Below are 60,948 nucleotides of genomic sequence, written 5' to 3'. Positions count from 1 at the left end.
TCCCAGTACAAAAATGTCTAATACATAACCAAATGGCTAGTACATAGAACAATTCCCAGTACAGAAGAAAATTCCCCATACAAAAGTGTCTAGTACAATGGCTAGTACATAAAACAATTCTCGGTACACATGAAAATTCTCAGTACAAAAGTGTAGCACATAACCAAATGGCTGGTACATAAAACAATTCCCGATACATAAGAAAACTCTCAATACAAAACTGTCTCGTACATAACCAAATGGCTAGTACATAAAATAATTTTCGATAAACAAGAAAATTCCCGGTACACAAGAAAATTCTCAGTACAAAAGTGTCATGTACACAAAAAAATGTACAGTACATAACCTCTTATTTTAAAAAATGTACAATACAAAAAATCTAAACAAATGCCCAAAATATAAGGAGATAGAGTTATAGAGAAAAAAAAATAGTTAAGGAAAGAAAAAATATTTTTAGATAGAGAAAATGTAAAATAAAATGAAAGTATTTGGGAAAATAAAGTATTTGATTCAAAAGGTAAAAACTCCAGAGAGAATAATGATAAAGAGGGAAGGAAAATCTCGAGATAAGTCTAAAATTTGAAAGTAAAATCTATCCAGAAAAAACTTTAAGATTTAAAAAAAAAACTACCGCAAAAGAGATAAATTAGGGAGAGAGATAAATGAGGAGAAAAATCTGGACTGATAAAGTAGTTATAGAAAGAGAAAATTTAGTAGAGAGATAATTTATGAGAGAAAAATAAAATAGTTAGAGAGAGAATCTGTGAGAGAGAAATAAGGAGGAGAGAGAAATAAAATTGAGAAGAGATAAAGGAAAGAAAGGACACATGTCACGTTTGAATTAAAAGGACGTGGGTGAGTACGGGATTGCCTGAATGGCATTTCTTTTAATTTTGTGAAAAATGAGGCCTAAACTAAACTCCTGACCCCCTCCTGACAGGCTGGACCTGCTTCTTATTGCTTGTCTGCAGTGGAGCGGGTCCCTATTTTGTCCTAGGGATTGGGCGTTTTGCCCAACCCCTCTATATATTAGGGGCGCATACCTTTTCTTGGTGCTTCTCTGCCATTTTTATCTCAGCCCCGAACAGGACCCACCCGTTAGTGCCCAACTCCAGCCATAGCCCATTTCACTTGCCCCCTACTATCTTCTCAACCTTCGCCGGAACCAACTGACTTGTTGTGGATACACAAGGGCCTAGCTACTAGTCGGGACTGCAACGGGACCAGTCAGATTTAATCGATTAACTTAATATATATATATATATATATATATAATTACATATAAAATTATATGTAATTATACATACATATAAAGAGACTTCTACATGTGTAATATTGTAATGTAAATACAGAAAATAAAGATAGTATTTGTTTACCTTCACTATAGTTTGAAGTTCCCGCAAAATACTCGACCGGTAGAAATGTTTGTTCCTGAAAAACTCAAACATATAAAAACATAATTCTCGACGAAATTAATTTAAAGCGAAATACTAATATTATAGTCAGAAATCAAATTTCAAATAAACCTAATAAAAGTAGTTCATATTCATAGTCATTCAATCCGCAGTCAGAATTCATCATAATGCCGAATGAAAATGAAAGCAAAAGAAAACGACGCTAAATAACTCAATCTAAAGTTGCAATGTGGGACCCATCCACTTCAATATCAGCATCGGTATCTTCATCAACAAGTTCCATCGGAGGACGTGATGTAGGAGTAGTTGAAGAACTAGAAGCCATTTGACTTCTCGTTCTTCGTCGCTCTATACTCGTAACTCCTTGCGCCTCCCGAACATCTTCCCATCTAAGATCATCACCCCTATTGACGAAATCTTGTAGTTCTTCATCAGTTGGAATAATCCATTCATCATTTTCTTCTACCTCCCTCAAAATAATTGGATCAATTGAATCATCTCTTGTCGGTCCACACACATTGTTTCTAGCTATATTTCGAATCTTTAACTTCATACTGTATTGGATGTAGACAACATCATTCAATTTACTTTGCATCAAGCAATTCCTCTTCTTTGAATGCACCTGAAAAAAATAAAAGACACAAGTATAAAAGAAGTATTTAACTTATTACTTAATGGGTAAAAATAAGATGGATTAAAGTGTAAGTTACATGATCAAATGCACTCCAATTGCGCTCACATGGTGAAGCACTACATGTCTGACTTAAAAATCTTTTAGCAAATGTTTGAAGGTAAGGTAGTCCCTTTCTATATTGTGTCCACCATTTATCTACATTTCGTTGACAAAAGAAAACAACCATAAGATCGCCAAAAAAGTGAATAAATGTAACATTTGAAAAATACTTACGCAGTAAATATTTGCTGATTCCTTTCCTCGCAAACTCATGTCCCAACGATCCAGTTGCACTCTTATAGTGAAACATCTCATTATTCATTTGCTCGAAAGCATGCTCATCAGACACCAATTTACTCATTGCAAGAAAAACTTGATTCGTAACCGCATCAGTCTCAACCACTTCCCAACCCTTTCCATAGTAAATCGAGGGATTCAAATAATAACCAGATGCATGTAAAGGATGATGAAATTGATCCGTCCATCGGTTATCAATAATTTCCCAAACTTTGGCTCGTGTCATGTTGTCACTGCCAAGATTCTTCTTAATTTGGTCCTTTGCTATAACCATTGCTTCATATATGTATCCCATACTTGGTTTTTCTTCAGTGTCCACCAATCTTACCACATCAACTAGTGGTGCCAACACTTGAGACGCGAACTGCACATTATCCCAAAAGCTATTTTTAGCCACTATCATTGCACATCTATTACCATCAGCCTTTTTAGCAAAATCAGATTGTGTCCATTGATCTGACACAAACAACATTTGTAAATGACCCTTGTTCTTATGAATACTCTTGATTGTGTAGAAAGCAGTAACAAATCTAGTCACGCAAGATCGGTGCAACTCTTTCCCACCAGTAAACCTCCTCATCAAGTTTAAAACTCTACCATGGTTATACATGTACGTTGTAACGACTTTAGACTCACTTAAAACACAATTGATCTTCGGCAATTTATCACCAATATCTTGCAACATTAAGTTGACACAATGTGCCGCACAAGGAGTCCAAAACATATTAGGATGTTGTTCCATTAAGATCTTGCCTGCAGCCTTAAAATTTGAACCGTTGTCGGTAATAAACTACATAACAAAAAAAAAGTACTTAGTTTAGTAATTGATGTAAGGAGAATGCAAAAATAAATGAAAATTAACATATATACCTGAACAACATTCTCCTCGCCTACATTTTCAATAACTTCATTGATCATGCCTACAATGAGCATGTTGGACACGTCTCTTGTTAGAGACTAAGGGTGGCCCACATTCCTAATTTCCCTCTATCTTGGCTTTGACCAATTTACTGATTTGAATTCAGTAAATGCTTGCTTACGTGGGTATTAGGAATATTTGGGAGATAAAGTTGGTTACAATAACCAACCCACTACCCCCTTCTTCGATGGAAAAGAAGTGGGAGTAGTTTCATAACTGAAGGTCCCTAACCCCTCCTATATTAATGCTTGTGTCTCTCCATCATAAACACAACAACAAACTTACGGAGAGGATTGGGGTTAGAAGAACTTCAGTATTCTGTGATTATCTTTGGATTCCAGTTTATCACTTAATCAACAATGGCTGAAGGTATGTAACTTCCGCACTATTAGAATTTAATTTTCTATCATTTGGTATCAGAGCCTTCCTTTGGCTTTGTTGGTTAGTTTTTAAGGATGATCAATTATTTGTTAAGATATCTAAACTATGTGATTTAATCTCATCTTCAGGAAGTTTAGGTATAAATATTAGTTGATATTTTATGTGAAACAAATCTCGTTCCATTTGAGATATGTATTATTGTTAAAAGTTAAATTGGGATTGATTAAACTTTTTTCACCGTATACAAACTTGATATGAATTCGGTTGGGATTTTGAATTTTTTCTTTGATCCCTCTATATTGAATAGATTGTTTCATATTTTATCTCTTTACTGTTATTAGATTAGATAGTAATATTCTGACCTAGTAAAGAGAAATATTAGGAATCAAATTTGGTTGAGATCATGTGATGTATAATCGGTTCCTACTTATTAGGTAAATATAGGTATTGATATTCAACCAAAATTTCCGTTTAAATTATATCTGAAAGAAAATTCGTCTGGGATTTAACTGTTCAATTTATTTGACTCGGTTACTGTTTAGTAATTTTTGAATTTTCTATAAATAAAAGATTTGTTTAAACTAAATCTTATTTGATTTCTCATAAAGATATTTTGGGTTCAAAATTAGTTTGAAACTATTCTGTTTATGGTTCGGTTGAGAATTGAAGAGTTAATTATCTCATCTCTGTACGAACTAGTTGAATAACCATTGAAGGATAACTGTAGAGGTTATATATATAAATTTCAAAACAAACTCCAAAGAATGAGAAACATAACTACTGTTTGTTTATTTCATTATTTTTTTCTCTCTCTATACGGTTTGACTAAAGGAGAAAATATGGGAATTAAAGTAACAAATTCATATGTTACTTTTCTCTCTCTAACAAATCTGATCTAGATTGAGAAACTCCAATCATACTCATACTGTTACTCACTGTTCATATACCGTCACAAATCCATACTAGTAATGTAAATGCAATTTGGTACCTCTAGTTTGGTAGGTTACCTTCTTGTTTCCATGTGACATGATAATTTATGGAGATATTTTGTCTCTGGAATCTATTTAAATTGATCAGGGACTTGTGAAGTTTTTTATTAATGAAAATATTATGTATTAGAACTAAATGAATGGGAACCAAGAGAAAATACAGTAAGTATGATTTAAGTACCCCGTGCATATAGTCTATTGTTGTATTTGTATGCAATTATTCATGGTGCCACAATTTATTATGTGTTGTTTCTCTCTCTTGATGTACATAATATGAAGGTGGACCTTAAATGCATGGGTATGATGATTTATTCATGATAATGGAAGAAGTCATTTATTTTGGACATTACATATTTTTTTAGAGTAGCCATAGCATCTAGAAATATGTAGATGTGCGATAATAAAATGTTTTTATTTTATCGCATCAAGTTAAAATGACATTCCAATTGCAATGTAATTTTTGATAAATAATTATTTTGCCCCACAAGGAGATAATTATTTTATAAAATTATATTGGAATAAGATAGTAAAATAAAATATCAAATGTGAATTTTCTATGCCCACAGGTATGAAAATTTTACGGGTTTGATATTTTATTTATACTAGTCTTATTAATAAAGTATAGTAAATTCTTATGCGGTTGTAGCCTCTGCCCACAGGAAGGTTAGAATTTACTACTAAATTGACATTAGTTGATTTAGAATAAAGATAAATATTTCATAGCTTGAATGTTTCTTTTGCAGCTATTTCTACTGCTTTTATGAATGATACTTCTCGTATTCCTATTTTATGTGGTGATAATTTCTCGGATTGGAAAGACAGTGTTCTCTTCACTTTGGGGTGTATGGACTTGGATTTGGCGCTTCGTGTGGATGCACCACCCGTCCCCACGGAATCAAGTACGCCTCAGGAAAGGTTGGACTATGAGCGGTGGGAGCGATCTAATCGCCTAAGTTTGATGCTCATTAAGTCCCGCGTGAATAAGAGTATTCGGGGTTCAATACCTGATTGCCCTCACGCAAAAGACTTTCTCAAAGCGGTTGAGGAACAATTTGTTCGCTCAGATAAGGCACAAGCCAGCACCCTAATGAAGAGACTTTCAGACAAAACTTTTGACTATTCTAAAGGAGTGCGTGAGCACATTATGGGGATGAGGGACATTGCTGCTCAGCTGAAACCCTTAAAGTTGAGATTCCTGAGTCATTTTTAAGTTCATTTGGTACTTAACTCTCTTCCTAAGGAATATGGGCCTTTCAAAATCTCCTACAACACACATAAGGAAAATTGGTCAATGAATGAACTTCTGACCATGTGTGTTCAAGAGGAAGAGAGGATGAAACATGAGAAACTTGAAAGTGCCCATTTTGTTTCTCATGCTAAAGGAAGTACCAAGAAGGGCAAACGTGTCAAGAATGTGCAGAACAAAGAAACTATGTCATTAAAGCATCATGGCAAACGGGTCAAATGTTTCTTCTGCAGAAAGGCTGGACACGAAAAGAAAGATTGCCTCAAGTATAAGAACTGGCTCGAAAAGAAAGGTAATCTCATATCTTGTGTATGTCATGAATCGTTTTTTGTTGATGCCCCAACTAATACTTGGTGGATTGACTCCGGTTCTACGATTCATATTGTTAATACCATGCAGGGCTTTCTGGACCTAAGGAAGCCGAAAGGAAATGAGGTTGGCATCTATTCCAGAAACCGGATGCGGTCTCAAGTCGAAGCTGTGGGGACTTTTAGATTAATTTTGAAAACTGGCTTTGTTTTAGATTTAAACAATGTTTTCTATGTTCCATCTTTTTCTAGAAACTTGATTTCTGTTTCAAAACTTGCGGATGTTGATTATGAATTTTTATTTAAGAAACCATGTTTTCGTATTTTGAAAAATAATTTTTCTGTTGGTGGTGGAACTTTAATTGATGGTTTGTACAAAATTGATCTAGACCCCACTTTCGAGCATAATTATTTAAATATGCATGCGGATATTGGTATTAAACGTAATAGGATCGATGAGAACTCCTTTACTTTATGGCACAGGAGATTAGGTCATATCTCCATTGAGCGTGTAAAGAGATTAGTGAAAGATGGAGTTTTAAAAACTCTTGATTTTACTGATTTTGGTACTTGTGTGGACTGCATAAAGGCAAAGCAGACAAACAAGACCTCTAAGGGTGCCAAAAGGAGCTCTCAGATCCTCGAGATCATACACACTGACATATGTGGACCTTTTCCTACCCCATGTCTCAACGGTCAGAGATATTTTATCTTCTTCATTGACGACCATACAAGATTCATGTACCTTTATCTTCTGTTTGATAAGGCTGAAGCTTTTGATGCTTTCAAAAGTTTTAAAGTAGAAGTAGAGAAACAAAAGGACATGAAAATAAAGATTGTAAGGTCTGATAGAGGCGGGGAGTACTATGGAAGGTACACAGAAAATGGTCAGATGCCTGGTCCATTTGCTAAGTTCCTTGATGAGGAAGGCATTGTTGCTCAATATACAATGCCTGGCACACCACAACAAAATGGTGTAGCCGAAAGGAGGAACCGAACTCTTATGGACATGGTGAGGAGCATGATTAGTAACACTAATCTTCCTTTATCCTTATGGAGTGAAGCCTTGAAAACCGCAATGTACATCTTAAACAGAGTTCCATCTAAGGTCGTTCCTAAGACACCATTTGAATTATGGAACGGATGGAAACCGAGTTTAAGTCATTTACACATATGGGGTTGTCCTGCAGAAGTGAGAATTTACAATCCTCACATAAAGAAGTTAGATCCAAGGACAACCAGTGGGTATTTCATTGGCTATGCAGTTAACTCTAAGGGATTTAGATTTTATTGTCCTTCACATTCCCAAAGAATAGTTGAGGCTAGAAATGCTAAGTTCTTTGAGGATTTTGATTCAAGTGGGAGTGATTTTCCTCGTCAGATAGAATTTGAGGAAACACGAGAGGAACCTGAGTTGCCTGTGGATACTAGAGATTTGGTCATTGTGCGAAGAAGTCAACCTGACATAATTGCACAACAACCAACTTTAGAGCAACCGGTTCATGAAGAACAAGTCCCACAAGAACCTGTTCCACAAATTGAGCATGAAGATGTGGTTCTAAGGAGATCCTCAAGAACAAGAAAACCAGCCATTTCTAGCGATTATCTGGTATATCTCCAAGAGTCTGATTTTGACATTGGGCCTAAACGTGACCCAAATTCATTTTCAGAAGCCATAAATGGAGAAAAATCTGCACTTTGGTATGATGCCATGAAGGAAGAGATGGAATCTATGGCTAAAAATCAAGTCTGGGATCTCGTTGAGTTACCGAAAGGGTCTAAGGCCATTGGCTGTAGATGGGTTTATAAAACCAAAAGAGACTCTTCCGGAAACGTCGAACGATATAAAGCTAGACTTGTAGCTAAAGGTTACACTCAAAAGGAAGGCATAGACTACCATGAAACCTTCTCTCCGGTTTCTAAGAAGGATTCATTGCGAATTATTATGGCTTTAGTAGCTCATTTCGATCTAGAGCTACACCAAATGGACGTTAAGACAGCATTCCTTAATGGTCATTTGGGAGAGGAGGTATACATGGTTCAACCCGAGGGTTTTCGTGACGAAAACGATCACCATTTAGTTTGCAAGCTCAGGAAGTCTATTTATGGACTAAAACAGGCATCCCGCCAATGGTATTTAAAGTTTCACAATGTTATAACCTCTTTTGGTTTTACAGAAAACATTGTCGATCAATGTATATACCTTAAGGTCAGTGGGAGCAAATACATATTTTTAGTCCTATATGTAGATGATATTTTACTTGCAATTAGTGATTTGGGATTGCTACATGAGACTAAGGAATTTCTTTCTCAGAATTTTGAGATGAAGGATTTAGGTGAAGCCTCTTATGTCATAGGCATAGAGATTCACAGAGATAGATCTAAAAGATCCTTAGGATTATCTCAGAAAGCCTACATCGAAAGAATTTTGGAAAGATTCAGGATGCATAACTGTGCATCACTTGTAGCGCCAATCGCTAAAGGGGAAAAATTGACTTTAAGTCAATGTCCACAGAATGCATTGAAACAGGGGGAGATGAAAGACATTCCATATGCATCAGCAGTAGGCAGCCTTTTATATGCACAGGTCTGCACAAGACCTGATCTTGCTTTCGTGGTGGGACTGCTAGGAAGATACCAAAGCAATCCCGGGAAAGAACATTGGAAGGCTGTGAAAAGAGTTATGAGATATCTGCAAGGAACTAAGGACTACAGACTGACCTACGGATATACTGACCATCTGGAGCTGGTTGGATATTCGGATTCAGATTTTGCGGGATGCGTGGATTCAAGAGAATCTACTTCAGGATATATCTTTCTTCTTGCTGGAGGAGCTATATCTTGGAGAAGTACCAAACAGACCATCCTAGCAACATCTACTATGGAGGCAGAGTTCATTGCATGCTATGAAGCAATGACACAAGCAATATGGTTGGGAAACTTTGTTTCAGGTCTCAAAATTGTCGATACTATAGAGAGACCATTAAAGATCCTTTGTGATAATTCTGCTGCGGTTTTCTTCTCTAAAAACAATAAGAGTGGAAGCAGAAGTAAGCATATCGACATAAAGTACCTTCTTGTCAGAGATAAAGTTAAGGAACATGTGGTGGCTATTGAGCATATCAGTACTAAGTTAATGATTGCGGATCCCATGACTAAGGCGTTGCCGGCACAAGTGTTCTTAGATCATGTGGAGCGTATGGGTCTTTGTTAACTTATGTAATGCTTGACATGTACTTTCTTTGACTACTTAAGGTGTTTGGTTATTTTGAATAAATAGTTTTATTCGTGCACATAAAGAATAACCATCTTATATCCATTGTGATATTAATAGAGGACCTGAGTAATTTTGTCAGAAATTACTCATTCGGTAGTTATGCTCATCAAGTGCTTAGTTAGAGAGCATAATGCATTGTAATACATGGAAGGAAGCATTCACTTATCAGAATGTGACCGCTATGATTCGTGTGATATGTTCTTTAATTAAGAATGAGTGATATCCCAATCTAAGTGTTTGTTTGTCCATACAGTCCATCACCCATGTACTTATGAAATATAGCATGTGGGCCAAGTGGGAGAATGTTGGATACGTCTCTTGTTAGAGACTAAGGGTGGCCCACATTCCTAATTTCCCTCTATCTTGGCTTTGACCAATTTACTGATTTGAATTCAGTAAATGCTTGCTTACGTGGGTATTAGGAATATTTGGGAGATAAAGTTGGTTACAATAACCAACCCACTACCCCCTTCTTCGATGGAAAAGAAGTGGGAGTAGTTTCATAACTGAAGGTCCCTAACCCCTCCTATATTAATGCTTGTGTCTCTCCATCATAAACACAACAACAAACTTACGGAGAGGATTGGGGTTAGAAGAACTTCAGTATTCTGTGATTATCTTTGGATTCCAGTTTATCACTTAATCAACAATGGCTGAAGGTATGTAACTTCCGCACTATTAGAATTTAATTTTCTATCATTGCATCCTTAATGTATTCAGATGCATCGATAGACTTTAGAAATACTGTTCCTTGCTCACAACTAACTAAGAAGTTAATCAAACATCTTCCTTTTCCATCAGTCCAAAAATCAGACATTATAGAACATCCATAAGACTTCGAGTGTGGTCGAAAGGATTCAATGAAGTCATCTGTTTCCTTCAAAATCTCCTTAAACAAGGTTGTTCTCACATGGTAGGGAGATGGTGCTGGCAACCCTCTTCCATACTCTCCAACAGAATTTAAAAATCTTTGGAAACTTTCACCTTCACAAGCATTGAAAGGTAATCCTTTCTCGATTGCCCAACGAGCATAATCCTTCCAAGCTCGGTGCTTTAATCCAATTTTAATCGGATTATTCTGCTTCAATGTACTTTGCTTCATTTTTTGTAGTCCGGACTAAAGACAGTATCCAAAAGACCTCTAACATTACTTGATCGCTTCAGACTTCTTCCACTAGAACCACCAACTACCTCAGGTTGCTTAGATTTAGTTCTTTCATCTTCAATCTCTTGACACTCAATGTCTTCTTGTTCAATATCGCCACTTACCAAAAGATCATGATCTTGAATTATACTACTAACTCTAGCCTTCTCCAATCTTTTCTTTGTTACCTCAGTCATGCCTTTTTTAACTGCTTTCTTTATCTCTTCAGTAACCTTGCCACATCCCTTCACATTCCTTTTTCTATGAGCAAGATGCTCTTTCAATCTATAAACGCCTCCGGACATCTTATTGTTACATAGTTTGCACCAAACTAAATTCAAATTATTAGCATCCCGACATTCTCCCCATTCCCATGCCATATCTCCCGATTTCCTTACCAAAGCAGGAGCACTCGAAGCACCAGAACCAATAGAGTCCATCGATGGAAACTAAGAAAAATACCTAAATAACAAAAAGAAACAAAGAGAGCAAAATCAGTCCATAAACCTATTTTATATCAACTATAAACATTATTTATACATTAGAAATACAAAACAATAAAGAATATCAACCAATTATAGAAGTTAAAGAACAAAATTAGTCCATAAACTTATATTATATCAATTATAGACATGATTTATACATTAGAAATACAAACCTACAAAGAAAATCAACTAATTATAGAAGTTAGAGTCTTAGAGAACAAAAAATCATAATTATAGAAGTTAAAGAGCAAAATTAATTAGTTCATAAACCATAAACCTTATATAGAATATCAACTAACTATAGAAGTTAGAGAGCAAAATCAACCCATGAACATATATTATATCAAATATAGAAGCTAGAGAACAAAATTAGTCCATAAACCCTAAACCCTATAAAGAATATCAACTAACTATAAAAGTTAGAGAGCAAAATCAACCCCTAAACCTATATTATATCATTTATAAACATAATTCAACCATTAGATACACAACACAACTAATTATATATGTTAGAGAGCAAAAAAAAAAATAGAGAATTAAAGATGAAAAACAAGTATTAAGTTGTTTAGAGAGAGAAAAAGAAGAAAAACTACTTCTAGAGAGAGAAACTTACTTGGATGGATTGAATGGAGGTTGTGGAGCTTCCAATTTGTAGAAGTTCAAAGATTTAGCAAGAAGTAGTAGAGAGAGAGAGAGGGGGGCGGCTGGATTTGGTAACAAATTAAAACCCTAAGTTTTTAACTTGGGTTAAAAAAAAAAAAACGTACCTGCTCTTTGGCCGAGTTAGTCGCCGCCTAGTCGGCTTCCAGGAGCCGGCTAACTCGGCTGCTGAAATCGACTAGGACTCCGAGTCCTAGTCGATCGGCAGCTTGCCGAGTAGTGATGAGACATGAAAATGTCCCATCTAAATCTCTTAAATCGGGTTAGTTAGTCCATTTCGAGTAATTACTCTCATGAATTACTTGTTTCTCTTGTCAGGTGTCTTCTATGGAATTGAGTGCGAAAAAACGGTTAAAATCGGGAGATTGACACATTAGGGGCATTTCGGTAATTTGGTGTTAATGGTGCACTGGTATTTTGGGAAATAGTGATACTCGGATGAAACTAGAGGTCAAGACGAACTCGTGGGTGAAAACGGGAGTCAAATCGGAGTCCGAACGAGTAAGTTGGGGCAAGTCAAAGTTTGGTCCAAATTAGGTTTACCAAAGGTCAGCTTAGATTTCTCATTGACACGTGGCACGTGCAAGAGGATTGCATCTGACGGCGCAAGTGAAAGTCAGGCTATGCCGGGACGTTTTCGGTATATTTTCTGGACGCTGACCTGGTGTAACCAAGCGCATGATAGTGTGGGTGCATCTCTGTCGCGCCAATTAGATCTGACGGCTGCCGAATGGTGAAACAGATCCTGTGATGCTGGGCATATGATACAACTTCTTAAGATACCCCACACCACACTATATCTTCACTCTATCCAGCACGCATCATGGTATTGGATTGGGTCCCGCGTTAGTGGAAGATGAAATTGACCGGTGCTATATCCTCCCATATCTACTACTATTAAGGGCTATATATATTCTCCCATATCTACTATTATTAAGGAAACAAGAGTATTATGTGATATTTGATTATTCAAATTTCTTTCTTTACAACCAAAGGAACCAGTACAAAGAGAAAGTTTCTTTCTTTGAAACAGAGCCGAGAAGGAATGAAACGACTGGATATGAGACGGCGTTTGATTGGAAGATTTTCTTTCCTGTTAACACAGTAGAGAGAGATTTTAAGCTTGGGATTTGCATATTTTATAGAGAAAGAAAGAAGATTTTAAAAGAGGAATTAGAAGAGGATATTTGAATTCTTATAGACAAAGATTAAAGAGAGAGAGTGAGTTGTAATGGAGATATTTCGAAAATGGAAGGGGAGAGAGCTGTGATTGATTAAAGAAAATATCTTTTGCCTTATGAGTTGGTATTATAAAAGTGGATTGAAGAGACAGGGAATAACATCTCATCTTGGAGGGGGTCATCTCCTCTCTTAGCTCCACTAACAGAAAAATCAGAGAGAGAGAGAGAAGAAGAAGAATAGGGATAGACTCAGGGCTAAGAGAGAAACAAACAGAGAACCATATACTTGAACTTCTCTATCATCTCTTATTTCGATTTGTTATTTTTTCTGTAATTTTACTTTTTTTTGTGAGAGAAAAGAGTAAGTATAGAGAAAGATATTGTAGAGAGAGATTAAACAGAGAAGTTCAAAAGCAATTCAGAGAACATCATCTATCTTGTTTTTTTTTCTTCTTCAATTTTCTGGTTTTCACACTTTTAGTGAGAGAAAGAGAAAAAACAGAGAGAGAGAAAGAATTGTAGACATAGAAGTTATTTTCCTATTTCTTATTATCATGTTTGTTGCCTTTCAATTGGGTTGGTATTCATTAAATTGAAATTGAGTAACAGTAGAGAGAGAGAGAAAAAAAAATTCTGAGGAAGAAGAAGACCCTGTTTGGTTACAAAGTGTTGGTGGAAAATTATTTTCCTCTGTTGCTGGAAAATCATTTTCTCAGAGGGTGCGTTTGGTTGCTAAAGGAAAATCAGTGAGAAAAGTTCTGTTCCTCCTTATTTCTCTTTTATTCTTTCATACTCATCTTTTTCATTATGAATTGCTAGCTCTCCTCCTAGGAGTTTAGGATGAAACACATTTTCGAGCTTTTAGAGACACAAGTGTATTTGGTTAATTCTCTCGATCATGCTTCAAAATCCAAGTTGTTTTAATTAGTTAAATTGATTTTCTTTTCATTGTCTATGCTTTTGGATTTGATGCATCATACTTAGGTTAAATCATTTGATGATGTATACTTATTAATTGATAGATAATAGTTTAGAGATCTCTTTTTCAAAACGAAACAATTATATTATAGTTCATCGGTTTTACACGAAAATATCTCCCGGAATCAAGATAGTTCATTATCTGAAATTCTGAGTTATAAAAATAGAGAGTTAGTCGGTTGATTTCGTGTAGTTGAAAGTGATTTTACGTGGTAGATTCCAAAACCCCTAGACTTCTCCCCCCATTTGAGTTCATCTTTTTATTTGTTTTAATATTTTATATGTTTTATTTTAATACCAAAACCAAAATCAAAACATTTGAAAAATCTTATTACTTCCTAGTTTTGGAATAGGTTTCACTTAGTCTCTGAGGAACGAACCGGTCTTACCGGAATTTATTACAACTTGACACCCGTGCACTTGCGGGTGTAGACCTATTTAGGGTAACCTTTTAGGCCCATCAAGTTTTTGGCGCCGCTGCCGGGGACTATGTTTTAAATTTGTTCTAATCTTGGAAAGTTTTTATTTTTTGTAAGTTTTGATTTTTGGCCACTTTGACTTGCTTCTCTATTTTTGGTGTGTAGGGCATTAAGGAGCGAAAGAGAAGGCGCAAACAAGGAGGAGGAGTCGAAAGAAGAAATTTACAGTTTTATTTATTTTTTATTTTTGGTGAGAGAGAGACTTTAGACTTTCTAGTTTTTATTTTTGGATTAAAGTTTTGACCCTAAATTAGAGGGCTTATAAATTGTAACCGAAAATCAAACGAAGCCTCGGGTTCGGACACTTAAGGGAAGAGTGGCCCGGGTCGTCATCAAAGGTCATCGCCCGTCTTGAACGGGAGGTAATTTCTCTGACCACCCACGAATCCCCTGTAAGTGGGTCCTGGTATGTGTTTTGTGTGCCTCATTGATTTGACGAACTGCTTAGTTTAATCGTCTTTAGTAAGGGCACAAACCCCATTACAAGATAGGAGTCGGATTTCATCACCGATCTCTTGCCCATTTAGGAAACAACGTTGCGAATCCCAAACCTCACTTAAATTAAAATCTGGTTTAGACATTGGCCTTAGGGTATCGTGCTCATAAGATCTTTGAAACAATTCAAGGACTTAATTTTTATTTGGGCATTCCTCAAAGGAAAAAGTCACTCAATTCTTTAAAAGGTCACCTCGAGAAGAGGAAACGTTACCGAAGGTTGGACGGCTATCACAACGTTCATCGTTGGTCGTCTCCAAGAATTGTTTGACCGTATTACTTTGACGGAGTAACCCTCATAACAATTATAGTTCAGGCTTTGTTACAATATAGGAGTTGTCTAGACTTTTAAGTGGAATTGACCAACCTGTCAGTCGTCTAGATTTTGTTTAGGTTGCTTGGTTGAGTCAGCTTGATTGTGGTTGTTTTCCTTCTAGGGTCTTAGTAGTGATTCCTCGGTTTTCGATTAAAAAAAAAAAAAAAAAAAAAAAAAAAAAAAAAAAAAATTGATGAGAAATGGATAGATCGTGGTCCCAACATAATGACAGAAGGGACGAGAGTTCTTCAAATCTACCATGGTGGTATTTAGCAAATGGGCAGAATAGTAGTAGTCATCCTAGAGACAATGTGCATAATGATGGTCGTAGGGATTATTATCAACCTCAAGAGGGTTATGAACCATATTATAGATATCCTGACAGATCATCTTACATGCATTATAGTAGAGAGTCTTATGCTCCAAATGTGTCCCAACCTCAATGGGAAAACATTGAAACTAATGACTCTTACATGCATTATAACGAAGAATTTAATGCTTCACACGTATCTCAACCTCAATGGGATAACGGTGAAATTATTGATCCTTCATCTTCAGCATCACCTTCGTTGGCCGAAACTATGAGTATGTTAAAGAAGGTTCATGAAGAGTCTATGAGTGCACTAAGGAGGATTAGTGGAGAGTCTTATGCTCCACACGTGTCTCAACCTCAATGGGATAACGGTGAAACTATTGACTCTCCATCTTTAGGATCATCTTCATTGACCCAAACTGTTAGTGATCTTCAAAAGAGTACTTTCGAGTTTTGTCAGACTTTAGAAGAAAAGACTGACAATATCTGTAGACCTCTACAAGAAATAACAACCAGTATTATAGAAGAAGATCACCATGAGAATGTAGAGTACGGTCCACAGTGTCCTGTGTACTATGATGACGAGGATACAATTTTAGAGGAGTATAGTTCTCCCGACAACATCGTTATTGAGACTAAAATCTCAGAAACGATGGAGCCCGATATTGAGATATCCTCTCATTGTATCGAACTTGAAATCCATTCAGACCATAATGAAGAGTTCACTAGAGTTGAAGATGATTTGAAGTCGTTTGACTCAACTGAGGATGATGAATCATGGTTGACCAATTTGCTAAATGAGAGGATTGACTCGCCTGATTTAGGCGAAGATTTAGAATTCTTCAAGGACCCTGATTACATCATGATAAAAGAGATTACAGAAGGTTTATCTGAACCAATTTCTAAGGATTATGAGTCTGATAGTAGGGTTTCTCCATTGAAGGAACCCGAAGTACCTCTTTTAGAGAACCTTAGTTTAAGTCCGGGTGTCATTGATAGTCCTCTAGATTACTTTGCATTTTGTCCCTCAAAACCATGTGTAGATTTTGAAGCACTCACTCCCTCTGTCGATCATCCATATGAAGACCCATTCTATCCGGTCTGTACTCTCTCTAGTGCGGTGCCAAACTTAACGACCTTATTGTCGTCTAAGTTTGGGGATTGCCCTTCTTTCTTGATAGTCTCACTTACACTATCACTGAATTATTTAAGTGTGACACTATCGTCCCCTGAAAACTTTGTGTTTTGGGTAGACCCACAGATGTATCGATTATTGGTTTATAGTTAGTTACACTTTTGTAATCCAGTAGGTATAATTCTTTCTATTTTTCAAGTTATCTGTTTCGTCTGGCTGAAGACGTTAAACTTAGCGCTTTCTGGGAGGCAACCCACGCTTAGGACTTCCGAATCAGGTAATATCTTTCCCTTCACCCTGTTATGTTCGGTTTAAGTTTGGGGATAGGGGAATGAATTTTTGCGAAGTCCTTATTTCAAAAACTCAAAAGGGTTAAAAATTTTTCAAATTTTAAAATTATTTGGATTGAAAATGTGAGTCTAGTTGTTTTTGCTTGTTAATGGTTATAGAGTCTAGTTGGTCTTACTATCCATTTGCAAAAGGTTTGTCCATGAATTTCGAGTCTTGAAGTTGTCTGTGCGCTAGCCATGTGAGTGTTAGATAGGTGAAGAGTTGACTTTTCTGAGAGAACTTAAACGATCATTAGTGGAGACTTAACCTATGTGAGATTCTGAGCCTTTCTTGTTGTTTTGAGTGATCTCTTCTGAGCTAATTCCGAGTAGAGTGAAGAGCTACTCAACCTCGCAATATTGAAAGAAGAACTCATTTGATCTCTTGAGTTCAAATTTTACATTCACTGGGGATTTCATCAGGAAGCGAACCTTTCTCTTGTAGTCTGGAAACTTGAAAACAGTGTCAACTAGAGGAAGATAGGAACCTCATCATTTAGAACCCTGAGAATAAGGCATGAAGCAAAATGAAGAGAATTATACCCAAGGAAAGAATAATGTCAAGAAAGTTCTTTGTGTATTTGAGTTTGATTACCAGAAAAGTACTATGAAAAAAAAAAAAAAGAGAAAAAAAAAAAAGGAAATAGAAAAGGAAAAAAAAAAAAGTGTTTGTTTAGTTGTTTTTGTTTATCCCTTGAAGTAGTTCTTGAATATTTGAAGACGTCGAGTTCTCAGGAATCTAGTCACATCCTCATTAGAGCCTATTGACTTCTAGGAAGCACTCTTAGATAGTTGATCAGATGAGAAGAGTTGGTAAGCTTCCCCATCCCGTATTAGTGGTTGTTTCCTTCCTAAGAGATCAGTCGTTCACGAAAAAAAATTTTATTATAGTCCGTCTTTTTCATGTGTTGAGTTTTCCTTTCATATTCATACTCACACATCGAGTGAACCATTTCTGAGTGACTTTAATTTTTGAGTGTATGACTGTGATGCAAAAGTCGAGGCGAAATGTATTGAGAAAGTGATCGAGGTCTTGTCTGTTCGGAACTGAAATGATGCTCATATTGGCTGGTCACCTGCACTTCGGGTCTTGATTACTAGTGAAGGAATTTTTAGCATTTGTATGGTTTGGTCGACTTAGATTTCATTTCTATTAACTTTCGAAAATGTACCGGATAAACATTTTTAGTCCATATCATATTTAGACTCTTCTGGATTTTTGAGATTTTTGAATTTTGTGGGTAGATTCACTGCAAACCCTCACGAGACAAAACTCGTCCTCTTGGGTAACCTAGAGGTTTAACGGCTAGTTGCACGGGCTATGTGCAATCGTGATTCCCTACGAAAGTGGTGAAGTGGGTTTAGTTTTATTCTCTGTTTTGCTCGAGGACTAGCAAAATCTAAGTTTGGGGATGTTTGATGAGACATGAAAATGTCCCATCTGAATCTCTTAAATCGGGTTAGTTAGTCCATTTCGAGTAATTACTCTCATGAATTACTTGTTTCTCTTGTCAGGTGTCTTCTATGGAATTGAGTGCGAAAAAACGGTTAAAATCGGGAGATTGACACATTAGGGGCATTTCGGTAATTTGGTGTTAATGGTGCACTGGTATTTTGGAAAATAGTGATACTCGGATGAAACTAGAGGTCAAGACGAACTCGTGGGTGAAAACGGGAGTCAAATCGGAGTCCGAACGAGTAAGTTGGGGCAAGTCAAAGTTTGGTCCAAATTAGGTTTACCAAAGGTCAGCTTAGATTTCTCATTGACACGTGGCGCGTGCAAGAGGATTGCATCTGACGGCGCAAGTGAAAGTCAGGCTATGCCGGGACGTTTTCGGTATATTTTCTGGACGCTGACCTGGTGTAACCAAGCGCATGATAGTGTGGGTGCATCTCTGTCGCGCCAATTAGATCTGACGGCTGCCGAATGGTGAAACAGATCCTGTGATGCTGGGCATATGATACAACTTCTTAAGATACCCCACACCACACTATATCTTCACTCTATCCAGCACGCATCATGGTATTGGATTGGGTCCCGCGTTAGTGGAAGATGAAATTGACCGGTGCTATATCCTCCCATATCTACTACTATTAAGGGCTATATATATTCTCCCATATCTACTATTATTAAGGAAACAAGAGTATTATGTGATATTTGATTATTCAAATTTCTTTCTTTACAACCAAAGGAACCAGTACAAAGAGAAAGTTTCTTTCTTTGAAACAGAGCCGAGAAGGAATGAAACGACTGGATATGAGACGGCGTTTGATTGGAAGATTTTCTTTCCTGTTAACACAGTAGAGAGAGATTTTAAGCTTGGGATTTGCATATTTTATAGAGAAAGAAAGAAGATTTTAAAAGAGGAATTAGAAGAGGATATTTGAATTCTTATAGACAAAGATTAAAGAGAGAGAGTGAGTTGTAATGGAGATATTTCGAAAATGGAAGGGGAGAGAGCTGTGATTGATTAAAGAAAATATCTTTTGCCTTATGAGTTGGTATTATAAAAGTGGATTGAAGAGACAGGGAATAACATCTCATCTTGGAGGGGGTCATCTCCTCTCTTAGCTCCACTAACAGAAAAATCAGAGAGAGAGAGAGAAGAAGAAGAATAGGGATAGACTCAGGGCTAAGAGAGAAACAAACAGAGAACCATATACTTGAACTTCTCTATCATCTCTTATTTCGATTTGTTATTTTTTCTGTAATTTTACTTTTTTTTGTGAGAGAAAAGAGTAAGTATAGAGAAAGATATTGTAGAGAGAGATTAAACAGAGAAGTTCAAAAGCAATTCAGAGAACATCATCTATCTTGTTTTTTTTTCTTCTTCAATTTTCTGGTTTTCACACTTTTAGTGAGAGAAAGAGAAAAAACAGAGAGAGAGAAAGAATTGTAGACATAGAAGTTATTTTCCTATTTCTTATTATCATGTTTGTTGCCTTTCAATTGGGTTGGTATTCATTAAATTGAAATTGAGTAACAGTAGAGAGAGAGAGAAAAAAAAATTCTGAGGAAGAAGAAGACCCTGTTTGGTTACAAAGTGTTGGTGGAAAATTATTTTCCTCTGTTGCTGGAAAATCATTTTCTCAGAGGGTGCGTTTGGTTGCTAAAGGAAAATCAGTGAGAAAAGTTCTGTTCCTCCTTATTTCTCTTTTATTCTTTCATACTCATCTTTTTCATTATGAATTGCTAGCTCTCCTCCTAGGAGTTTAGGATGAAACACATTTTCGAGCTTTTAGAGACACAAGTGTATTTGGTTAATTCTCTCGATCATGCTTCAAAATCCAAGTTGTTTTAATTAGTTAAATTGATTTTCTTTTCATTGTCTATGCTTTTGGATTTGATGCATCATACTTAGGTTAAATCATTTGATGATGTATACTTATTAATTGATAGATAATAGTTTAGAGATCTCTTTTTCAAAACGAAACAATTATATTATAGTTCATCGGTTTTACACGAAAATATCTCCCGGAATCAAGATAGTTCATTATCTGAAATTCTGAGTTATAAAAATAGAGAGTTAGTCGGTTGATTTCGTGTAGTTGAAAGTGATTTTATGTGGTAGATTCCAAAACCCCTAGACTTCTCCCCCCATTTGAGTTCATCTTTTTATTTGTTTTAATATTTTATATGTTTTATTTTAATACCAAAACCAAAATCAAAACATTTGAAAAATCTTATTACTTCCTAGTTTTGGAATAGGTTTCACTTAGTCTCTGAGGAACGAACCGGTCTTACCGGAATTTATTACAACTTGACACCCGTGCACTTGCGGGTGTAGACCTATTTAGGGTAACCTTTTAGGCCCATCAAGTTTTTGGCGCCGCTGCCGGGGACTATGTTTTAAATTTGTTCTAATCTTGGAAAGTTTTTATTTTTTGTAAGTTTTGATTTTTGGCCACTTTGACTTGCTTCTCTATTTTTGGTGTGTAGGGCATTAAGGAGCGAAAGAGAAGGCGCAAACAAGGAGGAGGAGTCGAAAGAAGAAATTTACAGTTTTATTTATTTTTTATTTTTGGTGAGAGAGAGACTTTAGACTTTCTAGTTTTTATTTTTGGATTAAAGTTTTGACCCTAAATTAGAGGGCTTATAAATTGTAACCGAAAATCAAACGAAGCCTCGGGTTCGGACACTTAAGGGAAGAGTGGCCCGGGTCGTCATCAAAGGTCATCGCCCGTCTTGAACGGGAGGTAATTTCTCTGACCACCCACGAATCCCCTGTAAGTGGGTCCTGGTATGTGTTTTGTGTGCCTCATTGATTTGACGAACTGCTTAGTTTAATCGTCTTTAGTAAGGGCACAAACCCCATTACAAGATAGGAGTCGGATTTCATCACCGATCTCTTGCCCATTTAGGAAACAACGTTGCGAATCCCAAACCTCACTTAAATTAAAATCTGGTTTAGACATTGGCCTTAGGGTATCGTGCTCATAGGATCTTTGAAACAATTCAAGGACTTAATTTTTATTTGGGCATTCCTCAAAGGAAAAAGTCACTCAATTCTTTAAAAGGTCACCTCGAGAAGAGGAAACGTTACCGAAGGTTGGACGGCTATCACAACGTTCATCGTTGGTCGTCTCCAAGAATTGTTTGACCGTATTACTTTGACGGAGTAACCCTCATAACAATTATAGTTCAGGCTTTGTTACAATATAGGAGTTGTCTAGACTTTTAAGTGGAATTGACCAACCTGTCAGTCGTCTAGATTTTGTTTAGGTTGCTTGGTTGAGTCAGCTTGATTGTGGTTGTTTTCCTTCTAGGGTCTTAGTAGTGATTCCTCGGTTTTCGATTAAAAAAAAAAAAAAAAAAAAAAAAAAAAAAAAAAAAAATTGATGAGAAATGGATAGATCGTGGTCCCAACATAATGACAGAAGGGACGAGAGTTCTTCAAATCTACCATGGTGGTATTTAGCAAATGGGCAGAATAGTAGTAGTCATCCTAGAGACAATGTGCATAATGATGGTCGTAGGGATTATTATCAACCTCAAGAGGGTTATGAACCATATTATAGATATCCTGACAGATCATCTTACATGCATTATAGTAGAGAGTCTTATGCTCCAAATGTGTCCCAACCTCAATGGGAAAACATTGAAACTAATGACTCTTACATGCATTATAACGAAGAATTTAATGCTTCACACGTATCTCAACCTCAATGGGATAACGGTGAAATTATTGATCCTTCATCTTCAGCATCACCTTCGTTGGCCGAAACTATGAGTATGTTAAAGAAGGTTCATGAAGAGTCTATGAGTGCACTAAGGAGGATTAGTGGAGAGTCTTATGCTCCACACGTGTCTCAACCTCAATGGGATAACGGTGAAACTATTGACTCTCCATCTTTAGGATCATCTTCATTGACCCAAACTGTTAGTGATCTTCAAAAGAGTACTTTCGAGTTTTGTCAGACTTTAGAAGAAAAGACTGACAATATCTGTAGACCTCTACAAGAAATAACAACCAGTATTATAGAAGAAGATCACCATGAGAATGTAGAGTACGGTCCACAGTGTCCTGTGTACTATGATGACGAGGATACAATTTTAGAGGAGTATAGTTCTCCCGACAACATCGTTATTGAGACTAAAATCTCAGAAACGATGGAGCCCGATATTGAGATATCCTCTCATTGTATCGAACTTGAAATCCATTCAGACCATAATGAAGAGTTCACTAGAGTTGAAGATGATTTGAAGTCGTTTGACTCAACTGAGGATGATGAATCATGGTTGACCAATTTGCTAAATGAGAGGATTGACTCGCCTGATTTAGGCGAAGATTTAGAATTCTTCAAGGACCCTGATTACATCATGATAAAAGAGATTACAGAAGGTTTATCTGAATCAATTTCTAAGGATTATGAGTCTGATAGTAGGGTTTCTCCATTGAAGGAACCCGAAGTACCTCTTTTAGAGAACCTTAGTTTAAGTCCGGGTGTCATTGATAGTCCTCTAGATTACTTTGCATTTTGTCCCTCAAAACCATGTGTAGATTTTGAAGCACTCACTCCCTCTGTCGATCATCCATATGAAGACCCATTCTATCCGGTCTGTACTCTCTCTAGTGCGGTGCCAAACTTAACGACCTTATTGTCGTCTAAGTTTGGGGATTGCCCTTCTTTCTTGATAGTCTCACTTACACTATCACTGAATTATTTAAGTGTGACACTATCGTCCCCTGAAAACTTTGTGTTTTGGGTAGACCCACAGATGTATCGATTATTGGTTTATAGTTAGTTACACTTTTGTAATCCAGTAGGTATAATTCTTTCTATTTTTCAAGTTATCTGTTTCGTCTGGCTGAAGACGTTAAACTTAGCGCTTTCTGGGAGGCAACCCACGCTTAGGACTTCCGAATCAGGTAATATCTTTCCCTTCACCCTGTTATGTTCGGTTTAAGTTTGGGGATAGGGGAATGAATTTTTGCGAAGTCCTTATTTCAAAAACTCAAAAGGGTTAAAAAATTTTCAAATTTTAAAATTATTTGGATTGAAAATGTGAGTCTAGTTGTTTTTGCTTGTTAATGGTTATAGAGTCTAGTTGGTCTTACTATCCATTTGCAAAAGGTTTGTCCATGAATTTCGAGTCTTGAAGTTGTCTGTGCGCTAGCCATGTGAGTGTTAGATAGGTGAAGAGTTGACTTTTCTGAGAGAACTTAAACGATCATTAGTGGAGACTTAACCTATGTGAGATTCTGAGCCTTTCTTGTTGTTTTGAGTGATCTCTTCTGAGCTAATTCCGAGTAGAGTGAAGAGCTACTCAACCTCGCAATATTGAAAGAAGAACTCATTTGATCTCTTGAGTTCAAATTTTACATTCACTGGGGATTTCATCAGGAAGCGAACCTTTCTCTTGTAGTCTGGAAACTTGAAAACAGTGTCAACTAGAGGAAGATAGGAACCTCATCATTTAGAACCCTGAGAATAAGGCATGAAGCAAAATGAAGAGAATTATACCCAAGGAAAGAATAATGTCAAGAAAGTTCTTTGTGTATTTGAGTTTGATTACCAGAAAAGTACTATGAAAAAAAAAAAAAAAAGAGAAAAAAAAAAAAGGAAATAGAAAAGGAAAAAAAAAAAAGTGTTTGTTTAGTTGTTTTTGTTTATCCCTTGAAGTAGTTCTTGAATATTTGAAGACGTCGAGTTCTCAGGAATCTAGTCACATCCTCATTAGAGCCTATTGACTTCTAGGAAGCACTCTTAGATAGTTGATCAGATGAGAAGAGTTGGTAAGCTTCCCCATCCCGTATTAGTGGTTGTTTCCTTCCTAAGAGATCAGTCGTTCACGAAAAAAATTTTTATTATAGTCCGTCTTTTTCATGTGTTGAGTTTTCCTTTCATATTCATACTCACACATCGAGTGAACCATTTCTGAGTGACTTTAATTTTTGAGTGTATGACTGTGATGCAAAAGTCGAGGCGAAATGTATTGAGAAAGTGATCGAGGTCTTGTCTGTTCGGAACTGAAATGATGCTCATATTGGCTGGTCACCTGCACTTCGGGTCTTGATTACTAGTGAAGGAATTTTTAGCATTTGTATGGTTTGGTCGACTTAGATTTCATTTCTATTAACTTTCGAAAATGTACCGGATAAACATTTTTAGTCCATATCATATTTAGACTCTTCTGGATTTTTGAGATTTTTGAATTTTGTGGGTAGATTCACTGCAAACCCTCACGAGACAAAACTCGTCCTCTTGGGTAACCTAGAGGTTTAACGGCTAGTTGCACGGGCTATGTGCAATCGTGATTCCCTACGAAAGTGGTGAAGTGGGTTTAGTTTTATTCTCTGTTTTGCTCGAGGACTAGCAAAATCTAAGTTTGGGGATGTTTGATGAGACATGAAAATGTCCCATCTGAATCTCTTAAATCGGGTTAGTTAGTCCATTTCGAGTAATTACTCTCATGAATTACTTGTTTCTCTTGTCAGGTGTCTTCTATGGAATTGAGTGCGAAAAAACGGTTAAAATCGGGAGATTGACACATTAGGGGCATTTCGGTAATTTGGTGTTAATGGTGCACTGGTATTTTGGAAAATAGTGATACTCGGATGAAACTAGAGGTCAAGACGAACTCGTGGGTGAAAACGGGAGTCAAATCGGAGTCCGAACGAGTAAGTTGGGGCAAGTCAAAGTTTGGTCCAAATTAGGTTTACCAAAGGTCAGCTTAGATTTCTCATTGACACGTGGCGCGTGCAAGAGGATTGCATCTGACGGCGCAAGTGAAAGTCAGGCTATGCCGGGACGTTTTCGGTATATTTTCTGGACGCTGACCTGGTGTAACCAAGCGCATGATAGTGTGGGTGCATCTCTGTCGCGCCAATTAGATCTGACGGCTGCCGAATGGTGAAACAGATCCTGTGATGCTGGGCATATGATACAACTTCTTAAGATACCCCACACCACACTATATCTTCACTCTATCCAGCACGCATCATGGTATTGGATTGGGTCCCGCGTTAGTGGAAGATGAAATTGACCGGTGCTATATCCTCCCATATCTACTACTATTAAGGGCTATATATATTCTCCCATATCTACTATTATTAAGGAAACAAGAGTATTATGTGATATTTGATTATTCAAATTTCTTTCTTTACAACCAAAGGAACCAGTACAAAGAGAAAGTTTCTTTCTTTGAAACAGAGCCGAGAAGGAATGAAACGACTGGATATGAGACGGCGTTTGATTGGAAGATTTTCTTTCCTGTTAACACAGTAGAGAGAGATTTTAAGCTTGGGATTTGCATATTTTATAGAGAAAGAAAGAAGATTTTAAAAGAGGAATTAGAAGAGGATATTTGAATTCTTATAGACAAAGATTAAAGAGAGAGAGTGAGTTGTAATGGAGATATTTCGAAAATGGAAGGGGAGAGAGCTGTGATTGATTAAAGAAAATATCTTTTGCCTTATGAGTTGGTATTATAAAAGTGGATTGAAGAGACAGGGAATAACATCTCATCTTGGAGGGGGTCATCTCCTCTCTTAGCTCCACTAACAGAAAAATCAGAGAGAGAGAGAGAAGAAGAAGAATAGGGATAGACTCAGGGCTAAGAGAGAAACAAACAGAGAACCATATAAGTAGCATGTAAGCGGCGACTAGGCGCCGCTTTTTAAAGCATAGTTTGAAATGTCCCCAACCAATAACACGGAAATGTCCTTATCCACAACCCCCCCCCCCCCCCCCCCCCCCTTTGCTTATCAGACCGAAATATTCTAGCCTTTTCAAATTTTTGAAATTTCACTACTTACAAATCATTCTAAAACACACTTGAAATCAACGTAAAAAAAAATTGATATAAACCGTTTTCAAGAGTCCACCACATCAAAAACCTTTTAAAGGCTATCATAATACATAATGCAAAACCCCTTAAACCAAGGTTTTTCTCTCAAAGAAGTTTTGTTTCTCGTTCATAGTACTTTATGAATAAAGAATAAGACATTATAAAGAAATACAATAATATATATTTCTCATAATTGGTTATAAAGAAAATATAAATTCGAATTATGCATCAGGCCCAAAAGAAATGGTGTAAGGAAGACTTGAAAAGTCGGAGGGGAAGGAATGATCATTGTAAATGATATTTGTGATTGATTCAGATTTAACGACTTTGATTGTCCATTTATATTATTGCATTGACCATCCTTTGAATGATCTTTGATATAAAGTTTTACAAAATTCTGTTTTTCTCATAATCGAAATGATCGTATTGGATGATCCAAATATTGTTCATCAGTTGACAAGGTCAGTAAGTGAAGGAAGTACCAAGAATCCAACAAGTCAACCCGTGTCAAGTCATCAGGGAGGTGAATCGGAAAGAGCTCTGTCACTCAACCCCATAACCGAGGGGTCGGCATGGGTATTCTAAACGTTTAAGCCCTGCTCTAGCTATAAATATAATCAGGTCTTGCTAATTTCAAAAATTGTCTTCCTAAAATCAGTCAAGATGTTAAAACTGCTACTTTGAATCCCGTTATGCTCCTAACAATTGGGGAGGGTGAGACCTGCAAGGAACTCAGATACCTCTCTGACGCTCAAGACAATCAGATTGTCCTTTCAGTTAAAATAATGAGTATTGAGTGAACCTGAGTTTGTGGAGTTAGGACTTACTCATTGTGTTGTGGTTATGTCTGCTTTGAGATGAGCTGATTGCCTTTTATAGGCTTCATTCACCGACTGTCGATAGACGATGTCGATGAGACGGTTGAGATCCACCGTCTTGAACTGAAACTATTATTCATAGTTGTGAGATATTAGGATTCCTCTTTGGGATTATCATGTATATTTGATGAATAAAAGTTACGTTGTTTAAGGATATTTAGTGTTTAGGATAGATCATGTTTCCGATCTTGTAGATTCTTTAGGGGAAGTTACCTCTTGCAAAACTCTTGATGCCCAAGTTTAATAAATACTTAAGATATTCATCGTCTGAGATCTTGATAAGATTTTGGGATTAAGTCGGTAAAGCATTAGGCACGCCTCCCCCCCCCCCCCCCCCCCCCCAATGTTTCAGGATTAAGGTACCCCACTTACGCGGACCCCCTAGTTTTCTCTTAAACCCTAGGGCAGACCTAGTGGTATTTGAGTCAAGTCAGGACTTAGGCACTTAGGATGATCATACTGACCCCTTAGTTCTGGGCTCCAGTGGCATATCACTTTCGAATTCAACCCTTGACCTGTTAGACTTTTGGTCTTTTCTTGACTTATTGATCGTGGTCAACTGATGACCATGTTTTGGATCATCACGAGTCCTGCCACGCCTTATTTGAAAGTAAAAAAAACTAAGGAGTATAAGAACTTACAGTCTTTCCTTTGATTTTTTACATGTTTTTAATGCATACGTGATTAATGATTAACATATAAGTAAACAAATCTTCAAGGTTTAGGGTATACCTACACCAGGGCGCGTCGCGGAACCCGATTTTATTTAATGTAGCGAGATATTCTTACTGTAGTGATTTCCATGGGTGGTTTTCGGAACTGCTTGTGTGTCCTTGTCGTTTGAAAGCTTGGATGTCTTCAGTTTTGGATGACAAATTTTCTTTTCTTGCCTTCGAGTTTTCTAATGCTTGGATCACACGCCTATTCTGTTGCCCTTTTCGTAACTGATCACAAAACCCTTTTGTCACGCGTGGAATACGCATCCTTCTTCCATAGACGTGAAGTCGAGCTCAACCGTTGTAGAGAGGATTTAAAGGCTCGGGAGGCAGCTTATGCGTCGAAGGTTGATCAACTTAAGTATGACTTGCATATTTCTAAATCAAACCTGATCTTCGAGCAGAGAAAGATTCTTTAGAACTTTAGTTAGGCTACCACGAGGCGAGGTTGGCCACGCTTCAAAGAGGAAATTAAACCTCTCTAGGCTGGGGAGAGTCTCTTTATGGAGAGGCATGAGAAGGACAAATCGCGCTTTGCGTCCTTGAAAAACAACTTTGATCAGAACGAGAGGATATCCAGAAACAGAGTTATAGAATCCTTTGAGGTTGAGAAGAGTGTTCTCGAATTTGGGGTACGCACCGTATATCAATGCTTCTATCTGTATATTTTAGATGTACAGATAAAACTCAGATTTTGTCTTCATCGATGAAAGTTTGCCATTCAGTGAAGATGAATGGGCTTTGTTATCTTCATCGATACATCAATGCTTTTATCTATATATTTTAACATCAATGCTTTTATCTATATATTTTAGATGTATATAAGTTAGGCTTAAGAGATACAATTCAGATTTTGTCTCCTTCTATATTGGACTCGTTGGAACTCATGATTGCTAGTCATGTCCCTATTACCCTTATACCCGAAAAGATTTTGGACTATCTACGAGTCACAGGGTGTGTTTTTCGTTTGATCAAACAAAACACGTGGTCTTTTACTGCAAATACGTGTCATTATTACCTAGGCTCATTTATGTTTTGATGACCTTACCTTTCGACCATCTCTATTTTTATTAGAGTATTATCGTATTGAACTTTTTTACGCTTAAAGCCCATAAAGTACCATTTACTGTTTGTCGTCCATGTTTTGTTTCTCACTTTCAACTCCTTCTTTGTTGCAAACTACCTTATCTGGTTATCGCATAAAATTCACATTTCCAATCTCCTTAACATTTTTCCTTTCAACTGTATCCGTAATTTATTTGCGATCTTTTGTTAGAGATCGATGTTTGTCTTTTCTTGACAGCGACCCTAATCACCGGGTCTACTTTTGTTTTTTTTATCTTTAAGATTTGAGTGAGCACGGTCACTTTATTTAAAGAATACTCGCAGGGTACATCGGACCCATTTTTGGTTCCTACATGTGGGCATCTTCAATTCCATTTGTAATTTTAGATGTTTATTTTATCTATCCTTAATGTTAGAAGATGCTAGGTATTAATTAAAGGGTTATTTCCCAAATAACCCCCAACTTTGTAACCGGTTTCCTGTCTAGCCCCCTACTTTATAAAAAATACCCAGATGACCTCCTTTTTCAGATTCCGTTATAACACCATTAACTAGTCATCACCTCTCTCTCATCCACCTCATCGCCTCTCTCTGCCACCTCATCATCTTCACCGGCGAAGATCGTCGGCCGGCCAATTTTCCGACCGGCGACCTTCAAACATAAAAAAAGAATCTTTTTTTTTTAATTCTTCTCTCTCTCTAAAATTTTTTTTCTTTTTTTTTGTAACTCTCTCTATATCTGGTTCACCAGATCAATGGTCTGCATACAGACCTTAAGATCTGGTTCACCAGATCAATGGTCTGCATACAGACCTTAAGGTCTGCTAGCAATGAAGGTCTGTTTCGCAGGGGTTTCTATGGCCTGCGAACATACCTTCAAGGTCTGATCGCAGGGCATTGATCTGGTGAACCAGATCTGGTTCACCAAATCTAGAAAGAGTTACAAAAAAAAAAAAAAAAATTAAAGAGAGAGAGAGAAGAGTTTAAAAAAATGAATCTTTTTTTAATGTTTGAAGGTCGCCGACCTGAAAATTGGCCGGCCGGCGACCTTCGCCGGTGAAGATGATGAGGTGGCGATATGATGAGGTGGCAGAAAGACGCGATGCGTTGGATGAGAGAGAGGTGATGACTAGTTAACGGTGTTATAACGGAATTTAAAAAAGGGGACCAACTGGGTATTTTAATAAAGTAGAGGGTTAGGCAGGAAACCGGTCATAAAGTTGGGGGCTATTGGGGAAATAACCCTTATAAACGACCCTCATAGATTAATTCCCATACTATTTTCAACATAAGCCGCAAGCTACACAACGAAGAACATTTCAAAGATTGAAGGTATTTTATGTAATTTTTTCATTTATGTAGTTTTGATTTATGCTAAAAGTACTCAACCAAAATGATATAAGTGGGTTGACTCTGGTCAATGATCACTTAGTCGAAGTCTCTATAAGCACCCAGTCAACTAACCTGAGTAAAATTCTCCTCCATCACTTGGTGATACAAGTGACCTTTGGACGGTTAGAGCAAGACCCACAACTGCGACCCCCACAGATGTTTTTTTAAAGAAACCAAACTCATTTTGAAACTTGCATATTTGCAAAGATCCATGAGAAACCATTAATATTTCATAATCCAAAAACGAGCAGATAAATCTAGGGATAGTTTTGGCTTTCTTACACGATGGAAGACGAGAGAGAAACCCAAAGAGCCAAATCGGCAACTGTTCTTGGACATAGTACACTGTACACCTAATAAATGAGAAAACTGTTACTGACTCATTTATACATCCTTCACTCATTTCAATTTTTCATCATTTCCTTCTTTAGCGGATTATTGCAAGATTAGTGCATTCATTTAGTTTTGTGTGACTGCTTCATGTCTCTGCAACATTTACTTCCACAACGACATCGAAATGCCTTTATGCCTTTATGTAGTTTAAGGGGCTGGGTGCTTACAACATCTCCGACTCCTACAGACTTTATAACTGTTAGGCCGCCTGCTAACAGCCTCGCCCGCTTATAACATTCTGGGGGAGTGATTTTAGCAGCGCCCTTGATTTATATATAATGCTGCAATAAGTTAGAGGGTTAATATATTTATCTATGACAAACAACAAAAAGAAAAATTAAACCCAATCTCAAAATTCGCCTTCCTCGATTCAACAGACAATGAGTATTGTGAAAGTGTTTTTCTGAGCAAATTGGAACTACCTATCGCAAAGTCTTTAGTCACCTAAGGCCTTTCGGGATAATCCAAAGCTGCGACCTAATTATAGAGGGATGGTTACCTTAACGAAAAAAATTTATAGAGGGATGGTCGATTTTATTAGAAGAGTTGTTTCAAGTATTTACTGTCCACTTTCAACAAAAAAAAAAGTATTTACTGTCCAGGACCTAATTAGTAATAATAGAGATGGTCACTTTCATTAGAAGGGTTGCTTGAAGTCTTTATAGCAATTGTTCAGGACCACCCATGATTTCAATTGAAGTATTGGAGAGAGAGAGAGAGAGAGGGAGAGTCTTTATGGCAACTGTTCAGGACCACCCATGACCTTCAATTGAAACATTCGAGAGAGAGTTATTCCACCGCAAGAAGCATAAACATCCCATTAAGGCTTCAACAGAACAAGATCAGGCTAGTGTTGATCTAGTAAGAGGGCCTCGATATTTCGTTTTCCTTCTGGCCCCTTCGTATACCAAGCAGAAATATAGTCCCCATATACAACCTCTTTATATTTGGCTGGAGAATCCTGTGTTATAGTACCAGCTGCTGGACCAATTTTCTTCGTCTTGCTTGGGTCGTGAAAAGTGCCTACTGACAGCCGAGCTCGTGTCGAGTTAGTTACAGCTCGATGTTCTGCACTTTTGTACTTTCCATTACTCATAATCTGCCCAAAAAAGAATCATTATTTTTGTAGATTACATCACTATGAATTTAAAGTAAACGTAAAAAGGAAAATTAAGAATAGAAGTTACAGATCCGGAATGTGGTAGTTTTTGAAGAAAGAATCTGCAACATTTCTACAATACATCTTACTAATAGTACCATGTAATGATAACATAGCTCATGGCAATTCGTTTTGAGTTGGATGTCCACAAACTTATAATGGTAGCGGACTAGGTTCATATGTGATTCACCCAATGGTCAGATCGGATGTGATCCACATCACTCAACAACAGATGTGTTAGGCTCAAAAGTCCTTCATGGATAAAGGAAAGTCTCATAACCAACTACTGAACATGTATAGCATCTCCACTCTAGCTAATTGGTTTCGAATTGAATGTGTAGAAACTTAATGACATTTGTATCTAGATACCGTTGAGTCTTGTAGCATCAAACCCACAAGTCAGTATATGCTAACAATTGACATTCAAAGGAAATGATTTTGACATCGTATGTATGATGGAAGAGAACCAGAACAACACCACTATTAAGACATTGATCTCTGGGAGAAGGGCTATCTAGCAACCAAGAATATAATGTCTAGGTCCTCTCCACTCATTGCCAATTGGTTTTAAGTTGGATGACCACAAACTTAACATGGTATCAGAGCTAGGGCCACATGTGATAGGCTTAAAAAACAAATGTGATAGGCTTAAAAACCACGTGTGATAGGCTTAAAAGCCACATGTGCTCCATGTCACCCGAAAAAAAAAACACGTGTTAGGCTAACCACGCCACACGTGAGGGGGCGTGTGAGAATAGTCCTATATGGGAAAAGGGCAATCTAGCACCCAAGAATATAATGTCTAGGTCCTCTCCACTCGTTGGCAATTGGTTTTGAGTTGGATGACCACAAACTTAACAGGACTAACGGCAAAATCTAAACAGATTTACGTAACCGACAAAGTGACACCAATATCAGAATGGTCAGCCAAAAGGACAAAAGAAACGTTACCTCAGTTTGGTCAGCCAAAATGACAACGATAGCATCAGATAGAGGTTGTACAGTAACCCATTCACCATCCTTTAATACCTCAAGACCCCCGACATCGTCTTGTATCAAAAGAGTAATGGCACCAATATCAGAATGAGCCTGTAACCCAAGGGTAAGCTCCGGCTGCGGACAAGGTGGGTAGTAACTAATGGTTATATTCTGGTACACCTCTCCAACTATCTCTTCAATACAAAAAGATGGTAGCCCTAGACTTTCCGAGATTACACCCATTAATTTCAAAGCAAGCTCCTTTATGCGATCACTATACTCCTCCACTGTTCCTCTGATTACACCAAACCATATATGATATTTACATAATCAAAGCAAACAGAAGAAACAACGAAGAACTTTATGCCAAACGTTAACAAGAAATTGTGTTTTCATTCCTACATTTCCATATACTAAAATCCATCATTTTTGTGTCCAACCCCCATTCTCGAAAAGTAAAAAAAAAAAAACTAAAATCCTCCCTGCACACCCACCCAATACTTCAAAAGTTCAGCGAATCACTGAAACTACTTACATTGCTTAAAATCTAGTGACCCTTTTCTAGATTCCAAACAAAATCATTTATCCAACTCTAATAATAATAAAAATAAATAAATTTTACTGTTTTTCCTTATAAAATTAAAAATTTAGAGAGCAAACTATAACAGAATAAAAAGATGAAGAATGTGAGACCTGTAATTTGGGGGATATTCAGGCCAACAATTAGGATTCCTTCGAGAAAGGGGAAATGTATGGTGATCGAAATAATCCCTCCAATCCAAAACACTGTCTTCCTTTACTAACATTCTGCTGCCATACCCTTCGGATGCTGCTGAATTTGGGTCACAAGAATACTTACATTTGTCTGCCAGCGAACAATCGTTGAAGAAAGAGAGACCAACTTTAATCATTTCTTCAAGCAATTGCTTCGGTACCCCATGATTTCTAACTTGAAATGCACCCCAATCGGCACAAGCTCGTCCGATTTCTTCAGTTACTTGGTTGGAATGTTGGGGATGAAAATTGCATAGATCAATAATGGGTATGCCTGAATCTGATAATTTCTGGCAGGAAGAGGATGGTCGATTCTCAGCTGGTTGTATGTATTGGGAGGGGACATTAAGTAGGCCACTCTGAACTAGGGTTTGGACTCCCGCAGAATTTACTCCGGATACGAAGGCCTCCATGAATATGATGATTCTATCTGGTTGTTTAATAGTGGGTGAATTTCAATTAGATATAACTTCTAGTTACAGATCAAATAGTGGGTGATTATATATATATATAGTTGACCATAAAAAGATAGAGACTAAATCAATAGAATTCAAAGTACTTGTAGTGTAAAATCAATCTCAATTATTGCTGTGTATTTGATAATTACCAGATAAACAGATGATGAGAGAGAGAGAGAGTCGTCTAGACTAATTTCATATGATGACGGATTTCGAACGACGAGTACTTGGATAGCTGCACGAATTGGTCGAAGAAGGAAGAAGAAAGGGGGTGATCGGGTCAAACTAATTTGGTCGATGCAATTTGGTGGTTGCCCATATAAAACCTGGAGCAGTGTTATGGGCCATTAGGGGTGGCCCAGTGAAGAAAACAAGTGAAAGTACAGATTAGGCTAAAAACTAAACTAGAGTTGTATATAACAAAGGGAATGCTATCTATGTTCACGGAGAAAAATGACGAAATAAATTACGGAATGAGGTGGCAAAGCAAAGTTTGAAAGTTTGACGGCATCTCAGCCGTCAAAATCAAACGGTCCAGATTTAATGTTCACGGCTTTCCCACGTCACCCAATTCCTTCCCACGTCATTCTTTGCCTTTCCCAACTCCACACTTTAGAGAGAGAGAGAGAGAATAAGGTCCTCCGGCCTTTAGAGAGAGAGAGAGAGTACTAACAGGAACAAATTTGGGCATTAGTCTCCTTCATCCGATCAAATAAGAGAGAGTGTTGGAAATTAAAAATACTTGCACAAACAAAGAAGAATAAAGAAGATATTTAACTTGAATTGAATTACTTGACTTGATTTAATGAAAATAAACTACAAAGACCGGTCTATTTATAGACCCAAATTCTACCCTCTAACTAAGACCACTACTAACATGATTCCACTAACTCATCAATTAACCCACTAACTTAATCAACTAAAGAAAATAACTTCCCACTAACTTAACTCTCTAATAACTTAATTATTAAATCAATTTTGAGTTTAAATAAAATAACATTAAAATTAACACCCTCCCTTAAACTCAAACGGTATAACGCGCATCATGATCTTCAACTTGTAAAATGAATCAACCTTTAATGGCTTAGTGAAAATATCAGTCATTTGTTCTTATGATTTGCAAGACTTCACATCAATCTCATTGTCCTTCACAAGCTCACGAATGTAATGATATTTTATGTCGATGTGTTTACTTCTTCCATGAAATACTGGATTTTTTGTTAAGGCAATAGTAGATCTGTTGTCACAAAATATAGTTGTAGGTGATTCTTGCTTCTGACTAAATTCATCGAGTAGACGTCGTAACCAAACAGCTTGACTGGCACATGTGGCTGCAACTATATATTCAGCTTCTGCAGTTGAGAGTGCAACTACCTGTTGTTTCTTTAATGACCAAGAAAATACACCTGAACCAAGGTGAAATACAAAACCAGAAGTGCTTTTCCTGTCATTAATATCACCTGCCCAAGCCCAATCACTATCGGTAAAACCAACCAGATTAAAATTGTCAGTAGGTGAGTACAAAATTCCTTGAGTTTGGGTACCTTTGATGTACCTCAAAAATTCTTTTTGCTACCTGCAAATGTATCTGCCTAGGTTTTTCCATGAATCTATTATTAATCCCACTCCAAACACAATATCAGGTCTAGTAGAAGTCAAATAACGAAGACTATCAACTAAACTTCTATAATAAGTTGGATTCACAAATTCACCCTTACCGTTATAGTCTAAACACTGTCTTGATTCAATTGGAGTCTTAATTGCATTACAATTCTCCATTTTGAACTGTTTCAAGATATCTGCAACATATTTTTCCTGTGATACAAAAATTTCTTCCCCTGTTTGCAAGACTTCAAGATCGAGAAAATATGACATAAGTCTTAAATCTGTCATCTCAAATTTGTTAGTCATCGTCTCCTTGAATTCTTCAAACATAGTTGTATCACTCCCTGTAAATATCAAATCATCTACATACAAACATACAATAAGGATATTTCCATGAGAATTAAATTTGATATAGACAGTTGGCTCATAAAGACATTTTTCGAAACCACTTTCTAGAAAATATGTATCAATAGGAGTGTACCAAGCCCTCGGTGCCTGTTTCAATCCATAAAGAGCCTTTTTCAACCTTAAAACTTTTTCTTCCTGACCTCTTTTAACATAACCAGGAGGTTGATCAATGTAGACTTCCTCCTCAAGTACCCCATTTAAAACAGCAGATTTTACATCCATTTGATGTAATTTCCACTTATTTTGGGCAGCCAAAGCAATAACCATACGAATAGTATCAAGTCTTACGACAGGTGCAAAAACTTCATAATAATCAATACCTGGTTTTTGTTTGTACCCTTTCATCACCAATCTCGCTTTCAATCTATCTACTTGACCATCTGGTTTATACTTGGTTTTGAAAACCCATTTCACCCCAATGGATTTCTTTCCTCCAGGAAGAGAAATTAACTCCCAAGTATCATTTTTTTCAATGGAATGAATTTCATCATCCATAGCTGAAATCCACCCCACATTTTTTACTGCTTCTTCAAAAGTGATAGGATCACAATCTGCAAAAAATGCAAAATCTTCGTCAGAATCATCATTATCATTGGTTACAACATAGTCATCAAACCTTGATGAGATGACTCGAGTACGAGATGAACTGGTACGCAATTTTAAATTTGAAATATCATAAGTATCAGGAGAAATTGGTATATTCTCAATTAATTGAGAATCTGAAGCTACTGTATCAGTATCAATATTAATGCCCATTTGTTGTTTTTCTTCAACTGACCAATCCCACACTCCATCTTCAATAAATTCCACATCTCTGCTTACAATAACTTTGTTTGTTTTGGGATTAAACAATTTATATCCCTTACTAACAGTACTGTAACCAACAAAAATACACTTTTCACCTTTTTCATCAAATTTCTTTCTTCTCTGATCTGGTACATGGGCATACGCAATACACCCAAATACTCTTAACCCTTCCACATTTGGTTTAAAACCACTCCATGCCTCTTCAGGTGTTTTAGGCAAAACACTTTTGGTAGGAGACCTGTTCAAAACATAAACAGAACAACAACTTTCTGCCCATAAAAATTTGGGTAAGTTCTTACCTTTAATCATACTCCTTGCCATCTCAACAACTGTCCTATTTTTCCTTTCTGAAATTCCATTTTGTTGAGGTGAGTAACTTACAGTAAGCTGATGTTTAACTCCATGTTCCTTACAAAAATCAAAAAATTGGTTAGAGGTATATTCACCACCTCTATCTGTTCTGAGTACCTTCAAAAAATATCCACTTTGCTTCCCAACAAAGATTTTAAACTCCTTGAATACTTCAAATGCCTCTGACTTCTGTTTCAAAAAATAAACCCAGATTTTTCTGTTGTAATCATCAATGAAAGTAATAAAATACTTATGACCTCCACTTGATTCCACCTCAATAGGACCACAAATATCAGAGTGCACCAGTTCCAACTGCTTTGTAGCTCTGCCAGATTTTCCCACTAGAAAAGGATCCCTGTGTTGCTTTCCAAGAACACAATCCTCACAAAAACTATTAGAATTATCTAATACGGGTAATCCAATAACCATTTTTTTCTGAGCCAATAACTTTAAACTATTAAAGTTAAGATGACCAAAACGAAAGTGCCATAACCAACTTACATCCATAACAATTGCATTAAAAGAAAAATGCAATGGAGTTTGTAAAGATAATGGAAACATACGATTTTTTGTCATTTTCACCATAGCAACGATCTAATTATGCTTGTTCTCTAGTTTGCAAATCCCTTTATCAATTGTTATCTTGATTCCTTCCTTAGAAAGCTGTCCCAAACTCAATAAATTCCAATGCAAACTAGGAACATAATAGACATTAGATATATAATCATATGAACCATCTTTCAAAGATATAACAATATTACCTTTACCCATAATTGATACTTTGGATTTATTTCCAAATTTCACTTTTTCACGTTTTGATTCATCTAATTGGTGAAATAATTCTTTCTTACCACTCATATGGTTACTGCACCCTGTATCCAAATACCATTTGTCTGAATGATTGTCTGTATTAAGACTGCGGTCTAATAAAAATGTTTCACTTTCTTCTTCTGAATCTTCACCCGAATCTTCATCTGACCCTTCATCCGAATAATCATCTGACCCTTCATCCGAATAATCATCTTCATCGATTTTGTAGGCTAATAATTTCTTCCTCTTCTACATCATCTTGAACAAAGTTAGCATGCTTAGAATATTTTTTGGAAAGTTTAACTCTACAATCTGATTTATAATGACCCAATTTTTTGCAACGAAAACATCTAACTTTAGATTTTTCATACCTTCCAATTTTTTTGGATTTCTTACCATGGATTTCTACATTTTTGTCGGTAGGTGCTTCACTACTAGAACCACCTTTTTCAAACAGATTCACTTTGCTTTGAAAAACTTGTTCTAGAAACACTGTAGCAACTCTCTGGTTCATGAGAACATAATGAACTCATCAAACCTTCAACTGACATAGTTGAGAGGTCTTTTCCTTCCTCAATTGCAGCGACAACATAGTCAAAACGACCTGTCAATGATCTCATGATTTTCTCAACAACACGTAGATCAGTTAACTTTTCACACTTAACCCGCAATTGATTAACAATAGACTGAACTCTAGAAAAATAATCAGAAATATTTTCAGAGTTAATTAATCATATTAAGAGATTCGAATTCACCTCGTAAAGTCTGCAACCTTACATTTTTTACCTTCTCATCACCCTTGTAGGATCTTTGCAACAAATCCCACACTTCTTTAGCTGTTTCAGCTCTTGAGATTTTCTCGAAGACAATCTCATCAACAGCTTGATAGACAAAAACAATGCCTTCTTATCCTTCTTTCCGTTCTCTCTCAAACTATCTTTTTGGACCTGAGAGAGAGCTTCATGTGCTACCTGATCAACTGGTTCTACATACCCAAATTCGACAACCTCCCAAATTTCCTGGAAGCCAAACAATGCTTTCATTTGGATACACCATTGATCAAAATTTTCCCACAAAGTCACGGAAGCTGAGGTTGGATTGATCCATTCATTTTGTAATTCGGTTAGTAATCACAAAATAATTCTAGCTCGGATACTAAATGTTGGAAATTAAAAATACTTGCACAAACAAAGAAGAATAAAGAAGATATTTAACTTGAATTGAATTGCTTGACTTGATTTGATGAAAATAAACTACAAATACCGGTCTATTTATAGATCCAAATTCTACCCACTAACTAAGACCACTACTAACATGATTCCACTAACTCATCCATTAACCCACTAACTTAATCAACTAAAGAAAATAACTTTCCACTAACTTAACTCTTTAATAACTTAATTATTAAATCAATTTTGAGTTTAAATAAAATAACATTAAAATTAACAGAGAGTACCAAGTTTGGGTGATGATTATGAGAGAGAAGACTGATTACTTTTCTCCAAGATGGATTTGATTAACATCTTAGCACTTGCCCTAACTCTAACTTGGGTGATTATGATGATGTTACATGAGGACCGAACTTCAATTTAATTTCTTTTCTGATTGAAAGTTCATGATAACATTGGTGATTTCAAACCTAATTTGATAGTCTCCTTACTCTTTTAGAATTTAATTTGCTCGGGGTGTATGGATGTAACAGAAGTGGTTTTTGGATGGTAATGGTGATTTCAAACCTAATTTCTTTTACTAAGAATTGATAGCAATTTTTTTTATTAAAAATTGATAGCAATTTTTTTTTTATTAAAAATTGATAGCAATTTTTTTACTGAAAATTGATAGCATCTGCCTTGTAATGTTAGTGTAATAGTTGTGGATGGAAGTAATTCTGAAATTGGAAATAGACTTGTCTTTTTATTAAAAATTGATAGATCTTCATTGTAATGTTAGTGTAATAGTTTTTGGATAGTATTGGTGATTTCAAACCCAATCTCTTTTTTATTAAAAATTGATGGCATCTTCATTGTAATGTTAGTGTAATAGTTGTTGATGGAAGTAATTCTGAAATTGGAAATAAGACTTATCTTTATATCTAATTTTACTAGAGAGATCAAAACTAAAGAATACACGAGTAATCGAAACTTTGACATGACTCTGAGATCTTAACTTTTATTCAGTTGTAAAATGAAAGTTTATGCAAGAATGAACCTGAAAAGATGATGCCCAAACAAATTCATTCAAAACATTCAAATAACTCCTAAAAATATCAAAAAATAATTGTAGATTACTAGAAGAACAAATATAAATTTTGCGATGTTCATTTGTTTCTCGACTCCTACTTGTAATTGCATCCCAATAAAATCCGAACCTGCAAAAATATGAAGAAGAAAAAGAGTAATTATAAGAATCATAATCACCCAAGTTTTATTATAAACAAGTATTCTTATACTCACTTTTCACATGATTGTAATTCTAGTATTAAGTTTAGTAGTTCTAATCGAATCCAAGTAAAAGACCAACCTTAGATTTCAGAACATATTATCATTTTTCAAATAGAAGAGGATGCACAAAATTATGTGAAGTTACATATAAAAGCTACGATTAAGAAACAAAAAGTAACCCAAACCACAGGATGCATAAAAAGTAACCTTGCGGCTCCTTTAGTATCTCTGTTAGGATAAGCTACTGACCTAGCTTCAAAGATAGTTACATGGAGGTTTCCGTGAAGCAGAATCATAGCCATTTCTTACCTGTACAAATTTGAAAAAGACAAAGCAATTAAAAAAACTAAAGAGTATATGACCTAGCTTTAAATTCATCAAGTGTTGTATAAGAGTCATCCAAAGCAATTAAAAAAACAAAGGCAACAACAACCATTTACAAATATTTGGCTTATAAACATACCTCATCCGGTTGGGGTACTTTTAGGGATCAATTTTCTCTTTTTCATCCTCACGGTTGGTTTCAATCGATTTTTTCGTGGGCGTCCTTTACGGGTAGTTACTAATGGGTCTTTCACATTCACATTTTGCTCAATGTCGTTGTCGTTGGCTCTCTCATAAGCATTAGCATCGGTTGACTCCATCGTACTATACAACTCCATCTCATTATCGATCCATTGAGAAACTCTTCGACAATGATCTTCATTCTCTGACGCCAACTCAGCAAGCTCAGTAAGTTTACGATACAACATTTTGTATCGATTTTGTTCTACAATATTTTCAAGATCAGCTCCAACTGTCATCTTTGAGTGACGCCTACGTACATCTCTCCTCTACCTCCTCAAAATGTACATGTCTGGTAAAAGTTTGACACCATTTTGAAATAACGCAAAAAGGGCATGCCTACATAATATCCCTTTGAACTCAAATAAAGGACAAATACATTGGACTTCGTTTGTAGAACTTATGAATCGAAAAAAAAGTGACTTGGATTTTTCCTAGTCTCCAAACTTAATGTCTTCTTCTATTTTATGCTGCACCCCAAAATACGTCTCATGAATTGAAATCAAACGGCAATATAATCATCCAGTAAATTCTAATTGAAACTCTTGGAACTTTGATATGGTGTATACACTTTGAATTTGTTCCTCCATCTGAAGCATTGTCGCACATGGGACCATCTGTGTCAAAGACTTGAAGTCAGCCAATGTTTCATTTTCTATTTTTTTCTTTGAAGCATTCTCACATTGCTCGACAAATTGTTTCAGTGTTGTCTTTGAATTTACATATGCATCAAAAAAAGCATTAACACCTTCACTCCTCTGAGTGCTAGACATACCAGCCCAAAAATATGGCTTCACGTAACATGGTACCCATCGATATCTCTCTATGTATAAGAAATCTAACCATTCATTTTCAAACAAGTCAAAAGTTTCAATCATATCATCCCATCTATAATCAAATTCTCTAACATCATCTATGTCATATACCAACCTTTGTAAAACACTAGTTATTTCATGATAACGGCTTTGACTTCCCACTTTTTGAGGTACTTTTTTCATTATGTGCCACAAACACCAACGATGTCTAGTATTAGGAAGTACCTCTGCAATTGCACATTTCATTGCTTGATCTTGATCGGTAATTATACCTTGGAGAACAGCATTATCCATGCACTCAAGAAATGCTTCAAATAGCCAAATAAATGATTTCGTATCCTCATTAGAGATCAAGCCGAAACCAAAAAGGGTTGATTGACCATGGTGATTGACCCCCACAAATGGTGCAAATGGCATCTCATACCTATTTGTCAAGTAGGTAGTGTCAAATGTGACAACCTCTCCAAATTCCTTGTACGCTTTTCTACTACGCCCATCTGCCCAAAACACATTTTTTAATCGGTCTTGATCGTCACACTCGGTTTTGAAGAAGAAACCTTTGCTTTGTTCATTCATTTTTAAGAAATAACGATTAATTGCAAGTGCATCTCCCTCACCTAGTCGCTTTTTTCTTGATTCGTCTAAATAATTCCTGATGTCTTTGTCAATAAATGGTAGATTTTCATACCCTCCAGCTTCAACTACTAGTCTGTTATAATTCTTACTTGGACAAATTCTAGCTTTGTCACCTAATTCGAGTTGCCTTTTAACAAGTTCACTAATGTATCTATTACACTTAAAGTAGCGAGATTTTGTAGGAGTAATAATCTCATGATTGTGGTCGAGATGAACTTTCGTCAACATCCATTGACCATCAAATCCTAATCTTCCAGCAACCTTAACCTTACAACCTGTTTGCATGGTAGGCCTTGGTTGCAGTGATCCGCTAGTTTTAAGAATTCTATTGCCTTAACGAGAACACGCAAATGTGACATACCTATAATCCCCATTTTAATCCTTGTCCAAAGATCTTTTCCTAACAGCAAAACCCTTTTTACAAGCATACCTTCTGAAAAATTCAAATAACTCTTCATGCGAACTAAATTTCATACCAACTTCAGGTTTAATTAATTGTTCTTCGTCCGTGATGGGTTGTTGAACTTCTTCGTCAGTGACTAACTCTTTCTCCACTACATTTAAATGTAAAGAAAAACTATGATACGTAATAACAATGCATGGTAAGACATATTATGTAAATCTATGTTGTCATGGTATGTATCCTAAATTGAAATTTGTGTTATTCTATGTTGCAATGGTTTCTATACTTTGTGGTTACTTATGAAATTATAATAATGATAATACCTTCAAAGGAGGAAAAAACCTCTTGAGTTTCGCCTCCAATTGGATAGATGCTTCCAGATTCCATACTCACCCAAGGATTAATGAAAATTGCAACAAAATTAGTTTTCAGATTCTATACGGTCGAGAATTCGGATCATACTTATACAATAAAATCAGTACCAAAAATTAAAATGATGAGCAGAAAACTCAAAAGCTTAAATCAGTCAGTGAGTCAACTACAAAATTACCAACTTGAACCTAGGCAAGTCAATTCTTCAATGTGTGTTATGGGTTTATAGGAAAAACCATTCAATCAGTATAAATAAAACCTTAAACCCTAAAATCATTATAAATAAAATCCCCAACCTTAGATTTCAGTAGAAAAACCCTAAAATCAATAACACAAAACCCTAATAAATCCATAGCAAAAACACTAGAATCTGTATTAGAATACAAAAAAATCAATGAAAAAAATCATAAAAGTGGAGAGAATAGGAACTTTAAAGCTACTTATTGGATCACACAAGCTCGATACTCTTCCCCCCTATTTGATCGAATGAAGAAGGAGAAGAAGAAGACCCAAATCTGTTCCTGCTCGTATTCTCTCTCTCTCGTACTCTCTCTCGTACTCTCTCTCTCTCTCTCTAAAGTGTGGAGTTGGGAAAGGCAAAGAATGACGTGGGAAGGAATTGGGTGACGTGGGAAAGTTGTGGACATTAAATCTGGACCGTTTGATTTTGACGGCTAAGACGCGGTCAAACTTTCAAACTTGCTTTGCCACCTCATTCCGTATTTTATTTCGTCATTTCTCTCCGTGAACATAACATTCTCCATATAACAATACATTAGAGCATCTCCAATGGGACACTCAATCTCTAACACTTAGAGTGCCACATATGACTTTTGGAGTTTTTTGTTAAAAAATCATCTCCAATGAAACACTTTGTTAAACACTCCATTATGAGTTGGACACATTTATAGAGTGTCTAGAGAGAGAAACTCTAAAATGAGAGTGTCTACTTGAGACTCTTTAAGTGGTACTTTATAATTCCAACCAATAGAAAGCTTTGCTTTTCAACTACTTTTTATCTATTGAATTTAAGTGGGACATGTGTATTAAGTAAGAGATCTTAGAGATCTCCATTGGAGACCAAACAAATGTAGAGTGTCTCTATATTGACACTAGGAAAGAGAATCTTTATTTGACACTTAACAACTAGATTTTTAGAGTGTAGAGTGTCCCATTGGAGATGCTCTTAGGTTCCCAGAACCGCATGGGCCAAGTCATGGCGAAGTGTCCCTAGAGTTGAGAGGGGCAGCTGTCCCCGAACTTCCAGAATGATCGGTCTTATCCGCCATGTGATTTCACTCTCGCCGTACAAAACTTCATCTATAATATCTTTGCAGTCGTCTTCGTATACAGTGGCGAAGCTAGAAAATTTTACTTCCGGTGGCACTTTATCTTAGTAATAAATTAAATAATCTAATAGCACAACTAATTGATACAAATGTATCTCGAGACTCCACGTTGAGTTTTTATCATTTGAGAAAGTATAACTACAAACGCTAATAGTTTCAAAAATGTATTTCTTAATATTTTGAATCTTTCAATTTTTTTTCTTAATCATTTTTTACAAGATCAGTCATCATTTTTCTTTCCTTTGAGTTTGTTGTTTAACTGCATATTTGTTATTTAACTTTCAATTTTTTTTTGATGAAAGTAAATAATATTAAAACAACCACACGAAACAAGGTTCTAGAGTAATCCTGAAATAAAAGAGGGTACAACATTCCACACATTTCTTTGCCTATATCTACGACCCCATTTTGCAAGAGCATCCGCATGAGCATTGCATTCTCTAGGAATGAAGGTGAATATAATGCTTGAGAATTTGTCTTTGAGATCCATAACTTGATTCATGACTTTTGCGGATTGCTAGTGAAGACCGACGCTATTACCATTGATGAAAGATATTAGTGCTTTATTATCACTCTATATGTGAACGTGAGATATGTTCAACTATATTTCCCATAATATACTGGAGAGAATAGCTATGCTTTCGCATTCTTCCACATTCTGGCCTCGTACTGTGTCCGCTGCTGCTATAATGAAGTTTGACTCTTCATCTCGAATGATACAACCTATTCCACCTGGTTCTGAGAGGGTGGTGAATGAGGCGTCAACGTTTAACTTTAGGAATGGTGTCGATGGAGGTCTCCATGTTTGCTGCGCTTGTTTTTTCCTTGCATTTGTTAGTAATAATAGACTCAATCCTGAGTGGAGTAGTAGTAGTGTTATTGATCTTGTCTATCCAGTGTCTCGGATCTAGTTTGTTCGTGTTAAAGCAGTTTTCGCATCTAGCTTTCCATATGAACCAAAGTATTTTGGCATACAGATGTGAAAGTTCCTCATCTAAATGTTTCCATTGTTGAATCCAATGATTTGTCGAGGTTATTTGCTCTGTTCTAACTTGAAAATGGAACCATATCGCTTTCGCGAAGGTACAATGTAACATCACATGATCCAAAGTTTCGTTTTCGTTACAGTTAATACATGAGTATGAGTTACCAATGAAGTTATCGATTTTGTCCTTAACTGGTAAACTCTTAGTACAACATTTCCCAAGAAAGAGTTTTATGCGTGGAACCGTATTCATGTTCCAGATAAAAAATCAATCGTTTTGATCTTGCATAGTGTTCGCACTTCCTGTTCTCAAAAAATTATACATATATTTAATAGAAAAGTTACCTGATTTAGTAAGCGCCCATGTTGGTTTATCATCTTGGTTACTCTGAAGATTTATACTCAGGATTGAGCTGCAAATGTCATTGTTAAAGCACTGATGTAAGGCATTTATATTCCATGAATTATTAGTTATCAGAGTTTGACCCGTATTGGTTTATAATATGAGGGGGGTGATTAGGGATCCAGAAGTCCTCCCAGATATTAATATTCTCACCTTTGTTGATATCCCAGAAGACCAGACCCTCCATCCGATTGAACTGTTAGGTGATGGATTTCCAGGGCCAAGAATGATTAGCTTTAGGTGAAGTGGGTTTATGAGACTTGGGGAAGTACTTTCCTTTTAGCACTTGAACCCAGACAGCTTGGGGTTATTGAGTATGCGCCAGTTAATCTTGTTGAGGAAAGCCTGGTTATCAAGAAGGGGAAGGCGAAAGCCCAGCCCCCCAAATTTTCTCGGCTTGCAGATAGCCGACTAGTTGATAGTGTAGAATGTTTTGGATTTTCCCCACCAGAAAGTCATTTGGAGTGACTCAATGTTGGTGCAAATGTCTTTAGTAATGGCAAAACACTGCATTTGGTATCGGGGAACGGCCGCTGCGATCGTTGAAAGTACAACCGAGCGACCAGCTTGAGAAAAGAGATAAGTTTGCCATTTGGCGAGCTTGTTTTTGATTTGGGTAAGAAGGGGTTGAAAAGCCTGCTTTTTATTCCGGTCGATGAAGAGATGGGTGTCGAGGTATTTGTCTCCTGCGGACGACTGGTGAACCTTAAGCTCCCTGATGATCATACGTTTAAATTTAGGGTGGGAGTTTTTGGAGAAAAAGATGTTGGATTTAGAATAGTTTATCATTTGCCCCGATGCATCACTGAATTCTTTCAGAATAAGCTTAAGATTGTAGATGTTGTCAAGCGAATTTTGCCCGAAGATGATACAGTCATCCGCGAAAAGAAGGTGATTGATAATAAGATCGGAATTAGGAATGGGGAAACCTATGAAGGAGGGATTGCTGTTCTTTTTCTTTAACATCCGACTGAGACCTTCCATGGCTATCGCGAAAAGAAGGTGATTAATTATTATTATGATCGCATTCTTGTAAAAAGCATTTGGAAACAAGCGACGAGAACGGTCAGATGGAAGTTTAAACTAAAACAGAAAAAGATTTGACCAATTATCATCTACAGATGAACGAGAAAATTATAAAAAAGAAGGATTATATATTCACTTCTATTTTCATAATGGGAAGAATTTAAAATAAATTTGAGGCGCCCCAAAATAACAAACAAAACGTAATCGGTGACTAAATGTGAGAATTTCTTAGGAATGGTGCTTTGAATGTATCTTGTGATTTTGGGGGTGTAACAGGTATATTATTGAGCTTAGTGGGATTAGTTGGTAATTTACAATTAGTGAAAGAACTAAATACATAAGTAGGAAGCATAAGTTTTGGGGTTGTGGGGGCATGTTCCCCCACATACCCCTTCATAGCTTTGCCCCTGTTCGTATATAAGGTTGTTGTAACACCCAGATCTTCGAGTCGGAAAATCAGACGAGTTAGAAGAGCGAACATAGTTAATGATCATTATAGGATTTGGTTTTGAATCCTCATTTGGTTCACATGGAGCATTCATCAGAGAAATCTCCATAAACCATAAATTTTGACTGGTCATTTCTGAGGTACCGAGTTATTCTGACTTTAATAGAAGACAAATAGAAATTACTATGAATGAAGAGTGTCAACCATTGATCGGGTTAGGAAGTTTTCTAGCGAGTGAAAATAATACTTCAATTTGTTTTCTTTATTTTTGTGCAAACAATTTAAAACTGAAAATGGTTTTATAAATATTTACAAAACAATTTGGTTTTGGATTTTTACCAAAGTTCCATTTATATATGTTTTATTTGAATCAAATAATTAGTTTTCTAAATAAAGAGAAATTATTAATAATTATAGGTTAAATGGTTTTTATTATGTTATTATTGTTGATGTCAAAATTTGTCTTTCTGGATTTAGTCAGAATAATGAGACTGCGACGTCGAATCCCGCTATGTTCCTCTTGATATAGGGGCGAAACCTGCAAGAAACTCACAAGCCTCTCTGACGCTCAAGATAGTCAGACTGTCCTTGTAGTTAAAATATTGAATATTGAGTGAACTTTGGAGACTTACTCGTTCGATTGAGAGAGTTAGTTAACTCCTTGTGATTTTGCCTTCTTCAAGACGATTTGATTACCTTTTATAAGTTATTTTGAACAAGTGTTGAGAGTCAATAATGATCAGGCGTCTGAGATCCACCATATTGTGTGAAAACTACTATTTTGTAGTTTGATGATATTATGATTGCTATTTGGGATTATTCCATATGTTTGATATAAGTTACCTTGTTCTACTTTATTTGTTCAAAGTATATAATTCATTATCATGTAGTAAGATATATCATTAAACTCATTAAGCAAGTTCGAACGGTATGTGCACCTTGGAGACCTTTTCTGGGTCCTCACCAAAGCTTTCTTTAAGGATTATGCATTCTTTGGTTGGGGTAAGATGTGTCATCCAACCTCTTCTGAGGTTTATGTTCCTTAATTTGGCAGTTTAGAGGTCCTCAATGACCTTTCACAGCTACATGGTATTTCAACCATCCCCCTTCTTTACTTTATCAGAGCATTTAATATCTTCTTTGAGTTCGTCAGGATGAACTTCTTCATTATTGGAACCTGTCATAGACAACTTCAAAAAACTCATATATGTTTCAAGAGTCATTAATTCGTTATCATGTTGCTCAATTTATGCAAGCTCCAACCGATATTCATCTTCGATTAGTCAAGAGAGTGCTTAGGCATCTCAAAAGTACTCGTGGTTCAGGCATTACCATCTCAGCTGGTGATCTCACTTCACTTAGTGCTTATAGTGACTTAGATTGGGCTGGGTGTCCTGATTCACGAAGATCAACTTCAAGGTATTGTGTTTTTCTAGGTTCTACTATGGTTGTCTGGTCTTCCAAGAAGCAGGCTATAGTTGCCTGATCGAGCACAGAAGCTGAATACAAGGCCTTCATAGTGGCCCCCTCTGAGTTGTTTTGGTTCTCTAATATACACTGAGTGAGGGGTTTCCTATAATTCACCATTTCTTCTGCTATGTGATAATCTTGGAGCTCAACATCTTGCTTCAAACCCTGTTTCCCATGTTCGCACCAAACATGTTGAAATCGACTATCACTTTGTTCGAGAGCTTGTTGCCTCTGGTATGCTTCAGATCGATTATGTGGCTTCGTCTGACCAACTTGCCAATGTGTTCACTCAAGGCCTCTCAAACCCTCTCTTCTCTTCTCTCTTGCGCAACTTGATGCATCTGATTCCTTCTTCAGATTGAGGGGGAGTGTTAGAGTAAGAGTTAACTGTCGACTTATGTAAGTGAGGTGTAACTATGATAAGGGAGAGTGTTAAATAATTACTGGTGTAACAAGGGTGTAATCTTTAAGTTTTCTTAATCAGTTAGTTAAGGATACTTAATCCTAACTATCCTCTGTAATTGCTACTATATAAGGACAGCTCCGATTCTTCTTTAAGTAATGAATATCAATCTTCTTTCTCTTAAATATTCTCTGATTTCTCACAGGATTGGGTTGTTGTTTTAGAGAGGGAAAAGAATAAGGGAAGATTTGAACAGAGAGAAGGAAAGATTTGGGAGTTTTTTTTATTTCTCTTCTTATATAAGTAAAAGAGACAGAGGAAGGATATCATCTTCTTTGGGGGAACCTTGGACATAATATGGAGATCTTCTTCTCTCTCCTCAAAGCTTCATGATTAACTTTTAGAGAGAAGAAGAGCTGCAACTGAAATAAAACAGAGAATTCTTAGAGTGAGAGAGAGGAAGCTGCTACCATTATCTTCTTCTTCTTCTTCTTCTTCTTCTTTATTACCAATATAATTTCAGAGAGAGAAAACTGCATAGAGATCAAGAGAGAATGAGAATCAATTGATTATTCTTCTTCCTTTTCCTATTTAAGTTATTATCAGTGAGTACTTTTAGAGAGATAGAAGAAACATAGAGAAATTGTGAGGATTAATCTCACTTTTTATTTTTCTTTTCTTTCTTCCTTTCTTTTAGTTTTTACAGAGAATAAGCTTAGAGAGAGAGAATTGGTTAGACAGTTTGTCGAGAGAGAAAAAAAAAAAACAGAACTAAAATTATAGAGATCTTCATCAATTCAAATATCATCATCTTAAAGCTTCATATTAGGTGATATTTCTCTTGTTCTCTAGGCTTTATAATGAATCTCTTTGTGATTTCTTTGATAACCATAAGTAGCTAATCTTCTCAATCTAGGATTGATGATGAAGTTTTAACATGTTATTTTGGATGATATACTTTCTATACTTAATATCTTAAAATGCTTTGAATGTTGTAAGAATTTCATTGTTTCGAATATACCAATATTTCTTCATTACTTATGCTTTTGATTTGATGCATCATACTTAGCTTAAATTCTTTGATGGTGTGATAACTCGACATTTCGATACTTTAAGTTTCAAATTTAGGATTATTCGTCTTTAACTCGAGATTTTCCGGGGTTCGGTATGATAAGATACCGAAACTTGAGTGGTAAATAAGATATGCATGATTAGGTCCTTGTTAATACCTGTTAAGATGAATTCCAAAATCCTAGACTTTTCTCCCCCATTGAGTTCACGTTCCCATTATTATTTGTCTTCAATTTAGTATTTTATCTCACCAATAAACTTTGGAAAATCGTGATAGTTTTATGTTAAGAACGAATTTACTTAGTCTCTAAAGATCGACCTCGTTCTTACCGGGTTTATCACTCGACGCTCGTGATAATTCTATGCGCAAAATGACGATTCATATCTTCTTGATTAATTATGGGCTATGTTGGTGTTTAAGGTATAAAAATATTTGGGTTTCAAAATCATTTTTAAACAATAAAGACATTTTTAATCGTTATTTTGTGCATATTCATGTTTACGGAAGGCCACAACTTTTGAGAATAAAGAAAAATCTCCAAGGAATAAATTCTCTAGGGAATCCATGTTTCTTTTTCAAATCTCGAGGGCATATTTTCCTATGGGGATTACATAAAAGAAAATTTCAATTTTCAAAGTTAAGTTTAAGTAAAAAAAAATTTATTTTAAGTCACTTCTCAAGGCCATATCTCTTCCACAATTTCTAGCCAAAATTTTGTTCTTCCTTCTCCATCACTTCTCTTACTTATCTTCGATAAAAAAGGAAAAAACATTCTAAACCCTAGAAATCATCAAACAAAATCTCTTGAAGCTCTTAATACATCTTCCATGGGACGTCCAAAGCAAGTTTCCTCATCCATTATTCCTCTCCAACACAGGTAAACACATTCTAAACTCTACAAATCACTTAATTTTTAACCCTAAAACATACTTTTGACCAGTTCTTAACATATTAGATTTGTTCTCCACGTATTTAGGGTTTAGTGATTAGAAGAAAAAAAATTTTAGAGAAGAAGATAAAGAAACACTTGGAAAGAGTTTCGGGTTTAGATCCCTAGAAAGATTTTGTTTAAATTTATAAAAGTTCTTTCTAAATCCTTTTATTAGATCTTCTATAAATTTAATTTTTTTTAACTCCCGAAATTTAAAACCCTATAGCAACAAATAGATATAAAAAATCAATCTCAGTTGACCAATTTTGTAGATTTTTTTTATTTCCTAGATAATTTTCTTTATTCCCCGAAGCCGCGGCCTAACATAAACACAATCAGTATATGGTCGTATAGGTTATGAATCATTAGTTTTCTAGAACAAAACAATGAACAACAACAAATAAGGGAACATCTTATTTCTATTTTTAGGTTAATAAATATTGACACATAAGACTTTGTCGAACATAATGAACATTCTAAAGATCATGATTTCGTTATTATGTTGGGATGGTTTCTAAACGTATATGCTAGATAATATATTTTATGTATAATAAGAAAACCTATATGACTACAATCGATTATATTGTATATCGTAACAAACTCGTCAATTTGCAATGTCAATCAAAAAGAAAAAAAATGCACAACCTCGCATGTCTTTCGAAAATATTGTCTGTGTCCTAGGGGCATGCACCGTTTGAATATTAAGACAAAAAGATGAGGGGGTTTAAGTATAACAAAAATCAAACCGCAAATAAATGAGAAATGTTGTTTCGCCCTAATTTCACCCCAAATTATAGCATTTCTGCAAATATAAATATTATATCTAAACCTCCTTTTAGTCCCAAAAATTAGTTTTATCGCACCCAAGTCCTAAGAACGAGAAAGAGTAAGGATCGGAACCAGTTTTGACAAGACAACTAGGTTCCAAATCACCTACCTAATTGTCCCCAAATTGTCCCTCTATGTAAAGCCCATCACATTCAAAGCCTAAAATGAAAATTTCACCCTCTCACCCAAATTCTCTCCTTTATCTCTCTCCTAAATTGAAAAGAAAATATCTTCTCCTTCATCTCCAGCAACTGAACTAAAATATGTTAGAACATGCCAAAACTCACTTTCTACGCACGATTTGTTAACTGCCAGGAAATCTGCCAATGTCAGAAGCTACGTACTGATGTGGTATTATTATTCAAACGATCATCAACACGTAGTGCTCATCAAAGTCGGTGTCTTACCCCCGCATCATTTCAGTTGAGCATCACGACTGATCAATCAGACCTATATAAGCATACCAAGTACCCCCCTAACAAAGGATGAAAGGTTCATCTTGTCACTTTGAATTTAATTTTCATTAAATGTAAAAACACCACCCTACTGACTTGAGCATCAAAGTGGTTTCCGAGTTTTTTGCCGGCTCTGCTTCACCAAAGACACAAGAAAAGTTCATCATCTTATCGTTGATCAATCATGAAGACAACCGAAAACCACTTTTCGACATCACCATACATTCAATTGAATACCTTATGCACTCAATGGCTTATATAATGCATTCGGTTAATGCACTGTAAATTTAGTTGAATGTATCCAATAAAAAGAATTGATCGAATGTACTGGAAAAGAGAAAAAGAAATTTGGGAAAAACAAAAGAAAAGTGAGTGAGTGAAAGAAATTTGAGACGAAGATAAAGATTGAGAAATTTGAGAGGGCGAGAGAGAAATATATTTGAGAGAGTGTAATTTATTAAGTTGAGTGGTTGAGCTTGGAGCGAAAGAAAGTAAACAATATTTTCAGAGATAGAAAGTAACAGAAGTTGATAAAAGAAAAAAGCTTCGATTTGTGCAGGATTTTAGAGAGAGATAGTAGCAAAAATTTAAAACGTGATAAAAGTAATGGTAGCTGAGAGGATATAGGAGAGAGATCGAAAACATGGGGGCAAGAAAGAACGTGGGTCAGATTTATTTGATTTGGGTAGGATAGTTTTGTCGCAATTTAACACCATTTTGAGGGGGAAGTTTGTAACCTTCCAACGCCATAAGTTAGTTAAACTTACTCCTTACTTTTATTGGCGGGGGGGTCCCCAACCCATTTTGGGTTTGTTTTTAGTGCACCGTATTCTAAGGACTTGATAATAAATGTTTTTCCACTGTTTTACCTGTCCTCTTCATTTTCTCCACGAACAGACCACTCTACCACCACCACTGACCAGACCACCCCCACCTTTTATATCTCCTGCAATGTTCTCTCTATCTCTCTCGCCTCTCTATCTATTTCCAGTTAATGGCAAATATATGGCATCTACTGGGGTTTTTCGTCTTCGTCGTAAAAACATTTCGAAGGGATTTTTGGCCTTAGAACTCTTTGATTGAATGAAGGGTTTTGAAGCCATACAACACCTTTGCTCAAGCAAAGGGTTTACAGACCTCAAAATCCCTTCGTTTGAGAGAAGGGTTTCCCCTTAGTCATATGTTGGTCAGCCTTGACCAGTCAATAAGTCAATGCATTGACCAAGGCTTGATGTCAGTGTCCATAATGCACGAGCAAACTATAGATAAAACTATTAAGAAGGTGGATCCAAAAGGACTGTACCTTCAGCCCGATTCTAACCAGATAGGTTGTTAGGAGGTGGACACGAGTCTCCTAGGCATCTCAAATTTTGTACTAGCTGACTCAAAGACAAACAAAGAGATGAATCTGATTCAACTCTACTTTAAAGCCTTGATTTGACCTTGAAATAGAGTAGGAGGTCTGCAAAAGTCAGCTGAGAAGTTTAAGCTCGAGTCTGCCTAGGCAAGCAGAGAGTTGGATCAGAGTCCTACTATGACTTAAGGCAAAGCAGGGAGGTCTACGAAAGTTAGGTCAACGCCCTTGAGTAATGCTATGTCCAAGAGAACAATAGTTACACCAATGGCCTCATAATGCTAAAGGTCCACTTTTCACACACCAACTATTATGGGAAGAATATCCGATCTTGTCATAAGATACGCACTTGGTCAATGATTATTCCCCTAATGGCCATGTCAGGTGGCTATCATCAGGTTGGTGTCTTACCACTACCTCCCAGACCTATACAAACATACCAGATTTGCCATTACAAGAACACAAGACCTTTTCTCACTAAATTACTTCCATCCCTTCATAAGAGACTCATTTTAGACGCAAGCATAATTTTGATATTCAAACACACATTGCCTTTAATTTACTACAACAGAGGGCAATCGTTATTTACACACCACCTTCTTTCTTATTTTCGTCGGTGACCTCACTGACCACCACCCTCAAGCTCTCCTCCTTGACCTCACCAACCACCACCACTTTTTATCTCTCTGTCGTTCTTTCTCTATTGTAAAGAGAGAAACAATAATAAGAGGTAGTGGTGGAGATGGTGGTGTGGTAGAGAGGAGATTAAGATGAATTGTTTTTCTAATAAAAATGGTCGCAGAGTCCGAGTTTGAGTAACATTTTAACTTGGTCAAACTAAATTGACATAGTCAACATCAATGCGAGTATGTGATGGTAGAAATGGTAAGTGTATATAAAGTTTCCTACAAAAATTTCATTACTTCTAGTTTCATTTTGTGGGCCTACAGTAGGCCCAAGTGGCCAAGGTCAACTCATATTAATGTAACGGTACAAACTGCAGAACATTTGTCTTGTAGATCACAAACCTTTTTATAAACATTAGTATTTTATAACTCACTCACTTCTCACTGGTAGAGTAGAAGAAGTCTCTATCATCGGAGCGCAGGAAAATAACGTTTTGAATTCAAAATTCAAATGTCACACATCAGGAAAAATAATAAACAATTGTCGGTTTATGGTAACGCTCCTCCCTATAACGATCACAAACTCAAATCGAACGGTCAGGATCATTTTATATCATTCTCAATTCAAATTCACCACTTTCCCCCCTTACAAACTTGTCATAAAAGGGGGGAGGGCAAAATATTGACAAACTTCTCTCACGTAACCCTCTCTCTCTCTACTTTCTCTCTCTTTTAGTATCTCTCTAACCATAGGAATTCAAAAAACCCTTGAAATTTATGAATCACTCATCATTCAAGAAAGTTTCCAAATCTTGTTTCTTGAAGGCTATCTCAAAGAACAAGTCTATTTCTTTCATTGATTTCTAGGGTTTTAATCGGTTTCTTCTTCTTTGTGCTCTTTACTTTTCGTCTTTTCTTGATCTTCCCTTCCCGTCTGTTGTCTTCCTCCCCTCATTATCATAATCTGAAACAAGATTAGGGTTTGATTCTTTTTCTTTTCTTCTTCTTCTTGTTTTTGAAGTCTAAGTAGAAAATGTCGACCCAAAATCGTCGTTCATCTGTTTCTTCAACCAAGAGATCGGCTTTAATGACCGAGAATCCAGTCAGTAAGGCTCCGCCTGTTCCTGTTCGGCAAGAGAAGAAAAGGGTGGCTCTTGGTAACCTAACAAACCAGAGAAATTCTAACCCTACCCGGAATCAGGTTCATTTTGGACTACATTTTCGTGAATCTTTTCTCTCTGTTCATACCATGAATGAGTTATTTTTTCTTGATGATTAAATCTCGTAAATTTCTGAATTGTTTGGAATGAATTAGGATATTTTTAACTTTAAATGGAATCTTATTCTCTTTTTATTGTTGAAATTTCAATCTTGATTCAAATTTAAGATTTTCATTCCCTGTTTTTCTTTTTACTGATTTGGTGTATTAAGATTTAGGGTTTTAGCCATCCATGCTGTTAAATATGTTCTTGGTTGGTAATTTATAAGAAACAGATAACTTGATGATACATTTTTTTTCATAAACTATTTATAAGAACCAGAAATTAATTGAATATGTAATTTATTGACAAAGATAGTGATTAACAAGAAAAGATTAAGCAACTCTCTTGTTTCCTGTATCATACTTGGCATTTGAAGCGCCTACTCAAACTACCCAAATTGATTATACCCACAATATGACTGAACATAGGTTTGATTTTTCATGTTTTGTTTCGAAAAAAAATGCAAGAACAAAGAATTGTCTAGGTTTCAAACTTTATTCTTATAATGGGATAGGGTAATGTTGAAGAGAATGAGAACTCATTTGTTGTTGACTTGTATTTATGAAGGAGAGTAAGGGAAGTTTAACAATAAGGAAGATAGCTACTACTGTATTAGTCTTGCAGCCATTATAGTTCTTGATTAGTTGATTAAGAACATACCTATAATATGTTGACTCTGCTTTTTATTGTTGAAGGTACCACCTGTAGTTACCATTCCAAAGATAAAGAAGGAACCTTCTACTTATGTTAGAAGTACAAGCCTGCCTCGAACTTCTATTTCAGCTTCCTCATCTTTGAAATCAAATGTTGCTGGTGGTACTAAGAGCACTATTCTTGCAACAAATGATAGACCAACTCCCGCCATCGTGTCTGTTCTTATCCCTTGTAGAATGAATGTTTCTCCTAGCCGGTCAGATGGAGGTTCGATTTCTATGGATGAATCAATGTCAACTTGTGATTCGTTGAAGAGTCCAGATATTGAATATGTAGATAATGGGGCTATAGTTGTTGATTCCATTGGAAGAAACACAAGCAACAATATTTACATCTCGGAACACATTGATGCAGCACCAGGTACTCTTTTAACTTGTACCGATTGAACTCCTGTCAATCTCTAATATTCAATGTTAAACTTTTGTCTTTCGTTTAGAACAGACTAGTCAAAAGCCTTTTCGGGTTGTTGCATTCCTTACGTTATTCTCTCTATAATTATGCAGGAAATATCTGCAAGAGAGATTTACTTGTAATGATGGAAACAAATGATGATATTGTTGATGTCGATGATAACCAGAAAGACCCGCAATTTTGTGCAACATTTGCTTGCGATATTTACAAAAACTTGAGGGCATCTGAGGTACTACTTCTTTTTTGTCTATAATTTCGGGCCTCTTTGCTTCATATTTGCTAACTTCTAAATTCGCAAGTCCTTAGTCATTGGCACATGGTGTTTTGGCTTAAGGACTATTTCATTTACTGTCGAAGTGCTACTGAGAAATTATCTTGTGGAAGCATTTCGGCATGTTTTGGATGGAGTTGTATCTTTCTTTTACTGAACATTTAGTAACTTGGGAAAATATGGCAGAACAAGAAAAGACCTTCCACAGATTTCATGGAAGCAGTTCAGAAGGATATCAATGCTAGTATGCGTTCTATCTTGGTCGACTGGCTTGTGGAGGTACCCACACTTACCTCTGGAACAACTAATTTTGTTTTTAAAACCCTTTCTATTTCTTACTGATTGCATAAAATTGCTGGTTTTCTTTTATAGGTTTCTGAAGAGTACAGGCTTGTACCTGATACATTATACTTGACCATTAACTACATAGATCGATATCTTTCTGGCAATGTGATGAACAGGCAACGCTTACAGTTACTTGGTGTTGCTTGCATGATGATAGCTTCGTAAGATCTTAATTTCAATTTCTCTTTTCTGTTTATTCGTGCAAACTTCCATTTTCCAGGTTCTAATATTTGAATTTTCCCAGCAAGTATGAAGAGATATGTGCACCCCAAGTCGAAGAGTTTTGCTATATAACTGATAACACCTACTTCAAGGAAGAGGTCTTGCAAATGGAATCTAATGTTTTGAACTACTTGAAATTCGAAATGACAGCCTCGACACCCAAATGTTTTCTTAGGTAACAAAAATCTATTAGATTAATAATGTTTTCTTACTAGCGCCTTGGAGTTTATAGATATTGACATTTGAATTCTGTGAACATTTTGAAGGCGATTCGTCCAAGCTGCCCAACGAAGCAATGAGGTAGAATTTCGCTTGTCTATTTTTAAAGCTCGTACATTTCTGTTTCTTAGAATCTAAACTAATGGTGTCTTATCTGATAAACAGGTTCCATCTTTGCAGTTCGAATGCCTTGCCAACTATATTACAGAGCTCTCACTCCTTGAATACGGAATGCTTTGTTACTTGCCGTCTTTAATAGCGGCTTCTGCAATTTTCTTGGCCAGATTTATAATGCTACCCATGAAAAAACCTTGGGTAAAATCTCTTCAACTTTTCTTCGACATATTTATACTTGGGTTGGTATTGCAAATACTAATCCTTTTCGAATGTTTTTGTTACAGAATGCTACTTTACGACATTATACTCTGTATAAGCCTTCAGAACTTTGCGAGTGTGTGAAAACTTTACATAATCTTTTCTGTAACAGCCATAAAAGCAGTTTACCTGCTGTCCGTGAGAAGTATAGTCAACACAAGGTATAGCTTCGACTAGATCATTCTATTTATTTATTTAGTTGCAAATAATACGATGACATTGATAATAATCTGAGCAATGGTTATTTGTTGTTTCATCAGTACAAGTTCGTGGCAAAGAAGTATTGCCCTCCTTCAATACCTTCAAAGTTTTTCGACGACTTAAGCAGCTAGGTCATTGAGGAGATCAAATCCAATTTTTCGTTGGAGATCAGGAGAAAAGAGTTAGATGGTGTCGCTGATAGTTGTCTGTCCAAAACCTTTGTTTGCTCAAACAAGTGATGATCCTCATGATGGTAATCTTAAGAGGTCCTATGGTGATGTATTGTGATTTCCCATGTACAGAATCTCTTCTTCGATCAATCTAGTTTTCTGTATGATCTAGCCTTTATCTTGTACCTCTGTTGCTTAGTACACCCTTGAATGGTTTTTGTATGTTGCCAAGTTCAAGCAAAACTTCACTAGTATACTGACCTCGATTATCTTAGGTTATCTTCCTTAACATAGGTCAGAACTTCTTGAATGGTTTTAGACCACTAATAATATGAGCTCCAAAATAGATTCAAATTCGTCTTCTGTAACAAATGAATCTTTTAATCCATGAAGGAGGTGGATTGTGAATTAGACAGCAATTTTTCATGCTGATCTGGACTTTGAAGCAGCGTAAGTAAATGTCCAAACCTTGTAGCCTTTATCACAATCTGCAGAAGACACAACTTTTCCGAGGTCGAAGAGTTGCATATTATTTGTTCAAAATGATACAATTTGTGATCTTATTTGGTATGTCCAAACCTTCTCGTTTCATACTGGAGGTTCTCGAGGTCGAGCTTTAATCCCCCTTACTATAAACAGGCTTAGAGAGTGTGAATATCATTACTAGAAACAGGCTTAGAGAGGCTTCTAAATTATTTCGCGATACTAGAAACAGGCTTAGAGAGTGTGAATATCATTACTACTTACCTTGTAGATGTAGGATATCAACCATGCGAGAGTCAAACTTCCAGATTGTTGAAATCATGTTATTGTGAAAGTACAAAACAAAAAGTACTTCAACCACACAAGCAAGTTATTAGCTAGAAAAGAAAGATATTGAAAGGAGCTACCCATCCACCAATCATTAGATCGATCTACACCATGGATTCCTAGTTCGAGCTTCAGTCCCACTATATGCGCGCCTAATAGGGTGAGGCAAAACTCCGGTGGGAAATGCTGCCATATTTTGTTTTGTTATGATGTTATCTTAGACTTCTGTTGATGCTGAAATAGATTACTATGTTTGATCAAATTTGACCATCTACTTAGCACCTTCATTTTTGTCGAAACAACTCGAATATTGTAATCACCCATTACTACTGTCACCATAAACTCAAACGGCTCAAAACACACTGGAATTAGAATAATTAACGCTGAAGAATATACATATAAACTGATAAATCAATAAAAACAAGTACTTAGTAGTCGTCGATAAGACAAGGAAGAAGAAAACTGGCTATACAGAAGAAGGCGGCAGTGGTTGTGATGGTGGTGGTGGTAGTTCTTTGGCCTGAGAAAGCATCTGAACAACTTCTCTCATGGTGGGTCTCTCAAAACTATGTTCCTGAACACATAACATTGCTACAAAGAAAACTTGCATTGCTTCATTCACAGGGACATTCTTCATCATCATCAATCTTTCATCTATTATCTTGGAAACTGCTTCTTTGTTCCAACCAGTTATCATCTTTGTCCATTGGACAATGTCCAACAACCCTTCTTCCCCAAAATCACCAACTGGTCTCCTTCCTGTTATCAACTCTAACAACACTACTCCGAAGCTATATACATCGCTCTTTTCGTCTACTTTCAGTGTGTAGGCGTACTCTGCATTACAAATTTTAAAATTGCCATTAGTGAGGGTATGGGTGGAATTTTAGCCCGTCAATATTACTCGACTGCTCTATGAGATTAGATTTTTTTCATTTTGAGTTCATAAAGTCTCTAAACTAAAACAAACTTTTTGGTGAACAAATGAGTTGGAAATTCGAGAAAGACGTGAATAAGTGAGGACTGACTATCATCTTCCTAGCCCTACTACCCAAATGTACGTAAAGAAGAAAAATGCTAGGGAAAAACCAGACAGACTTTAAGCAGAAATCTTATGTCGATTGTCGTGATTTGTGCTATCGATGATTCTGATTTACTAAAAAGTAATTTACGACAAACTACTTAAGATTTCTGCCCCGAGTTCTCTTGTACTCTAGCATTATTCAAGAAAAATGAGTTTAGACTACAGGCTTTGTACTAT

The 60,948-nt window shown here is 36.3% G+C and overlaps 4 protein-coding genes and 1 pseudogene across 7 annotated transcripts in view; 1 reads left to right on the top strand and 4 right to left on the bottom strand.

Annotated features, from left to right (window-relative positions):
* Positions 1-1,626: 1,626 nt before the first annotated feature.
* Positions 1,627-10,607, bottom strand: LOC147557687 (uncharacterized). Its single transcript, XM_086658919.1, has 5 exons — positions 10,209-10,607; positions 7,694-7,754; positions 3,256-3,305; positions 2,126-3,175; positions 1,627-2,037 (listed from the first exon to the last, which is right to left on the bottom strand). The coding sequence occupies exons 1-5, from the start codon at positions 10,605-10,607 to the stop codon at positions 1,627-1,629; spliced, it is 1,971 nt and encodes a 656-aa protein (XP_086515045.1).
* Positions 10,608-31,269: 20,662 nt separating this feature from the next.
* On the bottom strand, positions 31,270-34,514 carry LOC147557686 (2-oxoglutarate (2OG) and Fe(II)-dependent oxygenase superfamily protein). 3 transcript variants are annotated; one of them, XR_015234152.1, is made up of 5 exons: positions 34,275-34,421; positions 33,587-34,097; positions 32,867-33,188; positions 31,439-31,855; positions 31,270-31,318 (listed from the first exon to the last, which is right to left on the bottom strand). XR_015234152.1 is itself a non-coding variant. In XM_086659155.1 (4 exons), the coding sequence occupies exons 2-4, from the start codon at positions 34,078-34,080 to the stop codon at positions 31,604-31,606; spliced, it is 1,068 nt and encodes a 355-aa protein (XP_086515281.1). In that variant the 5' UTR covers positions 34,081-34,097; positions 34,275-34,514; the 3' UTR covers positions 31,270-31,603. The 3 variants fall into 3 exon arrangements, 1 of the variants encoding a protein (XP_086515281.1); XM_086659155.1 differs by having other exon boundaries at positions 31,270-31,855; positions 34,275-34,514; XR_015234153.1 differs by lacking the exon at positions 31,270-31,318 and having other exon boundaries at positions 31,489-32,084; positions 32,133-33,188.
* Positions 34,515-40,255: 5,741 nt separating this feature from the next.
* On the bottom strand, positions 40,256-43,512 carry LOC147557685 (protein FAR1-RELATED SEQUENCE 5 pseudogene; annotated as a pseudogene). The gene is made up of 2 exons (XR_015235337.1): positions 40,797-43,512; positions 40,256-40,474 (listed from the first exon to the last, which is right to left on the bottom strand). The product of XR_015235337.1 is annotated as a protein FAR1-RELATED SEQUENCE 5 pseudogene (transcript).
* An 11,862-nt stretch (positions 43,513-55,374) lies between these two features.
* CYCA1;1 (Cyclin A1;1) lies at positions 55,375-59,131 on the top strand. Its single transcript, XM_086659133.1, has 11 exons — positions 55,375-55,488; positions 55,531-55,888; positions 56,645-57,023; positions 57,167-57,303; positions 57,532-57,624; positions 57,718-57,851; positions 57,935-58,087; positions 58,179-58,212; positions 58,297-58,446; positions 58,533-58,667; positions 58,767-59,131. Exons 2-11 carry the CDS (start codon positions 55,721-55,723, stop codon positions 58,836-58,838), a joined length of 1,455 nt encoding a protein of 484 aa, XP_086515259.1. The 5' UTR covers positions 55,375-55,488; positions 55,531-55,720; the 3' UTR covers positions 58,839-59,131.
* A 906-nt stretch (positions 59,132-60,037) lies between these two features.
* The window catches only part of BAM3 (Leucine-rich receptor-like protein kinase family protein), a 5,202-nt gene continuing 4,291 nt past the window's right edge, over positions 60,038-60,948 (bottom strand). The window contains exon 2 of the mRNA XM_086659132.1: positions 60,038-60,524. Coding sequence (XP_086515258.1) covers positions 60,154-60,524 — 371 coding nt within the window. The 3' untranslated portion in view covers positions 60,038-60,153. The remainder of the gene's footprint in view (positions 60,525-60,948) is intronic.

This window comes from Eschscholzia californica, unplaced genomic scaffold (assembly GCF_041429995.1).
Source record: "Eschscholzia californica isolate CP2 unplaced genomic scaffold, dmEscCali1.0.p SCAF_2, whole genome shotgun sequence".
NCBI classification, from domain to species: domain Eukaryota; kingdom Viridiplantae; phylum Streptophyta; class Magnoliopsida; order Ranunculales; family Papaveraceae; genus Eschscholzia; species Eschscholzia californica.
Note: the sequence above shows the minus strand (reverse complement) of the source record. Positions and strands in the feature narration are given on the sequence as shown.

Bases quoted from the DNA above. Each gene is read 5' to 3' on its own strand.
- LOC147557687 (XM_086658919.1), bottom strand. From the start codon at position 10,607: ATGAAGCAAAGTACATTGAAGCAGAATAATCCGATTAAAATTGGATTA. The intron at 3,306-7,693 runs GTCAGGTTGACT...TGCTCATTGTAG, and splicing joins GTTGGTTGTTGTGCAATTAT to GCATGATCAATGAAGTTATT. The intron at 3,176-3,255 runs GTATATATGTTA...TTTGTTATGTAG, and splicing joins GCGAGGAGAATGTTGTTCAG to TTTATTACCGACAACGGTTC.
- LOC147557686 (XM_086659155.1), bottom strand. From the start codon at position 34,080: ATGGAGGCCTTCGTATCCGGAGTAAATTCTGCGGGAGTCCAAACCCTA. The intron at 33,189-33,586 runs GTCTCACATTCT...TGGTGTAATCAG, and splicing joins GAATATCCCCCAAATTACAG to AGGAACAGTGGAGGAGTATA. The intron at 31,856-32,866 runs GTAACGTTTCTT...TTTTTTGGGCAG, and splicing joins TTTTGGCTGACCAAACTGAG to ATTATGAGTAATGGAAAGTA.